Genomic DNA, 67085 nt, shown 5'->3' with positions numbered 1-67085 from the left:
TGACTGTTGAATTAAACCTTCAGTATTGTGTGTGGGGAGATTATCTTGTTTTGGATGCAGGTCAGGTGTTCCCTGTCTACAGGCTAATGCTGGATTTCAGCAGCTCCTCTCCGTCTGTATCTTCTTGGGTTCCACATTCTTGGATTGGACCAACCGTGGATCAAAAATATTTTTTAAAAGAATCATGCCAGTGTTGAACATGTACTTTTTTTTTCTTGTTATGATTCCCTAAATGATACGGTGTAGGAAACTATTTGCATAGCATTTGCATTGCGTTAGATATTATAAGTCATCTGGAGATGATTAAAATTATATGGAAGATGAGTGTAGATTTTATGGAAATCTTCCATCATGTTATATAAGGGATTTGTGAAGTCTCGGGTTTTGGTGTCCTTGGAGGTTCTGAAATTCTCGTGCAGCTACAGAGAATCGAAGGTTCATCAGTGCTAGGAAGATGCCCGGCCCCTCTGGACTAGAAGTTCTTTTGGATGTGTCTGTTCCAAGGGCTGCAAACTCAGATGCCCATGGGTCCAGGCAGAGTGTCCTGCCTATGTCAACCAACAGGGAACGATAGTGCTGTGGTACTCAAATTCAAAAGCTTCGAAACTCTGATGGCCAAAAAAGTCTTGTCACCCAAAGCAAATGTGGACCCTGTGCTGTCAGTTTGCATCTCAAATCCCTTTATTACACCACCAGAACTGAGGTCTTGAGTGGCCAAGTGACTTGCCCAAGGTCAAGTTGGACCATGAGTGAGTTCACCAGTCTCAGCATTGCTCGTTACTATGAAAGCAAACCCAAATGCCTGATGCTTGGAGATGAGGCTTTGTGGTTTTGGAGCATCGTCGCAAATTATTTTGGTGGGTCCTCATTACATCCCCACTTTGAGTGTGAGGAGATTCAGGTCCACAGAGGTTAGAACACCCTATTGAGTGACCTATGTCCTTCCTGCTCGCCTTCGATGGTTTAAATGGACAGGGACTGTCCCACCCTCATTATTAATAGTCTGTAAGTTTCTTTTGGACCTGGGACCTCCCAACCTAGCACAGCTAGTGAATGGCTGCCCCCTGCCCTCCCTCCTGTGAGAGCTGAAATGAAGCCTTGTAAGAAAAGCCCAGACCTGGCCACTCTCAGTGCTGGCCCTGTCCTTACCCCTTAGCTCCTTCGCCTCTCTGAGGCTGTTTCCATGTCTGTAAATGGAGGTGGCGATGGCTGCCTCACACACCGCCTTGGTTGTGGGTGGGCTGAGAACCTGTGGACACCTCTCAGCACACGGCTGGCACTGAGGGTGTGACTGCCCTAGTGGTGACGTGAGCGTTGGCATCGAAGAGCCTCAGGCCTCTGTGGGGAAATGTCACATTCTAGAATATTCCAGGTCCTTTGCAGCTAGTACTGTCTCAGACAGGTCACTGGCCTGAGTGACTTCCGGGGCAGAGCCGATTCTGCCAGCTTAGTCCGGACACTGGTGGCCCCTGCCCAGCTGTGGGGCTTGCCAGGCGGGGGTGGGGACTTCTGTGCCTGTGTCACTGAGGAGGTGGGTCTGGAGTTGAGTCACTAGAGCAGGGAGGGGTCCAGCAGGCTGGCTGGGGTGCACTTTGGGATCTGGCTCAGACGTGTTTTCCCAGGATCTGCCGTGGCTGTCGGGGTGCAGCCCGGGGCCAGGAAGTCGGAAGCAGGTGAGCCTGCCATGGTCACGGGGCTGATGGGCATTTCCCAGCGATGTCAGGGACAGGCGTCTACTCTGGCAAGCTGCAGCTGTGTGCAGAGGAGCCTGAGGTCCAGCCTGATGTCCTGTAGGGCCCAAGGTACCCAATCTTGCCTTTTCTTTAGGATGCTCTGGAAACTTGCAATAAAAAAATCTCCCTGCCTGGGTAGCGCCCCAGATCCATCAAGTCAGGATTCTGGATTGGGGAGCATAGGTGTGAGGAGGATTCAAGCTCCCGGGGCTCACCAGTACCCAGCACCAGGGTTCCAGGCAGAGCACCCCATGCTCAGCCCTACATCCGGGTCTGATGGTAATTCGCAGGCCTGTTAGTCACTGTGACTACTAATCATCCGGAGGGGGATGCTGCAGATGCTGCAGAAGCTCTCTGAGCCAGGAGGGGCTTTGAACAGGCAACTTCACGACCATCTGGATGTTTCTCTGTGTGCATTTCTATTTTCGGGCATTATTGGGGGATGGTGATTCTCCAACTTCTCAAGAATTACCTGTGGGCACTTTTTTAAAAATGCAGGTTCCCGTTTCCTGGTAGCAGTTCTGTTCAGTGTGTCTGGGGTAGTGCCCAGGAACCAGCACTTCACAGATTCCCTGGGGGAAGCGTAGGGTGAACCGTGCTCAGTGTGTGTATGGAGGAGAGGGACCCTTCACAGCCCCACCCCGCCATTTACCACTTCTCCTTTGGGTACCTGACCTTGGGCTTAGGCAGAAACAGGCTAGACCCCTGCTTGCTGCTAACAGCTGTGTGACCCAGGGCAAGGTGCTCCATCTCTCTGAACCCCAATTTCTTTGACTATAATGCAGGGAGACAACTCTGAACCCAGTCAGCCAGTGTTATGGGTCTTTGTGCCAGGTGGGGCTCCCCACTACTTCACCTATCTCTTCTTCCTCACCCCTGGACACCTCCTTCCTTACCTGGGGCCTGTGCACCCCACCTTCTTCTCCACATCATGGAGAGACCTGGGGAACAGGAAGCATCTCTGTGCTGGACAGAGCCAGCTCCCAGCCTGGATGGGAGTGGGTTCAGGACAAGAGACCGAGTCTAATCTGAAGCCCAAGGGAATGTGACAAACAGCATGAGCCACAGAAGGGACACTGGTGAGCAGGATGTGTCTCCAGCCCTGCTGTTGGTCTTGGGGACCTCTTCTAGCTGTGGGGATAGGGATAGTGAAGATGAAAGCCGCCTGTTTTGGAGCCCGTGGTTTCTTGGCTTGTGGCTATTTAACGTCCTAACTCACTAGTCCTCACGTCAGCCTGGGAGGCTGACACTGTGCTGTCCTCATTGTGGACATGCAGGAGCAGAGGCTCGGGCATTAGGTCACTTGCCCAGGGTCTTAGCTGGTGAGTGCTGCAGTTTGGGATTGATCTCGGTGGGTGGTGCAGCCATACCACCTTCTGCCATGGCCTCCCACCACCACGGTACTCTAAGCGCTTTCCTCTGCAGGATCCCAGCTAGTCTTTTGTGTGTGTGTGTGTGTGTGTGTGTGTGTGTGTGGTGCCGGAGACTGAACCCAGGGCCTTGTGCATGCCAGGCAAGCACTCTACTGACTGAGCTAGGTCCCAAGCTGGGATCCGAACTGATCTTTACAAGAACACTATTTGCCAGGTCTTTCAAAAAGCAGCTTGCTTTGTGGAATTATTTTTATACAATAAAATTCACTCATTTTAATTGTGCATTGAATGATGTTTAGTAAGTTGACAAAGCTGTACAATACTCACCACGATCCAAGCTTTTTTGTTCTCTCTCTCTCTTTCTTTTGTGGGGATTGAGCCCAGAGCCTCATGCGTGCCAGGCAGGTGCTTTACCACTAAGCCATATCCCTAGCCCCTATTCACAATCCAGTTTTACAACAGTTCCAACACTCCTTTAGGGGGTCACTCTCCATCCCTACTGTGGCCCTGGGCAGCCACCAATCTACTTTCTGCGTAGTTTGGTCTTCTCTGAACATTTCTGTAGGCTCACACAGGAGGTAGGCTTTTGTGCTGGGCTTTTCTCCCTTAGCCTAATGTTTGGGAGGCCCATCCAGGTTGTGGAAGGTACTGACACTGGGTACCTTTGCCTCTCCGGGAGTGTTCCACTGTGTGATAGACCCTTTTTTTGCTTATCCATTCCCCTGTGGATGGATGTTTGGGTTGTTTTTAGTTTTGCCACTGTTTTCTTGCATTATTGTGCCATTTTACAGCTCAAGAGGATTATTTCTGAGGATTATTACTATCCCCGTTCTACAGCTTAAATCCTTTGCTGGTGAACCTACCACAAATGTCAGCCCTGACCCAAGCCATGGTCCCCTTACGCTCTTGATTTCAGCTAGAAGCCCTGACAGCCATTTTCCCATTTGCCTTTGGAGTTTCTACTCCATTTCCAGCTTCCCCGTGGGGCGGCCTCCAGCCAGCCGTGGAAATCAATTTAAATTGAATAGCAGTTCACTCTCTCCCAAGGGGCAAGGGTAATTTCCTGCCGTGGGAAGGAGGACAGTGATGTGTGGTTTGGACTTGACCTGGCTCCCTCCGGTAGGAGAGTGAAGAGCGCTCTAAACTCCTGGCTCTTGGGTGTTAATTAAAAAAGGTGCTGGGGATTTAGACCCAGGAAGAAGCAGCCTGGGGTACTCACGCTGTGTTTTCTGCTTCCTGTGCCACAGTGTTGGGGAGGCTGTGCTGGAAGTTCTGGGGGCTCACTGTTCAAGCACTGCCCAGGACACCCACCTTCCCCAACCACTGCCCTAAGTCTCCAGCCCCCAGGCTGGGAGTCCCCTGAGGTACAAGGCTCCAGCCATGGCTGGGGAGTTGGGGGCAAGGCAAGACCCCTGTCTGTGGGTCCACCACCCAGGGCGGCTCCTTGTGATTAAGTGGGTGGGGAGCTGGTGGTGAAGCCAGGCTCTCTTCCTCTCTCCAGGGTTGGAAGCCCCTGCTCCAGGCAAAGTAGGATCCTTGGTTGAGGACCTGCCCAGAACTACCCAGGATGACCAATGTGACGCCCCGAGTGCTCAGCTCGGGGGGGATCCTTGGTCAGGCATGGGAGTGTCGGTGTGGTGGGGATACCTGTGCCCTTGACCTGCACATATTGGCTGCTTTGAGCCACGGTCTCAGGATGCCTCTCTCCTAAGCCACAGTCTGGGGTTTGGGGAGGGTATCAGACAGGGACCTAGCCCGGCCTGATTGGGTCCTGGCTCTGACAGGCATCACTGTGGGGTATACAAGACTCTTATTTTTGTGGATTCCTTCCCAGTCCACAGGAATCAGTAATTGCATGGTCTGGAAGAAGCCAGTTCTGTCCAAGCTTAGAGTGGAGACACTGGCTGTTTGATTCCTCCAGAGACAGCGTGTTCGTTTTAGCTGGTGATTGTAAATCAAAGGCTCAAATGCACAGGAAGCCGTTTTTAGAGTGACATCAAGGAAGCCCAAGGGAACCCGGTTGCAAAAGGCTTCTTTAGGGCCTGGAAAAGGGAACCTAATGAAGCTTCTCTTCTGACTGTGTCGGTATGACATTGAGATGAAACGCGGGCATGTTAAAAGACTCCACGGGTCGAGGATCGTGCTGCCACTACAACAACAGTCTGCAATGGCGATGTACACTGGCAGGGTGTGACAGGCCACCATCAAGCCACAATGTAGAATTGCAGGGTAATCACAGCTACCTCGCGTTCAGACTTATAATCTGTATTTTGCATTCTTAACATCAGATTCTAAATGCATAATGTATAAATACATTATAATTTTAATTTGTAAAATGTAGGTTACTAATGTTTACTGATTAAAATGAAAGTTTTGATTGAAATAGTTAACACTGAGTGGGTACTGACTACGCACCGGGTAACCCTTGCTGTGTCTGACTTTTATAGAATCTTCACCACGACCTTGTGAGGCACACCCTTTCGTGCCCATTGCACAGTTGAGGAAGGTTAAAGGTCACATGGCTAGGAAGAGAAGTAGCCCCCGGCTCTGAGCGACTCCTGCTCTCTCTCCTGTTCTTCCCGCGGTTCTGTGGTCATGTGCTTCACATGGGTCTATGAGGAAGGGGGGGGGGCGGGAGTTAGAGGAAACAGTGCCTCGGTGGGTTAGTTCTCCTCTAGGGAGATTATTCATGGGCAATTAGAAAAATTTTCAGATGTGTGCGTATTTTCTACAATATCAATATATGGCTGTGCACGGGAGGTATTAAAAATAATTCTTTTCCTTCACCCTCTACTGACTCTCAGGCTCAGCAGCTGGGACCTGACAGATAACCAAGAGAAAAGTATCATTTCCCACGCCCACGGGAACTTCAGAGAAAGAAGTGGACACCAGAGGAGGATTAGAACCCGGGCGCGTAGACCACTTTAGCGAAGGGTGACAAGTGCAGAACTAGGAAAGGGAAGGGGCAGGGGACGGGGCTTCAGGCCAGCAGATTGTGAAAGGTAAGCAAATGGGATGGGGACTAGGGACGATGACCTTATATAGTAAGTGCCGCTGTGCAGACTCAGGTCCCCGCCTCCCCGTTGACAAGAGTTGTCTAGTTCCAGTGATGAAGGGTGACCCTCTTATGGAGGAATTCATGCTGCTTTTCCAAAGGAAATACAGGCCCCACTGTAGATAGAAAGGGGGAGGGCAGAGGGCCAAGTACATCCCGCTCAAAACAATCCTGACGCCAAGTGTCCTATTTAGGGGTGCATCCTCCAAACCCCTTTCCCCGCAGACTACAATTAAACCAGCAAAAACTGCGATGGCACTTCTTATTCTAAATGTGCTGGCTTTAAGGGCTCAGTTTAAAGGAGGAAGATCTATGCATTTAAAATGTCCACTGCAGACATTGGGTAGGACACTGGTGTGCCACTTAGGAAATGAGGGCAGGGCTGAAAAGCACCAGGATGGAATGGTCACCTAAAACCCAGGCTGCAGGCTGGGTGCATGGCACACGCCTGTCATCCCGAGGCTCGGGAGGCTGAGGCAGGAGGATGGCAAGTTCAAAGCCAGCCTCAGCAACTTAGTGAGACCCTGTCTCAAAACAAAAAAAATAAAAAGGGCTGGGGATGTGGCTCAGTGGTTAAGCACCCCTGGGTTCAATCCCTGGTACAAAAACAAAACAAAACAAAACAAAAAACATAAAAACAAAACCCAACAGGCTGGGATGGGATGGAGCAGCCCGGGAAAACCTGATGACCTGGCAGGAAGCAGAACCCAGTGAGGCCACTTGAGGAGAAGGAGCTTCAGAGTAAGACCAGAAAGGGACCAGGGTCAGGCGCAGTGGTTTGCAGGGGACACAGATCGGGGCTGCAGGTGGCTTCTCTCCTCTTTGGTCTCTGAGGGTGACGATGTTTTATTTATGCCTTTTTAGAACTTAGAAGAGCCAAGCGAGGGAAAAACCAGACACTTCATTTAAGACGAAAACAAAATCAGACCAAAGGCCTTAGAGGAAAGAGGAGCATCCTCTGCCCAGGGCGGTGGGTCTGGGTGGTTCACAGAGAGCCCCTGGAGCAGGACGAGCTGCGACTGTGTGGGAAATAGGCGGGAAGGGCTTTGAAAACGGAGAGACAGCCACGCTGGGTCCGCTGGGCGCTCCTGTGCTGGCACTGCGCCTGAGACACGGCGACGCGCTAATTGGATAATGGGATCAGTGGCAGCGCCTGGCACTTGTCCTGTGAGGCTGTTCTCCGTGCTCTCATGCCTCAGCCCCTGGGGTGGGGGGTGGGATGAGGAAACTCCCAGAAGGAGTGAGCCAGCCTTGGGGGGGCACCCGGGGGGCGGCGGAGTGTGCAACTCAAGGTCACGGGCACTGGTGCAGTTGGTGCACAAGGTATTGAGGAGCCTGTTTAGATCTGTTGCTTTGCGGTGCTGGGCTGGGGAGATTGGGGTTTACCCATGGCTCTTTGTCGTGGCCAGCTCTGAATGACAGATTTGGCTGAACTTAGTCAAAAAGGAGAGTTTGCATACAGCTTTCAAGTGACCTCACCGGAACCAGACTAGTGCTTTAAGAACCAGAAGCCCTGGGGCTTCCACCAGGGGCAGCAGCCACGGGGTGGGGTGGGTGGGGGGCACTGGAGATTGAGCCCAGGGGTACACTACCATTGAGCCACCCCCAACCCCAGACCCTTATTTTTAATGTTGAGGCAGGATCTTGCTAAGTTGCCCAGGCTGGTCTTGAACTTGCAGTCCTCCTGCCTCGTACTCCCAAACTGCTGGGATTATAGGTGTGCACCATCGCACCCAGCAGATTTAGGTAATTTTAAAGTTCAACTAAAGGATAAAGTCACAAAAGTTACCAAGAAATTTTCCTAAAAATATTTGAGTGGTGAAATGGAACTTGCCCTTCCAGACATTAAGCTTTAAACGTTTTAGGCTGAGGACAGGAGGCTCTGGTTCCGTCCAACGCTGCAAAAAAAAAAAAAATTGTTTTATAAAGACAAAACTAGAAGATAATATAGGCGATGTGTATTTCATTTCATTTTCAATAAAGTAACGAAGGAAGCATCAAAACGAAAATAGAAATAGATCTTTAAGTTTCTGTAAATCACAAAGCCCCATGAGAAAATGTAAGCTGCATGATAACACGTATTTGCAACATATGGGAAGAAAGATGGATATCTCATGGGTATTCATCTGTTTAACATTTATTGAGAGCTTGCAACGCTTGAGGCATTGTTATAAATGCTGGGGATTCAAAAATACATTAAATGATTAACATTTTCATAAGAGAAGGAGAAGAGCTTAATGGGAAGACGTGTGTTTCTAAAGGAAAAGACAAAAACATAGAAAAAGAATACCCAGCCTCCCTAATGATCGTGAGCATGCACATTAACTCAGCAACAAGAAAGAGCTTTTTCTTTTTGGTATCAAAGATTGAACTCAGGGGCACTTTACCAATGAGCAACATCCCCAGCCCAACCCTTTTTATCTTCTTATTTTGAGACAGGGTCTCATTATATTGCTGAGGCTGACTTTGAAATTACCGTCCTTCTGCCTCCACCTCCCGAGCCACTGGAATTATAGACGTGTGCCACTGTTACCAGCTAGAAAAGAATTTTCCTCCATAAAATAGTTTAAAAACTGTGGAATGGTGCAACTGAATTTTGATCCTTCAAGGGATAAATAGGTCATAATATTTTGGAGATGATTTGTTAATAGTTTTTTTTAAAAAAAAAAAACTTGAAATAATACATGTTTGATCCAGAAATTCTAGCTCTAGGACTTTAACCTGAGCAGGGAATCAAAGAGGCGGCCAAGTTTTATTGATGAGGATACTAATTACAGCATCGTCATCATCACCACACACACACACACACACACACAAATGGACTCAATCCAATGCCTTAGCATTTTAGAAATAGTTTAATAAATGAAGGTGCTCATACATAGTGGAATATTATGTATACATTAAAGACCTTTTTTTTTTCCCTAAGAATATTGAAAGAGGTGGTACTAAATGAAAAAAAATAGGATGCAGAACTATATAAATTTTAAAATCATGTGTTTAAAAGTCCACATTGTTGAAATACATGTATATATGAGGACCGAGCAGACCTGAGAAATATTTGGAGGTTCACAGCAGAGGGGTTAGTGTAGGGGAGGGGCCTCTTATATTTTAAAAAGTCTTAATTATTAGCATTTTGTTTTAAATGACTGTGAGAATAATGTGCTGCTTTGTAGATAAGAATTTCAGGTTTTTAATTACATCAGGTAGAAAGTACTATGAATACCAAATCCACACAAACACAAAATGGCATTATGATAATCAGGATTTTGAACTGTATTTTTGTTCCTTTTGTGTATATATATATATATATATACATATATATATAATACAACAAGTAATTGTAGCTTTTGTCGTGACAAGTAAGCAACCATTATTATAAAATGCGTGAAACATCAAGGTGACCCTACGAGTCACTTTTCTACCATCAGAGAGCCCTATAATTCAGGAAACAGGATAAACTCATTTTGAAGCGTTAGGTGAGGCCTGGGGTGTAGCTCAGCGGTAGAGCCCTTGACTAGCTCGCATCGTGAGCTCTGGGTTCAATCCGCAGAGCCATGAAAAACAAAACCAAATGAAACAAACAACACGATGTGAGTCGCATTCCAGCCCCTGTGCTCAGTATATTTTTTTGTCAACCTCCAGGCACCTTCTCAGGTGGAAGCACCTGTAAATTAGAAGCGGAAAGCAGTACAATAAATGATGCCTATTTAACTCTTGTTACCAGACTTTGGGGACATTAGTCTAGAATGTCTATTTTTGCATTAGAAGTTGGAGAAAAATATATTGTGCCTCGTATTTAAAAATGCAACCAGCTATGTATGTAAACATGGTCCGACCACTTGGGAAAACCGTTTGACAGTGTCTTATTCAACTGAACACACTCCTACCATGCGACACGGCCATTCTGCTCAGGGGTAAGAGAAAGGCAAGCATGTTCATCTGTGCGTATGTGGGAGTTCAGAGCAGCACGGCTCATCACAGCTCGGAACTGGAAACTTCTAAAATGTCCATTGATGGGAGAAGAGACAAATGGCAGTGTAGATCTGTCTCCGTGCTCCACTCCAAAGACAGAGAACAAACTGCTGAGACAGGACAATGTGGAGACTCCAGAAAATGGCCCAGAGGGAGGAAGGCAGAAACAAGTGTGTGTATGAGCTTCCAATTTCAGCACATTCTGGAAACGGTGAAACTAACCTTAGAGACAGAGCCCATTGGTGGTCACCTGGGCTGGGTGGGGTTGGGTGGGGCCTTGACTGCAGGGAGCATGAGGATCCTTATGGGTGATGGGGACCCTCTCTGTCTTGACTGTGGTGGTGACATGGACACACACACACACACACACACACACACACACTTGTCAAAATTCTTCCAACTGTCCACTTAAGATGGGTGGGTTTTATTGCATGTAAATTATACCTCAGCAAAATTGATTTTTAAAAAGGGAATTTATTCCGTAGAGGGCCAATTACTTAATTAAGAATTGAGATGGGCTGGGGCTGGGGCTCAGCGGTAGAGCGCTCGCCTAGCACGTGTGAGGCCCTGGGTTTGATCATCAGCACCACCTAAAAATAAATAAATAAAATAAAGATATTGTGTCCAACTACAACTAAAAAATGAATATTTCTTTTAAAAAAAGATTTGAGATGGTGACACGAGAGCTTGCAGCTTGAGGCCCCCCGAGTGTGGGCCCTGAGGCAGGTCCTACACCCAGGACGCTGGCCCTGACACTTTGCTGACTACAGATGCCTGATGTGTGAGGAGGTCGGGGAGGGAGGCAGAGAGAGGGAGAGAGAGGGAGGGGACCGTTACCTAGACGAGGTCTTGCCATGTGCTGTTTTAAACTATGTCCTTACTGGGTCCCGTGCTGGGCTCCCTCCCAGGGACAGCTGGTCTAGCTCCATATGGGTCTCTGCAGAGCGTATCACGGCTGTGCCACCAGCGATCAGCCAGTCCTGATTGCATTTTAGGAGGTTTTTCCACTTTTTTACAATTACTGACACTCAGCCCCACATGAGGAGGGGCTCCGTAGAGCAGAACTGTCTAAGCCCCTCCCAGCAGCCTGCGGGTCTCCTGGAGTGGCTGGTCCTGGCCCTGCCCCTGTGGCCGTGCCCCTGTGGCCGCCTTTCCCCTTGGGCTTTGGATGGAGTGCTTAGGTCTCTGAAAAGATCCATTATTTAGCTCAGAGGCAGCTGCCACCAGTCCCCTTCAGGGGACCATGGGACCTCACTCCTATGTCTGCATCGAGCCTGGTCATTCCAGGGGCCTTGAAGTCAGGGCTCCTTGGGGGGCCAGAGTCCAAGCCCCTGCCCCAGGTACCCTCTTCGTTAAATGTTCCTGCTTATCCCCCCACGCCCCAGGAAGGCCTTCCAGAACCCACCACGAGGCAGCTAGGCAGCTCCCTGGGGGAGGGACATTGCTCCATTTCAGAAGGGACAGTCTCAACCTGGATTTTTACCACATCCACATCCACGTTGGCTTCCCACGCCCAGAACAGTCTCCTGGACCTCCTGCGGTGGCATCTGGGACCTGCCAAGGTGAACAGGTCTGAGCCGTGTGAGGGACTTGGGGTCATGCTGTCAATCGGCAGACATTTACCTGACCCACGTCAGCCGTGTGTCAGGCCAGGCAGGGTGGCTTGAGAAGGAGGAGAATGAGGTTCTCGACTAGCTTTGCAGCCTCAGGAAAGCCACCTAGTGCCCTCCTGTCCCTCCCCACCCACTCCACTGTGCAGTCGGCCCTGTACATTTGGTGATCTTCATGGATCATCAAGGTTCCTTTCAGGCCCCAATCACCAGGGCCCTGCTTCTCCTCTCCCAGAACAGGAGGCCCTTCCCAAACTCAGAGGTCCTCATTCTGTCCTGCCTGGACGTCTGAGCTGGGCTCCCCACAACACCGGAAGATAAATCTTCTGTGAGGGGACGGGCAGGGGCTCCGCAGGAGTGATGGTGGCTGGGCCACTCAGCTCAGGGTCCTCTTGGTGGCTCCTGTGACCACTGTTGGCAATTGCCTCCAGCACTCTGGAGAAGGGGTCTGCTGAATTCTGGTCCCTTGGGGAGGGACACTGATGTGTCACTGGTTCTGCCAGGGGAAGGGGCCTCTGCACTGTCGGAGACAGACAAAATCATGCCCCAGTTAAGGGAATCAAGAAAGATGTCATTCTGTGGTGGCCACTGTAGTAGGGAAAAAGTCCAGTGTACCGAGGTGACCTGCCGTCTTAGGGCAGAACGAGGGGGCAGGGAGGGGGCTCAGGCAGAGTCAAGTGAAAAGTGACAGAGATCGAGGAAGGGTCGGAGTGTGATCAGTGTCCCTGTGATTGGGCCTCCCGGTCAGCGAACAGACGGGAATCAAAGTGAGGCTCCTACCTTCCCCTAGAGACTGGGAGCGGAGGCCTTCTGTGTCCCGGGGACCGCATGTCAAAGGAATGGCTCTCAGGCCCCCGAGGAAGATGCTCCTGGGTCACAGGAGATACCGAGGTACGTCTCTCAGGGACAAAGAGAGGATCTATGATTGGAAGTTTGTAAAATGAGTGCTCTAAGAAAAGGGAGGTCAGGGCCCATCCTCAGGTATGGGCTGGAACAACCGCTAAACTCTTTGGGGAGCCCTGAGCTTTCCCAGGGACTCAAAGGGAGCGGGGTCATCCTGTGGACACCGCCCGAGGCTCCTGAAAGCTGTGCCAGAGCCTGGTGTTTGGGGGGGGGGGGGACGGGTGTCGCATGGAACTGTTCTTACAAGATGATTCAGATCACTTCCAGTTCTCAGGCAGGATACGAGCTTATCTTCCTCTGTGCCGAGCTGGGGGTCTTCAGATGGGAAGGTCTTAGAGGGAATCTGCTTCTGGGTCCTTGACTTCCTTCTGGGCCTCCTTCCTCCCAGGTCACCTCTCACACTCCTTGACCTTCACGTGTCCTTCACAATGCTCTTCTCCCACTTCACTAAAGAGATGCCGTCCGGGCCCATTCAGGATTCTACTGGGTGGAAAAACTTGGGTGGCACAATCAAGGGATGTTTGAGGTATCGGCATGAGTGCTGAGGAATTAGATGACTCTGACACGGGGAACAAATCATTTTGCAAGTCAGATGGTTTCCAGTTTTTATTTTCAACATTTTAAAAATTAAAAAGTAGGTCTGAGGACGTAGCTCAGCGGTAGAGCATCTGCCTAGCATTCGCAAGGCCTGGAGTTCAATCCCCATAAACACAAAATAGAATAAGATAAAATAAAAAATGGTTTGAATTGAGATTATTTTGTGATTTTTTTTTTTTTGCATCCAACAGGATTGAAGAACTTGGAATCACTGTAAAAAAACCTGAGTTCCATGCATTCAGTACCCATATCTATAGAAATTAAAAATAGGATGCTAATTCCTATCTTGTTCTAGCAGTTAATAATATAATTAAATGTTAAATGAGAGGGAAAATGCTCTAAATACATTAAGATACACTTCCAATTAAATTTAGCTTTTTGTGGCTAATATAAGTATAATATAATATAAGTATATTGATAAAATAAATAATATCAAAATCTGTAATACCCGGGCTATATTGCTTTGGGTGCTTACAGTGATTGTAGTTGGCAAATAATCTAAGAGGAAAGTTTGTCAGAGCCTATGGCCACAGTGAATTAAGATAAAATCTTAGCATTTTAATTTATATATACTTTGGTTTCAAAGAACCATGGAAGAATCATTCAAGGTCACTGTAAGACTTAGCAACATGAAAATATACGAGGACAAGATGACATGGAAAGATATCAGGATAAGATCATATGGAGAATGTAGACGTGGTGGTGCACCCTGTAATCCCAGAGGTCAGGGAGGCTGAGGCAGGAGGATCTCGAGTTCAAAGCCAGCCTCAGCAACAGTGAGGTGCTAAGTCACTCAGTGAGACCCTCTCTCTAAATAAAATACAAAATAGGGTTGAGGATGTGGCTCAGTGGTCGAGTGCCCCTGAGTTCAATCCCCGGTACCAAAAAAAAAAAAATTGTATGGAGAATAAAAGTTGCAAGGGGAAAAGGAATAACAAAAATATCTAATAAACAGTGATGGACACCAAGGTTCGATTCTACTGGTTTTATTTAAAAGGATGGTGTAAATTTTCTTTTCAAATATCAGTATTGAAAATATGACATTGGCGATGAGATATGAATCACATCCTGCTTCTTTGCACTTTTGATGAAACATTTTAGAAAACAGCTTTGAAATGCGCAAGGCCTACAAGGTGGCTTTCTGGAAACCATCCCACTAGATGGGGAGGGAGGGGGTAAGCAAACTGTGGCCCTCTGGAGTTCCTGAGAGCTGAGAGGAGTTTTTACATTTTTTAAATGACTGGGGGGGAAAAAAGGAAAAAAGACTATTTCATGACATGTACAAATTATATGCAATTCAATTTTTGGCGCCCAGAGTTAAAATGGAATCGGAACACAGCCACACTTGTTATTTTATGTACTGTCAGCACGTGCCTTATGGTTCTATGGCAGAGTTGAGAAGTTTCACGGGAGCAGGCATGGGCAGCAAATTCTGAGATAGTTGCTATCTGGATGTTTTCAGGAAGCCTCTGCTCCTGACTGTGGCTAAATCTGGGGGAAAAAAAAAAAGCGCTGTTTGGACAAAGTGATCTCTGAGTTCTGTTCCACCTCTAAAGATTTGAGAAGTCTGAGAAAGCAATTCACACCCAGGTGTTAATGATCGATACCTGCCAGGAGTACCTGTCTTTTAAAATGACCCTGGAGGAAGCAACACCCGTAGGGCACAGGGGTGAGGTGGCTTGGCGGGGGACATTTTGGTGAGGGGCTCTTCCCAGCGTTGGTCCCTTTCAGTGTTTGTGCAAGTCAGTCTGTCCAGTTAGAATACCTGCCAGTGCCCCAGAAGTTCATCCTGGCCCATTCCACAAACTTCCCAGAAGCCTTGGGAGGGACCAGGCCCAGGGCTTAGGCCAGCCCACCCAGGGTGCCAGGCTCCACGGCAGGACGGGGCCACACATCTGCTCTCCACCCACCCTGTCTTTGTAAACCTCATCTCTTGTGGGTCTCACGGGAGGTGCCAAGTGAGTTCCAGGCAGACAGGGACAGGCCACAGCGTCCAGGCCCTCCAGGTCCCCCAGAAAGAAACGGTCTGGCCCCATCCACTCCAGTGGGCTGTGCTGTGTGGTTTGGGCCAGAAGGAGGCACATCAAGAGCGTGGAGGGGAGGGCTGGGTGATCAGGGTCCCTCTGTCCTCTCCAGCTTGCCCTGGCCAGGCTCTGTGCTGTGCCTTCCCATGGGTCAAGCATGACCAGCTGTCCTTGGTGAGGGGAGCTTTGAGCAGCGAGGCAGCAATGGCAAAGCCAGAGCCTCCCGGAGCCCCTGGTGGGTTCTAAACGGAGGCCACCCACTTTCAGGAATCTGGAATTCTCTCTCAAGTCTCCTGATTTTCAAATGTTGGTCATTCATTCCAGAAATAAAAATAAACACTGAGTTGGCCTCAAAAAACACACCCACGGGTCCAATTTGGCCCCAGGTTGCCGGTTTGAGACTTTTGGGACGCTGGCTGGGGGGGCTTGTCACCCAGCCTCTAAGCATCAAGCTTCATCTCCAAAGCCCGGAACAGGCCTGGACTTTGCAGGTGTCGGGAGACTCAGCCCCTCTTCCAGTGAGAGGGTCAGATGCGCTGGGACCATAAGTGTCCCTCCTCCTGGCTTGGCAGCTCTGCAGTGTCTCCTGATGACCGAGGGGACCGAGGCTGGTGGGCTGCCGGGTCTGCTCGCGATGCATCCTCTGCTGCTTCGGGGAGCGGCTGGACTCGCCGGGTCCTGGGCGGTGGCACCCGCGCTCTGCCAGTGTAGGTGGCCCCTCCACCCACCTAAGGAAGCCTCTCAGACCGGAGGTGCTCAGCGCCCCACAGACCCAGACCCCGGGGAGGGGGCGGCTGCGGAGATGGTGACGATAAACTCATCGCACTCACAGCGCCCAGGTCGACTTTCCGGGCTTCGCGTGGGCGTTCCTCTCTTAGAGGAAAATCGGAGCCCTGGAGGGGATCCGGAGAAGGGTCCATCCTCTCCCCCTCCCCTGGTGCCAGGCTGGTGCTGGAGGCCCGAGGGCGGTGGCAGAGCGAGGGTCCCGGTTTCCCGGGTCTGGGTTTGAGTTTTGGATCTCTTGTCACTTGTCCCCCCTAGATGACAGAGATAATGACAGTAGCTGCCACAGAGGCCTGGTGGAAGGGGAGGAGAGGGGCTGGAGCAGGAGCAGGATTTATGTTTCACAAATTACATGAAAACTGAAGGCAATGCAGGAGTAACTGTTGGTTCTAAGCAGGCGGCACAGACACTCTGCCTGGGGACACCGCCCCAGGCTGGCTTTCTGATCACGCCTGGTCTTTTCATTTTGCTTGATCAAAAAGTGATACGCTAGGGCTGGGGATGTGGCTCAAGCAGTAGCGTGCTCGCCTGGCATGCGTGTGGCCTGGGGTTCGATCCTCAGCACCACATACAAACAGAGATGTTGTGTCCGCCGAAAACTAGAAAATAAATATTAAAAAAAAAATTAAAAAAAAAAGTGATACGCTAAAGGGTGCCAATATTCAGAGGTGTCACTCGGTCTCCCAGACCCAAGGGGCTCTTTTGTCCCCCAGGAGGACTTGGGCCCCTTTGGCTCAGGACACAGGGAGAAGGACACCAGGGGTGGTGTCTGGGACCCTCAGAAAACTGACCTGTCCTGGACCAGGGTGGGGAGGGGCTGCCTGGGGAGAGCGGAGGAGGGGCAAGGCGGAGCCCCTTCCTTGTGTGAAATTGGGGCAGGAATGGGGGAGATGGTGACATCATTTACAACTTTTTAAAACCTTTGTGGGACACAGATGTTCAGGCTGTAGCGGGCCTATTTATAGAAACATGTCAAAGGAAGAGCAAACCTACCTCTCCACAGAGACAGTTAACCCAGACCTTCAGAGGCTGCGCGTACACTGCAGAACCTTTTCCTTAGCGGGCATGTGTGCCCGCCTGGTGGCTCCTCATCCCAACCCGCCCTGTAATGGCCAGGCCAGGCCACGTGACAAGGTGGACCTCAGGACCAGTTTCGGGGGTCTCCGCTGGGACTTAGCGGGGTTGGGTCAGCGAGACCCCCTCTTCTCGTTGGAATCAAGCCCTTGGTGTTTCCATTTTCCACTCACCTTCATAGAGTCAGACCATGTGATTAGATAACCGCACCCAGCAGCACGGTTAGGAAGGTGGGTGGCAGACGGGCAGCAGCTCCCACCCGCGCAGACCACGTGGGTGATCCAGATTCAGCGCAGGAGGGGACCTTGAGGTGTGTCTTGTGCGGAACAAAAGCGCCAGGCCTTTGAAAGGTGCTCCCGGGGAAGTGGAGGACTGCTCCTCCCGACCCATTTTCAAGCATTTATTGAACTTCTGCGGGGAGCCAGATTCTCCTTGGGGTGCTGGGGTGCTGGGGTGCGGTGGGGAGGCAACAGCCCCCGCCTGCTGGAGGTGCGTTCCTGTCTGTTTCCTGTATCTGTACAGTCCCCTTCCTTGGGATGCGAAAATCAGTCACTCCGGCACCAAGACCCTCGTTTACTGTTCAGCCAATATCTACTGGTGGTGCCAGCCACTGGGGGGTCAGCACCACGTCTTACCGCCCTCCCCCCGGGCATCCCTGGAGATGAGCAGAGAACGTGACATGTAGTAGGTGCTCAAGAAACACTGGTTAGGTTGTTTTGAAAAGACATGGGGTGGGGGGGTTACAGTTCAAGAAAAGAGAGGGCAGGAGGATTCCCTGGGGGTTAGGGTTGGGACATCAATATGAACTGGGCTCGGCTACTGGGCTCGGCTGATATATATATAAATAATTGAACAGATAGAGGAACAGAGGCAAATCTCCCCTGAGGAAATACATCAAATATTTATGGAGAAGCTTTGCCCTTCAAGGGGTAGAGTGCAGTTCCCCACTCCTTAGGGGTGGGCTGTGCAGCCTGGGTTCCTTCCAGAGAGTTCAGTATGGTACAGCGGGTGGGGGCGGGGCAAGAGTGACCACAGTGGACAAGCGTGGCCCTGGCAGGAGGTGACCGGTCTCATTCACCTGCACACCTCATGGGTTAGAAGTCGGGACAATGGCTCTTCAGCTCCAGGGACCCTCCTCCTGTCCCAGGACCTCCGTCAGAGTGTGAGTGACAAAAATATCAGACAAGTCAGGCTGTCCTTATTTTTGATCGTGATGGTGGCTTTGAGAAATGAGCAGTCTGGTGCTGGGGAGGAAGGGCCTGCAGGCAGCAGGGACAGCAGGAATCACAGCAGGCACTTCAGGGACCCACGACCCTGGGGCTGGTTTCCCTGGGGTGAAGAGGCGGGGCCTGTCCTGCCACTCATCCCCCCACACTGACATTGCTCTCTTTTCCCCCCCAGCTCTGAGCTGCCCCCACTGCCTCAGTTCCTGGGGTCCCTGCCAGCTCTGCGGCCGCCACCCCGGACACCTGGGCCCCGGGAACACTGGGATTCAGAGGAGCCTGCCCTGTCCTCGATACCTTCCACCCAGGACCGCCGGGCTGTGAGCTTCCTGAGGACGAGGGCCTGTCCTCTGGCACCAGGGCGTCCCAGTGGAACCGGGCCTAAGGGTGCCATTAGACTTTCATGGAATCAGTGTTCTGGAACTCAAGGACACAGGACTCTACACAGTGGGAAGTAATGTCCTTTTTAACTCGGTGCCTGTCTTCTCATGACAGCTAGGAGCTCCTCCAGGTGGGGGTGAGGACATCTTCCCTCCTCTGCCTCTCGGCTGTTTTGGCGTATGGCCAGGAAGGGGCAAATCCTCGGCTCAGACCTGAGCAGACAAATGTATCCATCAAGAGTAGCAGTGTTGCTTTATTTTAGAATCATTTTCAATTTATAGCAAAAGAAGATAACAGTTTTCCACTTGCAATAGCAATACAGGTGTCCTTTAAATTGATTTTATTTATCTATCTATCTATCTATCTAGCACTGGGTATTGAACTCAGGGGCACTCGACCACTGAGCCACATCCCCAGCCCTATTTTGCATTTTATTTAGAGTCAGGTTCTCACTGAGATGCTTAGCACCTTGCTTTTGCTGAGGCTGGCTTTGAACTTGTGAACCTCCTGCCTTAGCCTCCCGAGCTGCCGGGATTACAGGTGTGCCCTACTGCATCCGGCAGGTTTTCAATTTTAATACAATTTCAGATATAAAAAAAGGTTTTAAGCATAATACAAAGAATTCCTAGATGTTCTCTCTCTTTCTGTGGTACTAGGGATTAAACCCAAGGATGCTTTGCCACACAGCTGTATCTCTAGACCTTTTTATATTTCATTTTGAAATAGGGTCTCCCTCAATTGCCCGGGCTGGCCTCGAACTTTCGATCCTCCTGCCTCAGTCTCTCGAGTCTCTGGGATTAGAGGAGAGTGCCACCCTGCCTGGCTGTCATGTCTCCTTGGCTCCTTTAGTCCAAAACAGTTCTTGAATCTTTGTATTCTGTGACGTCATCATGTTTGAACAGTACATGCCGATGTTTTGTAAAATGTCTGAAGATTCCTTTAAAAATAAATTTATGTTTAAAAAAAAATTAAAAAAAAAAATCTGTTTTAAAAGCAGCAGAAGGGGCCATGAGTTTGGGAGCAGAGGGTGACTGTCATGATCTTGTGACAAAGAATGTCACTTTAATTGGATGTTCAGGCAAGTTGGGGCGTTGCTGACCCCGAGTTATTTCAGTATCTCTATTGAAAGAAAAACCACGTAACGAAAAGAAGACACGGTCCAGGGCTAAGGCAATGAGTTGAGGACTGTCCCAGGCCTGGGTGGGGGCTCATCTCACCCAGCAGAGGAGGGTGCTGGGCTCTCCCCTGGGTGCTGTTGGGGCCTGGGAGGAGATGTGCTTGTGCAAGGAGGTGCCTGTAAGTCCCAGCTGCAGGTGCCGGATAACCTTGACAGAGAGGAAAGCCTGTCCAGGGGGCGGGGACAAGTGGGGACACCAGTGAGCTGGAACGAAGGGTGGGCTCTCGGGGTCATTATGGGGCAGGGCTCCAGAGTCATCACCCCCACCCTTGAGAGTTCCCGCAGCCAAGGAGCCTCAACATGAGCACAGGGGCCTGGCTACTGTGGCCTGGACTACCTCTCCCCAGGGCAGGTGGCCTGGGGACAGAGGCCATGGTGGGTAGCCTTGCCTGGCTCTAGATCCCAGAAGGGCCCTCTTCCCCGACCCTCTGGAACTGGGATGGACCCTGGGGCACTTGATCACTGAGTTACAGCCCAAGCTGTTTCAGTCGTATTTTTGAGAAAAGATCTCTAAGTGTCCAAGGCTGGCCTTCAGGTTACCATCCTCCTGCCTCAGCCTCCCGAGTCGCTGGGATTACAGGCGTGTGCCACTGCACCAGGCTCAGCGGGCCCTCTGAAGGGCTTGAGAATCCTGCCAGAGGGTGAGCTTGAGCCTGAGTTCTCGTGGGGCCCCTGCCAGAGACAGATCCCGTGCTGGGGCTGCAGTTACTGGGGGCAGGTGCTCTCTGTCCTATGCTGCAGCACTTGCCCCACCTTTTTGGGTTGTCCAGCAGGTGGGAGGAACGGGGGCCAAAACAGGAAGGGCAGAGCTAGCTGCAGGACCTTCGGGCACTGGGGAGTGGAGGGTGACTGTCATGGTCACATGGCAAAGGAAGTCTCTGTGTCCTCGACATTCAGGAGAGTTGGGGGGCTGCTGACTCGTTATTTGAGGGTCTCCTATTGGATGAGAGCCACCTGGACCCGCCTGGACGCCAGGAGCGGAGGCTTGGAGCGGGGTCAGGGCGATGGATTCTGGAAGAGGGAACTGGGTGGCCCTGGGCGAGTGTGGACGTGGGTCATTTTCCTTCTCCAGCTGTGTGAGGGGGTCAAGGTGTGGGCAGTGAGGCCAGCCAGGGCTCCAGGGCAGGGCACTCGGAGGCAGGGGAATGCTCCTGAGCTGGTCCTTCGGGACCAAATACTTCTCAGCAGGGTCCCTGCCCCAGGGCACAGGTGCCCTACTCCTTTGACTTAGGGGGTGGCCATTTGGAGGTGTGGTGGCCTGGAAAGAGAGAGCAGGACTGGCTGCCATCCTGGGGGGCTGGATTCCCTCCCCAGGAAAGCATCCCCACCCCCTCCTGCCCATCCCGCCCCCACCCTGCGGCCACTTCTCGGGCTCAGAAGGGGGTGGACACAGGTGGGGGTGGACACAGGGGGTGGACACAGGTGGAGATGGACACAGGTGGGGTGGACACAGGGCTTCCTCAGGCCCTGCTGCCCATTCTTTCCCTTGTCTGCTCGGATCCCCTTCCCTCCTCTCCCTCCCCCGCCCGTCTCTGCTGTCTTCCTTGGTTGCTATTTTGGTCCTTCCTCCATGATGATGGCGAGGGTGAGCCTCTTTTCATGTCAGGATGCAGAGCCCCGTCGAGCTGGTAAACAGCTGAAGGATGTGGTGGGAGATGAACTTTCCACTGAGGCGACTCTGAACTCAGCTCTCCCTTCATGGGGCTCCCCTGCGCCGCCCTGCTCTGGAGACCCCGTCCCATCCTCAGCAGGCCAGGCGGCCCAGAGGGGCCCCCTGAGCGGACACGCAGGTGCCCATCTCCTCTGCCCACCTCCAGAGCTGTCCAGGGAGTCTCTGAGAGGAAGAGGAAACCACAGATGGGAGATGGGGAGGGGGTGGAGCACGGCAGGTGTACCTCGCAGGTGAGGTCTCCAGGGACAGGGATGGGTACCAGCAGGACGGGGAAGGGGAGCCCGGGCCTGGGCTCTCCCCCCATCCCCCAGAGCTCCTGGGGCTCTCCAGGCATCTGAGGGTGCAGGGGAACCACGGGGCCTGCGGCAGGGCACATGGCTGCCCAGCAGGGCATGCAGTCAGCGGGCAGGGCAAGAGCTCCCTGGGCCCGTCCCACCCTCGGGGGGAGCTGTGGTCCTTCCTCCACGATGAAGGGGGAGACTCCGAGCCTCGGTTTCCTCAGCTGTAAGATGGGATCACACAAGGCTGGTGTCCATGCCGTGCCCCCATCTGAAGTGGAGCGAGGACTGGGACGGCAGCTGCTGCTATTAACGTCACCGCCGTCCCCTCCCCCAGGGCTGGAGGCTGCATGCTGGGAAGTCATCTGTCTGCACTCTGCATCCTGGGAGCCTTCACTAACCCGTCCCTCATCTCATCCCCAGTCCTGGCCACCTGTGCCCCATGGCCACCTGTGCTCCGTGGCCACCTGTGCTCCGTGGCCACCTGTGCTCCGTGGCCACCTCCAATCTGGCCTCTGTTCCTCAGGCTCCTGCCCCTCACACTGCTTCATGAAAAGAGCTTTGTCCTAGCAGGTCACTCCCCTGCCCCAGAAACTGCTCGTCACTCCCAAGTGCCCGGGTCCTTCCCTCCCGTACCCTTTCTCCCGGGCTCCGGCAATGAGCACCATCCTGTGTCACAGAGGGAGTTCCTGAGATGGGGACCTCAACTCGGGATGAGTGGGTTCCATGACAAACGTCACAGAGACGAGTTTGAGGACGTGCCAGTCGGGAGCCAGAGGTTCACCCAGAGAAGCGGAGATGCTGGACGAGAGTGCGGCCACCTGAGCGCCAAAGCCCCGGGCCCACTCCCGGCTCCTCTGTGAAAGGAGACTCGGGAAGGGGAGGGTCCCGGAAGGCACGAGGGGTCGGCGTGGGTCTGGTGGTCACAAGATGGTTTATGGAGTCCTCACAGTTCTCAGGATCCTTGATAGATGTCCCCCCAGAAATTGGGGAGTGACGGGGCTGGAGGAGAGATGTGTGTGGGAAGAAAGGTGTCAGGACTGTCTCACAGTGCTGCTAGGTTGACGTGAGAGTCCCTGAGAACGTCCTTCACGCTCCATCCAGCAAACTCTGCGCACCCTTCAATGGCTTGCCAGTGTCCCCCCTTTCATCACACCTTCCCCTCTGACTGCACAACCTCCGGCGCCACGTGGTGGAGCCCCGTCTGCTGTGGAGGTCCTACGGGCTTGAGCGGCACGGCACGTGGGGTGGACCTTGAACACATTGACGTTACTTTTCAGGATCCGGAGGAAGTTCTCTGAGCCTGAGTGTGTGGACACAACCCTGTGTTTTTAATAGGAAAGAGGGACAGCAGAGGTGTGCAAGCCTGTTTGTAAATCAGCCAATGCATTTACTGGAGTGCGGTGGGGCAGGGGAAGGGAAGGGTAGGGAGGCGGTGAGGACGAGAGCATCCTGCCGTGGGTCCTTGGTGTTGCAGGTTTGAGCCCCTGTGGAGTATTTCCCACTTAAAAAGAGGGAGGGAGGGACGGCAGGCGAGGAGAGGAGAGACAGGGCAGGAGGCTCCATGGGGAGGAGTGGTGTCCTCAGTGGCTCTTTTCTTTTTGCTGCTGAGCAGACACCAAAGTTCGTGTGGGTTAAACGTGCCCATGATGCACCCTCACTATGCCATGCAGGGTTTCACATTTGGGTTTCTGAACTAGGTAGAAAAGTGATGCTTCCCACCAAGCTGTGTGGCTTCTGGCTAGTTGCTTAACTTCTCTGGGACTCAGTTGACTTATTTATAAAGAGAGGAGATGATACCTTCTCAGAGTGCCCTTATGACATAATGCCTGCCGGTCACATGGTAAAGGCAACCTACCTGATCACTGTCACCCCCACCACCAATCTGTGGTGACATACTGCAGTCATCCATCTCTGTCAGTCCCCTCCAGATTGTAAACTCCCCAAAGGTAAGAGCCAGGCTTCATTCCTCTCTGTGCCCTCAGGGCTCAGCACAGAGTCTGGCTCTGTGTGGGTACCCAGGTCGTGACCCCAAGCCCCACATCCCGGAGTGCACCGTGGGGCTGTGCTATTGGTAGACAGATAGGCCGCTGTCTCCAAATAGATAGGCTGAGGCTCTGGCTGGGCCCCTCAGCATGGCTCTAATGCCACAGGGACAGGAACAAGTTTCCATCAGAAGAGGCAAAGTCAGTGCTCAGATTCTGAAGTTAGATGTCCTGTATTTAAATCTTGAGCTGTGTGACCTTGGGTGTTTTACTTACCCCCTCTGAGCCTTAGTTCTATGGCTTTCAAAACAGGGTTGGTATAAGAATTGACTGTCCCCAGCCTCAGTTCTTGCTGTCTTGAGCTCATCACTCCCGCTGGCTTGGAACGCCTCCCTCTCAGCTTGGGTCACTACTGCCTGTTCAGCCTGCAGGACCAGCTCAGGCATGGCCTCCCAGGGTGACCCTTTCTGGATTGGCCACCCCCAGCTCCAGTCGGGCCAGTGCTTCCCTGGAACCTCCTTCTCTCCCTGGACTAGCAGGGCTGGGTGAGCTCACAGCTGGGATATTGCCCATTCCCACAGCAGGGATTCACCTGCCAGGTTCACCTAACCTGAACCTGTGCGTTTCCTCCCCCGGGTTCTTGAGGCATCCTGATCCTTGGGGGCTCCTGAGGGAGCAGAAGAGCCACCTGCTCGCTTCTCAGCTCCCCTGCCAGCCGGCAGCTCCCAGTGTCAGTCAGAGCCTACGGGACACCACGTATCTGGGTTTCCCAGTCCCGGCTCTGCCTGGCACATGCTGGTTCACTCAGGAGCAGGTCGTGGAGATGGGGAAGGGTCTTTCTGGGTGCAGCGCCCATCGCTGTCCCAGGAGAGGAGATGTCTCCAAAGAGGGGCTGGAGGAGTTCCCAGAGAGACGGGGACTGGAACAGCTGGTTCTTGGCGTATGTGAGGGGAGACTTCAGCCCCAGGCAGCCGAGGGCATCGAGGTTCACTTAGGAAAGTAGGTGGTCCCCAGGGAGAGTGGGCCAGGTCCAGAGGGAGGCGCGCAGGGGCTGTTGACCGTTCACAGAGGGAAGTTGCTAGGGTGGACTGGAAGTGGAGCCCGGACAGAGCTGCATAGTTTCTGGCCAGTTTTCCCGGCACTTGCCTGGTGCCCTCATGTTCTAAGGGCATGGGTCAAGGTCAGGGCCAAGGGCTTGCCGCTCAGGAGTGGCCATGGTTTGTGGGCGTGTTCTGCATTTCAGAGGTTCGCTGGTGTTTCCTGATTTTAACACTTTGGGGGCACTTCCTTTGAGACTCAGTCTGTCCCTCTAGTCCCAAATTCCTATCTCATCATCTTCCATAGGCCTTGTGGTCACCCTCTGGACCTCAGTTCCCTTACCCCGCCTCACCCTGTGTCCCCAGACTGTCGAGGGAGTGGAGGGGCAGGGGACATGTGTCAGGGTTTGTCCTTCTCTGGCACTGTGTGCCTGGGGGTGTCTCTGCTGAGGCGGGCAGCTCTGGGGAGGTGGGAGAAGTGGACCCAAAGGTTTTTGAGGTCCTTCTGAGGGTGGGGACAGGGCAGAACTGGGACTCTGCTATTAACTCAGTGACCTGGACAAGTCACTCTGCCTCCAAACCTCAGCGTGTCTCTCTTTCCCTCCCCTTCCTCCTTTTAAGGAGATCTCTCGCTCATCGCCATTGGTCTACCAATGAGAGGGGACACTCATTCTCAAACTTCTGACCCTCTCCACCACCTGGAGTTGCGCTCTCCTGCTGTGCACCCCTACAGACAAATGTGCAGCAAGGAGAGACTCAGAGATGTTGTGTGGCTTGTCCGAGGACACACAGCCAGGACAGGCTGGAGCAGGGCATTCAACCCGGTTGTGTAACACAACAGGTTTTCACCCGGACTCCTCCGCGGGAGACCGGCCCCGCCCACCGCAGCCGTGGCTCCTCCCCTAGGAATCCCCCGCTGGCCCAGGGGGGCCCATCAGAGGAAACCGCATCCTGTGACGGTTGCCCTGGGGAGCGCCTGCCTTCTCTCCACCCCTGGGACCCAAACGGAAGGCAGGCCCCGCCCCGCTGCCCAGCGCAGGCATCCTTGGCCCTGTCCCCTCCATCCCCACTGCTGGCCGGGATCACACCCTCTGAGTGGACAGAGGGCTGCAGTCCTGTCCCCACCAGCCCAGCTCCACCCCTCCTGGGCGGTGTGCAGTCCCTCGGCCAGACATCAACCCCGCAGCTTGCCAGGGACGCAGGGGGACTCTTTCAGCACAGCACCTGTGTCCCTCCCAAACATCCTCCACGGTGCCGGGCCACCGAGGGTTTCCAGCTCACTCACACGTCGTCGTCGTTGCTTAAATGGTCAACAGCTGCCTCTTGCTTGGCCCGCACCCAACACCCACTGCGAGCTGCGCCCACGCGCAGAGCACCCTCCCCCCACACCAGCACCGTCGCCCTAGAAGGTGTGCCTTCTGCCGGTGGCAGTGCCTCTGGACCCTGGAGCAGGCTCAGCTCACCTCATACACGGCAGCTGGGGGGTACTGGGGGTGGGCGTGAGGGGGTTGGTGGCCCCTAAGCCACCGGCAGGCAGAGGTGGGGGACCAGAGCTGGGACAGCTCCCTTGCCCTTGGGGGGACAGTCCTAAGACCCGGTACTCAGCCGGGTACTTGCCCACAACATCAGCGTGTTCAAGAACACTTTCTCGGTCCTTCCCTCTGTCTTCCTCCGCCTCTCGCTGGTGTCCCCTGGACACTCTCTAGATAAAGGCCCCAGCTCGACTCTCCTGATCTGCGGTGACCCCACGCACACACGCATGCTCCCACGCACATAGTTGGGCCTGGCCAAGGTCAAGGACTGTTAGAGTCTGTAAACAAGTCAAAATAACACCTGGCATTTTGCCAGGGGAATGTAGAGTTGTAAACAAGTCTGGATGGTGCCTGGCAAAATGCCAGAGGGAGTGGTTTGAGAAGTAACAAAAGCGAGCCATTAAGTGTGGAGATTCCTTATTGGTTGACTGATGTATCTAGTTTATGCTAATTAGATAAGCTGTGTGGAATGTATAAATACTGCTCCTGTCCTGCAATAAACGGCTCCCACTCCTGCTGTGTCAACGTACACAAGTTATTTGTCACCCCCCCCCTGATTATTCTGCTGCAGCCGTACTCCGGCAAAGGACTCCTCACTCCACGTCCTGGTTTCATTCAGCATTTCAGTTTAATCTCAGGATCATCAGCACAGGACGCCAAAGGCCTGGCTGAGCCTCTCCAGGCTGCCTGGACACGTGTGGCTCTCAGCGGGGCGCTGCATATTCTCTGGTTCACCCGGGGCTTGGTGCAGTCTCTGGGCCCTTCCTGAAAATCATCTCTGTTCCCCTCCCCCATGGGGACTGGGCCCCCAAGTTCTCATAAACCATAAGAAGCTCAGAATAAGGATCAGCTGTCCAGGGATGGGCACAGCAGAACCGTCTGGGTCCGTGGTAGTCTCAGAGGCAGGACTGGCCCCGGGGCCCTGGCTCGTAGGTGGGACGCATGGTCATCCTGCTTGCTGACAGCTGGCGGAACAGTGCAGTGACCACAGCGAGTGAGGGCCTGGCTCAGCCAGTGTGTGTGGCTGGCACCCACCTCTCAGGTGCTGTGCTCAGCCATCCCAGTCAGGGCCTCTCTGGGTGGCATCAGGATGAGCCCTTTCTGCCAGTCTTAGTACCTCTGAGCTACCTGAGGCTCAGGAAATCAATGCCCCGACACCCAAGGGTGGCAGGGGCTTTAGGATCACCCAGCACCACCCTCCAGCAGCTGCAGAGAGATGGCCCAAGCCCTGCTTGTTCACCCTGAGGGGGAGCCCACCCTCCGGGGCCGCCCCCATCAGGAGCTACTGTTTGGGGCCGTGTGGGCAGTCTGCTGGATGGACGGAGACTGCGGGGTTCCGGGGTGTTCCCTTCCACCTCCCCAGGGAAGGCCTTGACCCCTGGGATTGATGGAAGGCAGGGAGAGGGGAGCAGGAGGGCCGAGAGGGGCCCTCCCTGGAGCCGGGCTGGACCCAGTCTAGGCAGCTCCGATGTCATCATAGTCTTCCTGGTCGGTGGAGTCCCGTTGGGGGTTGTGGGTCCCTGTGGGGCCAGGAGGCTCAAGTCAGCAGGAGGCCCAGTCACTGCCCTGCTGCCCCACAGGACGGAGTGAGCAGGTCTGGACCGCGCCCTCACTGCCGAGGTGTGGCCGAGGGCAGAGCCTTGCCTGTCTATTGAGGCTGGGGTCCAGGCAGGCTCCCCCCAGGGGCCGACCTGCTGCTTCTGCCTGAATCCCGGCCCCAAAAGGAGCTCACTCAACAAGCCTCTCATTCACTGCGGATCTGCCCTTTCTCACCCCTCTCTTTCCCCCGCCTTCCTCCCTTTCCCCCTTGGGCTGATGGATCCGGTGAATCCAGAGCCCGCCCTGCCCAGCTCATTCACTCCCCAGTCACTCTCCGTCCCCTCTCCCAGGATCTCTCCCCCTGCCCAGCACCTGGGCACTCGAGCTGTTCCACCGAGGGGAGCTGAGGTGGCGGCTGGAAGTTCTGGTACCACTCTCCGCCAGATGAGGTGCTGGAGCTGTCGTCAGCCGAGGGCCCTGCTGGGATCCACAGGACCAGTGACGACCCTCTGCCAGGACACAGCCAGCTCTTGAACTTCTGGAGCTGGGAGGCCCTCCGGAGTGCCAAGACCCCACTGTGACAAGTGAGGAAATGAAGGCCCAGAGTGGGAAGGACAGTTGTCCAAGGTAACACAGCAAATCGCTGCTGATCTGGAACTGGAATCCTGAACTTGGCCTGGTTCAGGGTTCCCAACTCTATGCCTCCTCTAGCCAGGCTGGCTACAGGATGCAAGACAGGGGGACACACAGCTACCTGCAAAAGTTGCCTGGGACCCAGCAAGCTCCAAGTTGGGGGGCTGCTCCTGGAAGGGGCTCCTCTCTGAAGAAAACCCCTGGGGGTTCCACGGAGGTGGCTTGGTGCTGGGGCTGTTGCAGTAATCCTCCCCAGAAGATGTGCTGGACCCACTGTTGATCCTTGGGTGAAACTGGGGGACCAGAGACGGACGGTCTGCAATGTGGTGTCCGGGGATGGCTGCTGGGACGTGGGAAACATGCAGCTCCTCAGCCCCTGCGTCGGTAGAGAGAGAATGATGAGGAAAGAGGAAGCAACATACTAAGAGGGCCTTAAGTGAGACTCCAGAAAGAACTTACTGCCTATAGGAATGGTTAAAGTCAGGGCCCCTCCATGGAGGGAGGTTGCTGCCGGTGTGTCTCAAGCTGAGCTGAGCTGCTGAGGCTGAGGCCAGGTTGGCGTCCCACCCACCACCTCACCACGACTCCCACCCAGACTCACCTTCCTCTAAAGGGGGCATCTGGAACTTGCTCTGCTGGGCCTCCTCCTCCGTGACCCGGTGCCTCTGGGAATCTGTAAAAAGCAGAGGTGGCAGTGGGGAGGGGTAAGGCTCACCTCCCTGTCTCGGGGCCTGGGAGGAGGCTGGGGTTCTCTGGAGGGACAGCACAGGGAGAGAGGGGTCGGCCTTTCCTGCAGGGCTCCAGCCCCTGCCCTGGTCCAGGCCGACATCTGACCTCAGTCCAGGGCCGGAGCCAGCCCCGAGACAGGCGGCTTCTGGCCAGAGGCCCGAGTGCCCTGCGCCTCCCACCACTTAGGGAAAAGTCGAGCCTGGGTTTCCCCCTGGGACCTGGTGGCTCCAGAAACGGACTGATGGGGCCCTGGGAGGAACCTGTCCCCAGCAGAAGCCTATGAGCTAGAATCCTGTCACAGACCCTGGGGCACCTTCAGGTTTCAGAGTGAGACAGACAGACGGACGGAGATTCGGTCTTGAGCACCCAGGACCAGGAGCCAGTCCTGGAATCCAGCACCACTGACTTTAGTCCCAGTGTCACAGGGTTGGGGACTCTGCGTGTGTCCTACGAGCCTGAGCTCAGAGTCCCGGGTCCTGAGGACTCGTTCCTGGGGCTCCCAGATGTGGCACCTCCCACCCCTTCCCTGGAGGCCAAGCCAGCAGGCGGGCGGGGCTGGCTGCCTTCTCCCTCTGGCCTGTGTCTGGACACATGCTGGCCGGGTGGTGGCCAGTGCCTGCCTGTCTTGCAGCCCGCAGTCTCAGCCTGGGCACAGAGGGTGCGACTCCTGGAAGTCTACCTTGCTTTTCATGTAGGCTGCCATGTGAATGTGGCCAAGGGGACAGTGGGGACAGGAGTGACATCTTAGGGACTGCAGAGCAGCTAGAAAGCCGCCCACTTCTCAGGGCCCTGTCCTATGGGGGTCTCTGTCGTACACAGACAAACTCTCATTGCAACTCAACAGCAGAAGCGAGTCTGGCTGGGAATGTCTAACAAGCTTCCACGTGACTCTTCAAGACCTGTGGGGTCCTCTGGTCCACCCATCCCCAGCACCACCTTGGCCCTGCTGTGGGTGCTGAGAGGGTGAGGGGGTCAGGCAGGCCAGAGGGGCATCCCAGCGTCCCCCGCCTGCACCTCCCACTCTTCATACAGACGCAGCCCTCAGGGGAATGTCCAGGGCCTGGTTGTGGCGTTGAGACCCTTCGGGCCAGAGACAGGGGTGGGATTCAAGTCCCTCCGGGGTCACAGGCATTGAAAACCTGAGCGTAGGGCCACTGACAGTCACAGCGGGGGCGGGGTGGTGGTGGTGGTGGTGGTGGTGGTGGTAATGAGGGCGGTTCTGCCCCAGCCACGCCTGTTGAAGGTCCCAGATCAGCTGGGGCTCCTCCCTGAGGCGGCCAGGTGGCCCTGCACTCACTGTAGAAGGTGGTCAGGGCCACGGGAGGCTGGGAGCTGAAGTCATAGTGCTCATAGTCCGAGTCCGAGCTGGAGTTCGAGTCCTCGGGGGGCGGGACCCGGACTTGGATGGGCAGCTTGGGAACTGGGGAGAGAACAGAGCAGGGCCCGGGGTGGAGGACAGGCAATGCCATGGGCAGGAGGACATGGAGGTGCCCAGAGCATGGGTGGCAGGAAGAGCACCAGGTGGTCCATTTTGTACAGGACCCTCCACCCTGATAGCCAAGGTCCTCCTCCATGTCAAATATGGAGAACTAAACGGCTTTTATTAATTTAGCTAATACCATGTGCCAGGCACTATTTTAACATATTTAACATGTACAAACATGAGCTCATTTAACCTTCATAGTAACTCAGCAAAATAGGGATATTACCATCCCCATTTTATAGCTGAAGAAACTGAGGCACAGAGAGGTTCTCCCCCTGCCCAGGGAAGCAGGCGACCTGGTTCTAAATTATAGGTGGTGCTATTCCGTGAGGCTCCCTGGCTCAGCGTGTGCCATGCTCTATTATAGCCTCCTCTCAAATACATGGATACTGCGTGCAAATCATCTTCCTAATATTTGGCTGAGTTTTCTATTGCTTTCCATGGCATTGAACGCTTCCCAAATTAAGGTGATCGGATCTGCTCAGAATGCAAATGATTCAACTCAAACTCCTGTGCAAACCTTTCAAGAGGTAATTGATCCAATTAATCGAGACAACTGATCCGATCGTCTTTAGTCAGAAAATATGAAATAAAATCATGTCCCCGGAGAATCTAGATGGGGCTCTTCAGGGCAGCTGCTGGGGCAGGATAGTGCAGGAGGTGCCAGTATCACAAAGGGACGAGCTAATTAGTAAAGCAGAGGTTCCCTCTGAGAACCACGATCCCAAGTGTCCATGGCCCACGTTTATCCAGAACTGGAAAGCCCAGAGTCCCAGGAGGACTGGACTGGCATGTCATCTGTCCTCCAAGCAGAGAGGGACTTGACCTGCCCAGGTCTCCTCCCCAGCCAGGCCCTGCTTAGACCTGGGTGGTACCGACCTACCAGAAAGTCGACCCTTTCTGTCCCCCCGCCCCACCAGGTGGGTGACAGCCTACCTTCTTCTTTGGGGATGGTGATGGGGACCGCTTGATAGCTATTGCTCCCTGCTGGGATGGTGGTGGGAAGGTGCTGCTGGTTCGCTGGAACAGGGAGGGCTGAGGGAGGGCGGGCAGAGAGTCTACACGTCATTTTTTGCCCTCTCTCAGACTTCCAGGTTCTGGTCTCAATGAGACACCTCCTCCTCGTGCTCCCTGCACACACCAGTACAGAGGCACACACATACCTGTTCACAGGCACGCACACACCCGCACACACGTGCACACACACACACACACACACACACCCATCTGGTCTGCCGCTTCCTCTAGGCATGCTGGGAAAATCCTTCCCATCACCAGGAGGAGCTCCCCAGGGGCGGGTCTGGGTGGCCATTGCTGGATCATGCCACTCCTGCTGGGGTCCCTCGGAGGCTCCTGTGCCCCTGGGAGGGCCACACTTGAGGCCTGCTGTGCCCTGCTGCGAGCCACCTACCGTATTTTCCTTTAACTCTCAAGAGGACGACAGCCATGCAGATAAGGGAGACAAGGAGGAGAACTGCCAGGAGGATGCAGGGGATGAGGAGCGTCAGCTCCCGGGAACCCCAGTCCTCCACCTTCACTGTCGCAGACGACCCTAGAAATAAGGGCTCCATTCAGAGCGAGAAAGGAGCGGCCCAGGCGACTCTCCACCCTTCTGCCTGCCTCTCCGTTTTCCCCACAGCAGAGCCACCTCCCTTTCCACCTAACTTTCTCCTCCCTTTAAGTGCCTGGTATACAGTAGTTGCTCAATACATGCATATTAATGAATAATTGACTAAATGAATTTATTGCCCAAAACTTTCCTCTGGTGACACTCTCTGCGAGACTTTGGTCCTTAGTCTTTGCTCAATAGACAATTAATTATTGAGCACCCACTGCATACCAGGCATTGAATCCAGGGGATGGCAGTTAAGACACCAGTGTTAAAAGCCTCGGGAGGCTGTCTAGATCTCCTTAGGGCTCTCTAGAGGGAGATCAACAGGAGATCCAGTCCCACATAGTGAGACGTGTGCTGTGATGGAGGTAAGGACAGAGAACTTGGGGACATGAGACCCTACAAGGACCACCTTATTCTTTGTGGGGGCAACCAAGGCTGACTTCCCGGAGAGGTGACTGAGCCGCCCCTGGCCGTGACCAAACCACCAGGAAAGCTGGATCTCCCTTCTGTGCCTGGGATTCACCTGCCCTCACTTCTCCTTCCCTGTCGGTCTGCTGTGTGGCAGTGGGGGCTTCAGGGAAATGAGCTGATGGATCAGGGTCAGGGCTGTCCTGGGGGCATGGACCTGGGGGGCTGCTCTCTCTGCTCTTTAGAGGAGGCGTGCCCCCCGCCCCCCGACCTCAGGAGTGCTGGGGATCCGCAGGTGCCCCCTGCAGCCTGTGCAGTTCCCAGCATCTCACTCCCTCCTGTGCCCCTCGCCCACCACCAGGGCCTCCAGCAGGACTCTGCCCCTCTGCTCTCTCCATGAGCCCTGTCTGGGGTGTCTGAGATGGCGAGGGGGACCCAGGCGGGAGGGGAAGGTACTCTGGGGTAGCCCAGGGCTGCCAGGGGCTGTCTGCCTGCACTAGATGATCATAAGAACGGCTGGCAGTGCTCCCCCCGTGCAGGCCCTGTGCTAGCGCTCGGTAAGAATCAATTCAGCGTTAGGGGAGGGGAACTGTGATTATCACCCCCTGTACTCAGGGATCTGAGGCAGAGAGGTTAAGAATTGCTCCATGTCACACAGCTAGCAAGAGGCACAGCTGGGATTTGAACCCCAGGAGTCTGCTCTGATACCCCCCAAGCTACACCCAGCTGGCACACAGACCAAGCCTGGGTCTGGCATTAGAACTGCGGGTGCCAGTCCCGGGCAACACCGCTGGCTGTCACTCAGCCTCTGAGCCTCGCTTCTTCCTTCCTTCGTGCAAGGGTTATGAGACCGCTCCCATTGAGCTGCCAGGAGGAGTACAGGCCTGGAAATAAGGGTGACGGGCCACTGGGTGCAGTGCCTGGAACCTGACCCACTCCCTGGCTGGTACCTTCAGCAGCCTACCACCTGGCTGCTCCAGGAGTGCCCCCACTAGAGGGCATCAGGACTACAGGACCCCGGGGTCTCCAGCCCAGCAGGAGGTCACAGCGGTCGGGGGAGGAGACTCCTGTGAACTGTGGTCTAGTTGGCAGGGAGGGGAGCACAGTGCCCAGAAAGGCAAGTGCATTGTGTGGGGGTGGGGGTGGGGGGACAAACCACCAGTCCACCACCAGGCTCATGCACGCACACGCACGCCGCACACATCATAGAGGCAACTGAGCTTCCAAGAGAAGCAGCACTCACCCATGGTGGCTGGCTGAACACTAGCAGGGATTTCAGGAGTAGAGATATTCTGCAATCTTCGAGAACCTGCCAGAAAGCACCACTCATTCATTCACTCAACACATTTACTGAGCACCTACTGTGTGCCAGGTCCTGTGTTAGAATCTGAACTAGATAGACAAGTGACCTGGAACAGGATGTGTTCCCATCGGGGACACATGGCTAAGGAAACTTGCCTCCCCCCCACCCCCAGCAATAGGAGGATCATGAATTACACCCTGGGAAGGTGCTTTGGTCAGAATAGGGGCTGACGGAAGAATCATCCCTTCTTTCTGTACAATCTGCTGCAGACCACAAATCCCTCTTCCATTCAGTCTTTAGTCAGTTGTGGGCTTCAGGGGATGGGACGCTTGTGTGTTCGCCTCATTACCATAATCTGCACTGCCATGGAGCAGCTCTGCCCACATAGGAGCGGAGATTACAAGGCCCCTTGACGGACATGATCTGATTTCCCAGCTACCACATGGAAGGCCTAGCAGCGCCCACGTATTCAGGAAACTGAAGCCACAGAGATTAAGGGACTGTTCAAAGCTTCCTGGCCGATACACGGCAGAGCCAGAATCACACCGTGATCAAGTGTCTGAGCTCCACAGGGTACCAACACCCTGTTTCTTCAGGTGTCAATCTCACTTTTCATACTTACACCTTTGAAATTGGAAGATGGCCTTATTACCTTTTGACAGCATGTCAACAGTTGATTTCATATAAATAAAAAAACAAATGTTTTACTTTATGGTACGTAAGATGATGATACTGTGACTCATGATCAATATCACCTCATAGATTGGGTATGAGGCTAGACCAAAATGAGCTCCTGAGTGCTGGGCAATGCCCAGATGCTCTTGCAGCTATTATTACTGGTGTCTCCTAAGGTGACTTTTCCCATGATCACCAGCTCTGGGATGGCAAATTGGCTTCATTTCCCGAGCCAACTTGATTCAGTGGAGACCACTGCTTAGCATGCAATAATGCCTTCATACACATTTGATTCATGATTCTGAGACTGAGCTGGGCACCTGCAGTAAAGAAAGTCCTGATTAACTATCAATGTCTGCTTGAGCATAGTAAGGGAATGGTCCCTGATGATCCAGTCTAAGCTGTGGCCCTTGGGCTGCAAGCCCTTAGGGACAGAGATTCAGGTGGCACTCCTAGCCCATCTGGTGGTGGAATGGGGTGCGCAGGGGGAGGATACCTGAGCAGAGGACCCTGGCTGCCATTGACTGACTGCAGAGGTTGGAGTTGTTGAACCGCCAGGAGCAGTCAGAGAGGGTGGCCTCCTTTCCTTCACATGAGTAGTACATCCTGCCTGACAGGGAGTGGGGCAGTCCCTTGGGTTGCTCCACTGTGGTTCCACAGCCCAGGGCCCGGCACAGCACCTCAGCCTCTGAGGAGTACCACTCACTGTCACACACGGTGCTCCAGACCCCTCGGAAGTACACCTCCACCTGCCCTTCACAGGGGTCGATGCCCCCCGTCAGGCGCCAGGACTGGTGCTCTGTGGGAGGAGGGGGAGGGGGCAGAGTCAGGTCCAGATCCTCGAGGTTGAAACTCCAGGTCCCAGATGCAGAGAAGAACGCAGCCCACCAGCCTCCAGATCTGGGTCTTCTCCCTCCTGTGTCGACGGTCCCCCTCACCTGCCCCGCATCTGGCTGACCCCTGATGCTGCACTTTAGATCCTGGCTGCCAAAAGTGTGTCCCCCATTCTCGTGCATGTGAATAAGCAGCACTGGCCGGACCAGAACCTGGAGTCTCACCTGGACGGCCCAATAGCTCTTCAGAGGACTCCCTGCCTGCAGTCCCCCTTCCTGCTCCAAACCAGATGACCGACTCTCACCCGGGGTGAGTCCCACCCTAATGTCACCTCCTCCTTGCATTGTTTGGGTCCCATCTCCCCTCCTGGACTGTGAGCAGGGCCCAGCTCTCCCGCACTAACCTGGGCACTAGGCCGAGGTGTTATGGGTAACTCCCTTCTGTGATGTGCCCACTGAGGACCCACTGACCTGAGCACACGGCGCCGGCGTCTTCCTTGTGGCCACAGTACTGGTCTCCTGGCAGCCCGGGGCAGTCCCACAGGTAGGCCTCAGTTCCTGAGCAGTTCACCTGGTCTCGGTGGATGGGCCCTTTGCCAGGGGTGAAGTGCAATCCTGGCAGGGCCTGGACTGCCCAGCCACATTTAAGTTGCTGGCACACCACTTGGGCATCCTTCAGGTCCCATGTGTCGTCGCACACTGTCCCCCATTTGCCGTGCTCCAGCATCTCCACGCGGCCAGCGCAGGTGCTACCTCCATCCACCAACCGCAAATCGCGGGTCTCTGAGGGTGGGAGGTTTGGGGCGGAGGGGGCGGGGTCAGGAAGGGAGGGGCCGGAGGGTGTGGGCGGGGCGTGGGCCTGGGGAGAGGGGCTGCAACCCGGAGGGCAGGACTGGGAATCCACTCTGGGCTGCCCACCCGTGGGCAGAGCTGCAGGCCAGGGGTCTGGGCCAGGGATCTGGGGCAGGGGAGCCGCAGCGCTAAGGGATCCTGTCTTTAGAAAGAAGGGGTGTGAGGTGGCCCAGTAAAGAGAGCAACACCCCTAGGGGGACCAAGTGGTGACTTCCAGGACTAGCAAGGGAGGGGTTTGCTCGGATTTGGCTCTCTGCGGTTCTCCCCACAGGGTTCCAGAGCAAGGCCTGGGTCCAGTGTTTGGAGCGATGGGTGGTGACTGAGAGCGCGAGGAGTGGGGCCCGAGGGTGTGAGTGGGCACACGCACCTGCACAGGTGAGCTGGGCCCTGCTCACAGTCCAGGAGGGGAGATGGGACCCAAACAATGCAAGGAGGAGGTGACATTAGGGTGGGACTCACCCCGGGTGAGAGTCGGTCATCTGGTTTGGAGCAGGAAGGGGGACTGCAGGCAGGGAGTCCTCTGAAGAGCTATTGGGCCGTCCAGGTGAGACTCCAGNCCGCCACTCAGCGCCGCTGCACAGGACTGCTGGCGCTAGGGCCTGCGTGACGTTCGGGGCCCGGCTGGTGTTCCCCGTGGGTGACCCAGGAGACACCTCCATAGTCGGAAGGACCCGCGGGGCAGCTGTCCCCGCCGCGCCGCAGCCCAGGGCCCGACACACAGCTTCGGAGGCGCTGCTGTCCCACAGCGCCCCGCACACGGGCTGCCAGGACTTCCCGAGCAGGACCTCCACTGTCCCGTTGCAGCGGCTGCTCCCGTTCACCAGGCGGACCCCCAGCGGCTCCCCTGGAAGTGTCAGATGCAAGACGGGACCTCTTTCAATTCAGCTGCAGTGACACTAACCCAGAGTGACCTTGGCCAACACCCCTCCTCCAGGGCTCTTGGCTTCAGCCTCCCAGTCTGCAAAATGGGGCCGGGCTAGGTCACTCCCAAGTCCCTTCCAAGCCTGACCTTCTCTCTGGTTTTCTTTAGAGTCTGGAGGATGGCTCTAGTGCGATTCTGGAGGTTAGGAGGGTTAGGCCTGAGGTGACAGAGAACCAGACACCCAGTCCTACAAACATTTCTCCTTTGCCACTGTCTCTAGGGACACCCTTTGTCAAAGAAGGGCAAACTTCAGGTTCAGGGGCCCTGGCCCAGTGGGGGCCTTGTGTCCCCTCCCAGGGGACCCCTCAGCTACTCTGAAGGTACTGTCTTGAAGTTGGCCCCAGGACTGACACGGAGTTGGTCACACATGGAAGATAGACTGCTGCAGTGAAAGTTGGTCCTCCCACTCCAAAGCCCTTCCTTTGGGAACCACCTGCCCATTTTTGCCCAGGATTGTACCCCAGTGTGCTCCACACACAGTGTGCCCTTAATAAACACGTGCTAAGTAAATGCAAGGCTAATCTGGGGGCACCCCAGCACCCCAACCACGAGTGATTTTAGCTTATTTTCGAAACAAAAAATCCCCTAAAGGTGCTAAAAGCATGCCTTGCCCGTGCCTGCCACTTAGTGGTGACTGTCCTTAGATCTCACAGTGGGTCTAATGGTGGACTCCAGCCCTTGGGCCAGGAAGGAGTGGTGTTGTTGGAAGTCAGGGATCTTCACCTAAAAGTCTGCTTGCCTTTTTCATTACCCCAAGAATCCACCTGCTTGGTCTCAACAAGCTGATCACGGACTCCTCCCCAGACCCCCAAGATTGTTTGCTCACCTGCCTCCAAAGTCTTGCTTTGTGCACTGCTGGTATTGAGCTGGCCTGCAGGGCCTGGAGACGGCAGACCTGCAATGAACCAGCAGCCGTGGTGGGTGTGTGAGCTCAAGCAGGGGGCAGAGATACCCGATGGCGGGTAGGGGTGGGGGTGGCACTTTCTGGAGTCTGTCTATATGAGGTCTCTGGACAGAATGTGGTCCTTGGCACCAACTAAAAAATGTGGGGGGCAGGAGGCGGGGGGGCAGGGAGTAGAGCAGGGAGGAACGGTGTGGCCTTTGAGGCCAGACCCATCTGCTGGCTGTGTGACTGTGGATGGGTGGTTTCACCTATCTTGCCAGTCCTGGTTTGTTGACAGTGACACTTAGGAAAGTATCATGAGGCTACTGTGAGACCATCTGGAAAATACTGGCCGACGGCAGAAGCTGGGAAATGGGAGTGATTTAGGAAAAACATTCTTGTTTGGAGAATTTGAGAATTGCATACCAGACTTTAGGCACATGCTGGCCTGGGAACCACAGACCCCAGGGTGCTTTTAGATGCTGAGAAACTGACCTTGACAAAGAAGCAAGGGAGGTAATAGCAGTCCCATTTTACAGATTCAGAAAGGGAGGCCCAAATGATAGAGGCCACATAGAGTCCTCTCCTACCTCCAGAGCCAGGATCCATTCTGCCCCAGGAGGCTGACCTCAGCATCTTCCTGGGCCTTTGGGCTCCTGTTGGGCTCAACCAATGGAGAGCCCCAACAGAGTAGGGAGGAAGGGAGGCGAGTGAAGTTGTGGCTTCTATTCCCCTTACTCTGGTCCCTTGAGCAGGCTGTCCCTTATCTGAAGGTCACAACTCCTCCCAAGGTGGTTACCTTTCCTCTGCCATCTCCTGGGTCTCCTAACCATTCTGGTCTTATCTTCTTGGGCCCTGGGAAATAAGAGCTCAGCTGATCCTGGCTGCTGGCTACCACAGGACCTTTCGTAAGTGCTCCTTTTATAAAATAAGCTCCCTCCAAACTCCTGTATTTTGAGTGCGCTACCTGCTTCTTGCTGGGACCCTGACTGATACGTGCATGACCTGAGGCCACCAAAGTAGCAAGCAACAGAACCAGAATTTGAACTGTCCCCAAGGAGCTCATCCCACTCTGGCCCAGAATGTTCTAGTTTGCAAGCCTGAGGGGAGGGCTGTGGCAGGGGCCCACTTGCTCACAGGTGAGCCCCTGTGCATTCCCTGTTTGTCACACACTTAAGTTTGGGCCATTATGATCTGGGCAGAATGACATGTGTCCACTTCCAGGCCAATGCAGGGCAGAGGAGGTGAGCCTCCTTCATCTTGTGGGATATTAGGTGCCCTGGGTTCCAGATGCACTAGGAGGTGGAGGGGGATGTTGACCCAGGCCAGGTTTCGTATGAGAAGGAATAAAGCTCTATTGTGCTATGAACATCTGGGGCTGTAGTGGTTACCACAGTCTTGGGCATCTGGGCCTGGCCAGAAGCAGAAGCAGAAGGTTTGGGCATGCTACTGCACATTCTCAGGGCCTCACCTAGAACATCCCGTGGACCCACGCCCCATGGGCATGAGCATGCACACGCGCGTGTGCACACACACCCAGCAGATACAGCCCTCCTGTGAGTGCTGTCGGGGCCACTCCATCACCCCGACAGGAAGTAATCAGGCTTTAATTGCCCTTCCTCGCTAGCTCCCTGGTTGGCTGCCCAGCCTGAACCCTGAAGGGGAAATGGCTCAGAATTCAGAGCACAACTCTGCAGCGAATGTAATATTCAGAGCAATAATTTAGATGCCCACAAGTTGGGATTTCAGAATTCTGGTTCCCACAGCAACAGTCCCAGTGCTCCCGAGTAGCTTTCAATTATTCGTATATGTGCAGGAAGAGGGGGACAGGAGATCGTGGCGCTGGCTACAGTGTGTGTATGTGTGTGCACACCCACATGTGTGAGCAGGAGGGACTGTGTGTTAGTAGAGGATATGGCTGTGTGTGACCTTGTGTGTACTGGAACTCTAACTCAGTTCTGCTTTTCTCTCTGGGTGTGGAGGATCATTCTCTCATAAGTTAAGTCACATAAGGGTTCTTCCAGACCAGAAAATCCAGGTGGGCAGGGCCCCAGGCTGGGTCAGCCCTGTGCCCTAGCGTGTGCTGTTTGTCGACTGACTGACTGAAGGGAAGAGAGAGCAGGCAGCTGCCAGTTTCAAGGACAGCTGTCTCCAAGGCAGTTTAGTGAAATGGTTTTTACTCAGGCATTTTGGTTTTTGTGTCACAGGTATTTTACGGTCCCTGTTCCCAAGGTATGAGCCTGGCTTGGGTGTTCTCCGGTGCTATTGAAACAGCAAGCAAAAGCAACCTTGAGCTGCCCTTCCTTCCTGGCCTCTGCACACAGGAGCACGGAGAGGTGGGCGCTTCTGGTCCCCGTTACCCGTCTTGCCTGGCCCTGTGTTTCACACCTCAAGTTAGTTCTATTTTTTTTTTATGCATTAAATTTATTTGAAAAGAAACCTGTGGATTTGCTTTACTGCCTTAAGATACCTGGACATAAAAATGTTCATTATTAGGTTTTTGAACAACAAAAAATTGGAAATGGAGTGAAGATCTGTCTGTGGGGGAACCTGCGGTCCATTTCCAGCGTGGTGCCTGGTCAGCTCTTATAAAGGAAGACACAGACCCAGATCCCTTGGAGGGATTTTCACGTTGGGTCCAGTGGGGAAAGCAAGACGCAGAGAGGAGAGTGATGAAGAGAAGCAGTTTTTTAAAGGCTGTGCTTTGAAGAATCGCGGGTGCTATGGCTTCGTGTATGTAGAATTAGTTACACAGGCTGACATGCAAAAATACTACTCAGACATAAAGATGTGTTTTAGAGTGCTTGCTTAAAATAGGTGGCGTTAAAATAAACATAGCACAACTGAAACCATGTTAGAAGTGGCATGGAACACCGTCATCCTCAAATAGACCAGTTCTTTGATAGAATCAGAAGGAACCATGAAACGAGGGTAATCACTGAACTTTCTTTACCACACGACGCACTGTTACTTAATGCTAAGTTCATTCACTGCCTAAGAGTTTCTGGTGTGTCCCTAAAAATCATGCTGAGTTGTGCCCTGTGTTTTAGAAAGTGACAGACCAAGAAGAGGAAGGGGTGGGAGAGGAGAAAGGAGCTGGGGCCCCCCTCAGCCCAGGAAGGAGCAGCCCTTCAAGCCAGTCCCCAGCGGAAGCCCCTGAGCTGGACGGGACCCTGGGCGAGGGCAGTCTGAGGAAGACCCCAAGGGAAGGGGCAGCTCAAGGGCCTGGGCACAGCAGGAGTGAGAGCACCGAAGAGCCTCCTGGTCCAGAGACGGAGGAAATGGGGCTCTGAGGTCTCCTGTTTCCCCCGGGGCCCCTGGGATTTCCCGCAAGGGACTTGGGGAGAGAGGAGGTATATAGACACCGAAGAAAGCCGAGGCCCCTGGCCTTCCCGGTGCCAGTTCCTCAGGTGTCTTGGGGGCACACAGGAATACTGCCCGGGGAACACCAGCCACGGGGGTTCGGGGAAGGTGAGTGCCAGAAAGGAGGGTGGCGCCATTAGATGTCCTGGGAAACAAGTAGGTGCACAATAAATGGTAGCCGAGTGGATGCAGGGGGAGGAGGCCGGGAGAGTGGAGGTTATAGAAAGACGGAGGTGGGAGCTACAAAAAGAACGAGTGTGGGAAGTGTGGCATGTGTCACCTGCCAGAAGAGGAGATCCACAGAGAGCGTTTGTAAGTCCATGCGTCAACAGCCTTTAACGACAGGAGCTGCAGCAAAGCAAACCAGGCCCTTTGGGTCCAGTATTTCCATTTCTGAAACGTATCCCAAAGAAATGGCCCAAATACCCCTCCATGGAGATCACACTTTGGAATTGGATGGTTTGAGATGCCTTTTTCCGTCTAACTGGCATGACTCAGGCAAACCATTGAAACCCTCTGAGTCTCAGGTCGTCCCTCTGTGAGCTGCCAATAAGAGGTACCCAGGAGGCTGGGCATGGTGGCGCACACCAGTGATCCTAGCCACTTGGGAGGTTGAAGCAGGAGGATCGCAAGTTTGAGGCCAGCCTCAGCAACTTAGTGAGACCCTTGTCTCAAAATCAAAAATAAAAAGGGCTGGGAATGGAGCTCAGTGGACCCTGGGTTTAATCTCGAGTACCCGCCCCCACAGAGGTGTACCCAGGTTGCAGGCTTGTGGTGAGGGTGAGACGAGATGACATTTAATCACTGCACGAGGGAGCACAGAGCTCTGAAGCACTTTGCTTTGGAGACAAAAGCTTCCGGCCGTGTTGTTTCTCATAGTAAAACAACAAAATCCAAAACAAGCAACCAAACAGTAGCCCACACCTGGAGACAACAGAATTGTCTAAAAGTGACTGGGGGATTGGTTAGGAAACAGCACATTAAAAATATTTGCTGAAAACTATAAAGAGTTCCTTTATTTTAGTACCCGTGATTGAGCCCAGAAGTGCTTAACCACTGAGCCACAACCCAGTCCATGTTATTTATTTACTTTTTTAATTTTGAGACAGGTTGTTTAGGACCTTGCCAAGTTTCTGAGGCTGGTCTTGAACTTGTTATCCTTCTGAGCTGCTGGGATTACAGGTGTGTGCCTCCGTGCCTGGGTATAAACAGTTCTTAATGACATAGGAGAAAAGTTAACATCTAAATACAGATGGAGTATCACTAATGAAAATTCTGGTGTCCAAATTGAGGTGTACTTCACTGGTAAAATCCACCCTGTGTTGTAAAGATTGAATGAGGGAAAAAAAATGTAACAATGGTTCACTAGTAATTGTTTTCTAGGTAGCATGTTGAAATGACAATATTTTTGATATATTGGGGTAAGTAAAATATCTATTACTTTAACATATTTAATTAACAGCCTCTGGCTGACCTGGAGACCACCATCATCTCAGGCAGACCAGTCTTTTGTGGCTTCAGCAAGGAGACAAAGGCTGTGAGCACCCTGGCTGAACTGCCTCCCAAGGCCCTGGCTCAGGCTCAGGGTATTCAAAGGAGCAGCTGGTTCAGGAAGCAGTCCCCAAACACCTGCCTGCCCTTGGCCCCGAGTTGCAATGGGTGGCCAGCTACACCAACGTTCCCAGCTACAGGTGGACATTCGAGAGGCAACCAGAGGTGCCTAATATTCTAGTTCCCACCCACCCTGATGGGAACAGTTACCTACTGGGTATCCCAAGTCTAAGATGCAGACAAGAGAAGGACGATGTGATGCTCCCCATGTTCTGATAGGGAAAAGGGAGACCCCAAGACACAGACCCGCTCAGCAATGACAGCTGGCATTTAGATAGTCATTTTACCCACCAAACCCTTTAAAGACTACTTTAGAGGAATGAACCAATGTAATTCTCCTAGTCAGTCTACCTGGTGGGGAAACTGAGGCACAGAGCGCTTGTTTTTGCTTTGTTGGACCCAGGCTGTCCGGTTCCAGGGTTGCGTTCTTAACCATTCCCTCTCACTTGGTTAGAGACTCACATTGTTTTCTGCTTGGGTGACCATGCCAAGGGAGGAAGGCAGGGAGTGGTGACAGCCCCGGGTGATCTTCCAAACTCCTCCTGACTCTGTGGTGCTCAACCAGCCCTGAGCTTAGAAACCATCACCCACCTCTCCCCAGCACCAGTAACACGGCCCAGCAAGCACCAGGGAGGTCCCTAACTCCAAAGATGAGCAGCCACTAGGAGACCTTCCTCCCCGCAGGGCAGGGGGCCCAGGGAGGCATTTGTCCCACAGCCCCTCGCAGCAGGGACAAGAGGTCTGGCCTCCAGCCACGAGCTGCGCCCACACCTTCCCACGCCTAGGCTCCGTCACTAACATCCCTCTTTTCAATTCTGAGGCTGGAGAGACAGACCATTTGGAAGGATCTAGAACTAGCAGAACCATTGAATTAGCAGGGGAGGAGCCCTGGGCGGGAGGGTGCTCATGCTGTCGTGAGGGGTTTGGAGATTCGCTTAGTGTCGTTGGTGGTGAGCAATCACTCAGGCAACTACAAAGAAGAAAAACCATGCTGTTCTGTTAAAACTGGGGAGAAGTGTCGGGCTGGCTTACACCAGGAACATGATTGGATCGGAAGGGATGACCGTGTTCTGCCTTTGAACATCCAGTTGGGCTGACTGTGCTTTGTCTTAACAAACTGCAGCTATGCTGGGGGCTTCTTTGGATCTGTCACTCTTGCTCACACGTGTGACCTACTGCATTAACTGGACCAGTTTATACCCACTGGGGTCTCCAAACCCAGAAAGGCTGGAGTTACTTCTCTCCCTTTAGGGCCAAAGGGAAAGCCAGTCGTTACAGGTTGTGGTATTATTTTACAGGATCTTTGTCTGTTTTTATACTTTTCTGTTATAATTAGGAAAGGCTTGGGGACCCAAAGAAAACTATGCACCTGATTGACCCAGAGAAGTAGAGGGCAAAGGCTCACTGAGTCCCAGGGCTGAAGGATTTCAGTCACTCGGGCCAAAGAAAGGCAGACTTTTAAAACCTTTGCCACCATGTCACACAGCAGGGGACGGACGTGCACCTGCATGTTACCTTCCACGCATGCCTGGGTTTTAATTCGCCCCTCCTCTACCACCAAATCCAAGGAGAAGTAAAGGACAACTCATATCTCTGCCGTGAAGAAGCGGACGGTAAGACCACTGCAACACGATAGGCTCTGGGGGATGTTAAATTTCTGGAACTCCCCCGCCTGCCCGAGAAAGTGAGAGCGTGTGCGCCACGTTCCCCTGGAAGGCTGAGAAATGAGTCTGTGGCTGGCCTGCGTTCAATTCCATTAACATTTGCTGAACTTGCTCCCTGGGCTGGGAGCTGGCACTGGTATTTGAGAGATAAGTGTAAGTGGAATGATCTAGAAAGGAGAAGAGGTGCCACCTTCCCCAGGCACCCATCCATTTGTGTCACAGCCTCCAAACTCAGTACACTCTTTTTGTCATAGAAGACGGACTTTGGAAACAGAAAAAAAACAGCAATCGGAACCAACTCTGTGGATCACTACCTGTGAGACCTTGGGAAAGTCTCTAAGCCCAGCTGGGTTTGGGCTCTGATCGGGCTCGGGGCACCATAGGCAGGCCACACAGGACTGCTTTGAGGGGTTTGTGGATGATGTATGGAAAGTGCTTGGGACGTGGGATTTGGCAGTTGCTCTTGTTATGATCCCCTATAACACTTCCTTCCTCTAGTACACGAGTGGATAGGAGAGGGCAGTTGGCCATTCATTCCACATTCATTCCATCCTGGGCATCCAGATGACTCTGAGGGGTCCTTAGCCTTCTTCTCCAAAGGACCAAGTCCAGTTTCCCCAGGGCTGCGCCTTCCCTCCTCCCTCCCCATTTTTCTTCTGAGCCTTGTTAGAACCCCTCTCACTCACAACCTGCCTGCTGGCTTCCCTGGCTCTGCAAAGATGGCGACAGGTGTTCCTGGAGAGGAGAGGTGGGCTGCAGTTGCCATGGCAACGGGAGTTCTCTAAAAGAAGAGGTTCTGGTCTCGGCCTCATAGCTTGCCTGGGCTGTGCTTTATTTTTATTTTTTTTTTTTGCAGCTACCAGGTGTTAAGATGAGACACCTCCATATGGAGGGTCATGAGTCCCTCAGTCAAAATCCCAAGGGATAACTGTGAGGATTTGGCTCCAAGAAAACCCACAGGGGCAGAAACACTGGACTTTCACGGAACCCATCTTCTTGATCTGCCATAGAATTCAGACCACTGAGTGGGGGAGGGGGAGGTCCAGGTCCCTCCTGTAGAGTCCTATTCACAGAGAGGTCTTGCATGGAGCCCTTAGATCCGGTTGGAGAAAACTACCTACCAGGTCTTGGGCAGCAGAAGGTGCATGGGATCAGAATCAAATGTCTGGGTTCCAATCCCAGCTTCCTCCTTACTCTGGTGTGACCTTGGGGAAATCTCTTCATGTGCCCAGCTTACCTCCGTCACCTCATGGTTAGGAAAGCCTCATAGGACTGATGCAAACTCACAAGACAAATCCAGCTCCTGGGCCTCCGTAAGTGCCCAAGAAGATAGGTGCATGTGCTCGCCCATGCACGGAGGGTGGAAGAGCAGATCACAAGCTCCATATACAGGATGACCATGTCTTTAGAATATGATGCATTTAAAAGTGCTGACAATAGGGGCCGGGGCTGGGGCTCAGTGGTAGAGCACTTGCCTGGCATATGTGAGGCACTGGGTTCGATTCTCAGCACCTCATATAAATAAATAAATAAATAAAATAAAGGTCTATCAACAACTAAAAAATTTCTTTAAGTTTTTTAAAAAAAAGTGCTGATAATAAATAAAGTTCAAGATCCTTAATCCCCAGACTATACCTTTATGTGATACATGTATCCCAGAAAATAGGATAGTCTCAGGGATGTCCACTGTTTGTAACAGAAGAAGATTAGAAGTACGGTAACAATAGTCCACCGGTTGGAAATAAATATACTGTGTTGTATCATAGACTGGATTCTCCTGTTAAATGAATGAACTAGATCTCCCCTCGCCCCTACTTAGATGGATGTTGGAGACAATGATAAGTGTAAGTTGTAGAAGATTCTGCAGGAGAAAACCATCCACCCAAAATTGGAAGCATCATTGGAAAGTTTTTTCCTTTTTGTCTTTCTGTATTTTCTTAATTCTGTGACAATTTAGAATATATGATTTTTAGTGATCAAAATAACAAAAAATAATTTTTTAAAACACCCATATGTGGAAAACGTTTGTAAATTGAGCCATGCCGATGTGCTGTGCCAGCGATCTTTGTGCCCTGCTGGGAAAACCATGGCAAAGCGCTCAGAGGTGAACATGATTGTTATCACCACTATAGACGGGAGAATCTAGGATTCAGGAGGTGAAGGAACTCTAGAGCTCATAAGAGGCAGAGTGGGGATTTGAACCCAGACAGAGGGTCTCCTGGGCTCCCCTAATCACACCCTCTCATCACCTCAGGGTGCACGGTAAGTGCTCAACAAATCCTAGCTGCCCCTATTACGGATGGAAACCTCTAGAACTCACCACACCTTCCCCAGCATTTCCAAGGCTTATTCTTCTCTGAGGAAGGTGGAGGCGAGGGACAGCGTCCACCTAGGAGGTCTGAGTGTCAAGAGCCAACTAGAATTGTTTCTGTGGACAGAGTCACAGCTACTGTACTGGAGGAACCCAGAGGAGCGAGAGGTCTGCTCTGACCAGGCGGAGCTGACCAGAGTCCAGGATGTATCACAGGAAAGGTGACCTTTGGGCTAGGGCTTAAAGGTCAAGGAGCTGTCGCTGGGCAGGGGAGCAGGCCCACATTTACCAAGGACTTCCTCTGTGCTTGATACGTATTACAACCCATGAGGAAGTGCTGTTTCAAAACCCATTTACCCACAAAGAAGCTCGGAGAAACTCAGCTGCCCACTCCAGGTCACACAGCTTGGAGTCCACAGAGCCCGGATTCAGACCCAAGTTTATTGACCAGATTCACCCTTCCCATGACAGTAGGTGGCCTGGACAAGAGAGAGGAGGGAGAAGGGCATGCTGAGCAGAGGACAGAGCAGGAGCAAAGGCTGGAAGGAGCACGGGCCTGGTGCTTTGGGCTAGAGACTCAAGAGACTGAATTCGAGAATGAAATCCCCCAGAGCCCTCTGGGGAGGCGCGCTGGGCCCTGCAGGCTGGAGGAATGGAGGTGAAACCGCCGGCCTGCAGGGTTTCCCAGGGGGCCTGCCCCCACCCACTGGCTTTCGGAGGGGCCCTGCTTCAGTCGCCCAGAGTTGCCGGAACAGCAGTTTCTGGGTGGATGAAACCCGGGTGTGAAAATTGTCCCCACTCCAGAAGGAGAGGCTGAGACCGTTCAAGGTGGCCTAAAACCTCTAAGAGAAGGCACCTCGAGGTGGGGCGCCCAGAGCCCCTGGAAGTCATCGGCATCCCTTCTTGGCAGGAAACATGGCCCTTCTAAGAGAGGCGGCACTTTAGCCTGGGCTGGAAACTGGGATCAGCCCCGGCTACCTGCTTGTCCCCTGTGCCCACGGGTCCCCTCTCCCACCCACCACCCACCTCCTCTCTTTCACTAAATCCAAGTTCACAGAGAAGCTGCGGATGTTCAGCCTGATGCTCTGTGACCACCACATGTCCTTAATTGCTGGGGACTGGCAGTGGCCAGTGGCCATGTGGATCCATGTGGCTCAGGGTCCAAGTGGACCCAGGGATTCAAGTTCAGGAAATGAACATGGGTTCTGGGAAGGGAGGTAGCCTCTGAACAGCCGCCGCCTACCCCGGATCACATACGAGCACACTCCTCAGTCCTCCGTAGGGGCCTGACAAGTCTCAGCTTTTCAGGTCAGAACACTGAGGCTCAGCAGCATGGGACGGTCTCCCCAAGGTCACAGCTGCTAAGAAGTGGACCCAGGATTTGACTTCAGAACTTTCTACATCCCAACCACACTCTCCCCTGTCCCATGCACCATCACCCCACGCTCCCCTCTGCAAGTCACTTCTAGGTGCCTTTGAGGAGCCCCCAGCCCTTCCAGTGCTCACTTCTCTGAACGCTTAGCCTGGCAGAAGCCATTCATTCATCCACCATTGATTCCTCACTTTCAATCAGCTCTGTGCCTGGCCCATGCCCCTGCGGAGGGCACAGATGTGCTTACAGTTGATGATGATCAGATATAAGTGCTATCCCAGGGCTGAGAACAAAGTGTTCTGGGAAAAAAACAGAGGCAGGAGAGAATAATTTTAACTTCAAAGAACAAGGGACAGATTTGGAGGGGTTTTAGAGGGTGAGTAGGAGTCTTCAGGGATGAAAAATCAATGGAGAGAAGTAGACATCCAGGCCTTGGCCCAACCTGAGCTGTCTAACATGCACCTTCCACAGTGAGGAAGGTAGGGTGGTAACAGGCTTCTCTCTCTGTACGCCTCTCACACACACACTTTGATCCACCATTGGCCTGGCATCAAGGGGGTTCCTGTGCTCCCCGGAAAAGGCATGCAAGCCCTGACTTTAAGGCCGGGAATGCGCTGTGGCTCTCTCAGCCCCTGAGTGTCTTTGGTCAATGCCTCTCTCTGTGGTGCAAAGTCTGTAGCCCTTCCGCCCGGGGCCAGCGACACTTGGAGAGATGTTTGGTCACTGCCCTAGTGGGATGAGTGCTTGAGAACCTTTGAAGAAGCTGGAGGCAGGCACCTCAGGCTCCAGCACCTAGCACCCACTGTTTTGGGGTGAAGGTCTGGCTCAGCCTCCCCCCCCACACTCACTCCAGCCTGCCCCTGTGATTGGCCACTTTGCTTCCAAACTTTGGAGTCCTGGGGAGCAGAGAAGCCAGTTTCATGGAGTTAGCAGTGTGTGGACTTTGGAAACCCAGGTGTGTGTTCAAATACCCTGCTTCCTCTTAATGCCTGTACTGGTGTCGAAGAGGGAACAGGCACCCAGGGGCCTGGCCAGTGGCATTCTGGGAACCCTCTTGCACCACCCCTTACTGCAAGGGAAGCCCCGGAGCCTCCCCACTTGAAGGCGTTTCCATAATTTTCGGTGGCAGGACCTGACCTGGACCCCTATGAGGACTTTCATGGCCTTGACTTACTCCCTGTGGTGTGAATAACTGCACATGTTGCTACAGAAGTGTGAAGGTATTTGATTGCAGTGGCTGACCTGGCCCCTGCTGAGACATTCCATAATGGATAATGACCATACGCTATCATCTTTTTGAAATCCAGAGCACTCTAAACTCTACATTGCTCCTGGCCTGCGGGTTCCCAAAAGAGACTGTGACCCAAAAAGGTTTCCTGCCTCTCCCCTGAAAGGGTATCCGGGATGAGCAGCTCTCAGTTACAGCGTGAGGCCAGAGCCCCGTGCAGTGGTACACACCTATAATCCCGATACTCAGGAGGCTGAGGTAGGAGGATTGCAAGTTGGAGACCAGCCTGGATAATGTATGGAGACCCTATCTCAAAAAATAAAATAAAAATAAAAAGGACTGTGGGTGCAGTTCCGTGGTAGAGCAATCCTTAGTACCACACACACACACACACACACACACACACACACAAATGAGGCCAGAAAGGTCACCCTCACTTCCCCCTCCTCTGTCTCTCCTCGCCTGCACTAATGGAGAGCTTCCTCTGGAAAGGAAAAGGAAAAGGTGAGAGAGGGAAACCAGGCACCAGGAAGGAACAGGCACGTGGCAGACGAGGAGCCACAGGACCACAAACACAGGAAAGTCTCTGGCCTTAGTGGTCCGAGGGAGGCCCGGCTACAGAGGACACTCTGCACCCTGGATGGGCAAGGAGACTGGGTAAAAGGGCAGGCCATGGATCCACTGCTGGGGCACAGACTTGGTACAGTCACTCTGGAAAACATGTCCATCATCATGATCCAGAGATGCCACTCCTGAGTAGTGTAGGATTGGGATTTTTCACTTCTGCCTGAACATACAGTAACGAATGACCCACATACACACCCGCTACCGTAGACTGAATTGTGTCCCCCCACCCCCAAAAGATATGCTGGAATCTTATACTTCAAATGGGACCTTACTTGAAGGTCTTTAAAGAGGTGATCAAGTTAAAAGGGTGGACCCTAATCCAATAGGTGTCCTAAAATTAGGACACAAATACACTCGTAGCAGAAAGCCGTACTAAAATGAAGGCAGAGATTGCAATGGCGTTTCTGCAAACCAAAGGCGGGCCAGGGGCTGCCAGGAAACCTCTAGAAGCTACGGCGGGCTTGGAGCAGGTTCTCCCTCACAGCTGACACCTGGATCTTGGACTTCTAGCCTCCAGAACTGTGTGAACATAAATTTCTGTTTTTTGTGCCACTCAGTCTGTGATACTTGACTATGGCAGTGAAGTCACCTACTTTTACACCCAGGCCTGCCACAAAAAAAAAAATGGCTTCCAGGGCTGGGGACATGGCTCAGTTGGTAGAGTGCTTGCCTCACATGCACAAGGCCCTGGGTTCGATTCCCAGCACCATAAAAAAAGAAAAAGGCCTCCAGGGGAGGGAGCTCAGAGGAGCTTCTAGAGAGTTCTAGAAGGGAGGGGAGAAGCTGGCAAGATGGAGGGAGATGCCATCCTTTACTTCCAATACCCATGGAGTCTGTCAGCACACAAAAGCTTTGCAGGGCTGAGTTTCAGGGTTATGATGAGGTGGCTGAGAATTGAGCCCCATAGTTGCAGGGGACCAAAAATTATCCATCAGGGTCTACAAGGAGCTCCATCTATAGCACAGAAACTGGGGATCTGACCTCTGGGTTGTACCCATCTTAGCTCAGAGGTCCTGAAACTTGCCCAAGTTCTCAGTGGAGGCTGAAATCAACACAAATCCCAGAATCCAAGCTTCCACGGCCACCTCACCCATGTGGACGAAAACCAGCCCAAAGCCATGAGCACCGGAGATGACCGGGACACTCCCGGGACTTCAAAAATTCCCTCCTCCAAGAACGAATGACTGTGCTGTGCGAAGGTGCTGGGTGAGATTGCCTCTCTCTCTTCATGCCTTTTAATGTGGTCGCTGCAAGGTTTTTACAATAAGGATGACTAATGTTTACATCATGTCTAAACTTTCAGCCAGAATTGGGTGGGAGTGCAGAGAGCCGGGAGAATTGAGGCCAGCCTTGAGTAGGACCCCGGGTAAGTCCCCTGTTCAGGGCCTCAGTTTCTCCGTGGTCAGAGACTGGGTTGGACCCCTTGGGGTCTGGCTGCAGGAGTTGGGGTACCCTCCCGGCCCTCCACCTCAGATTGTGCGTTGCTTTTCTCCTGCGCCAGGCAGCCCTCGAGGCCTCTGCCACCTGCTGCTTCTACCAATTAGTGAACCATTTCCCATGCCAGCCTGGGTTCAGAAGGCAATTGAAGATGCAAGATGAAATAGTGTTGAATCACACAATAAGCAAATTATGCCTTTTCCAATTCCTTACTCCTGCAAAAAAAAATCTCAGCGGGGGGCTGCTCAGCCCCTGACACCCCACACTTTGTAACAAAGGAAGAGCTAACTGGGGCTTGGACAGGCAGGCTGAGCACCGACGCCTTCTTTCTCCACGTTTTATGTGTGTATTTGGGTCTATCCTGTTTCCTGAAGTAGTATTGGTTCCAGACATATGGTAGCGAAGGAAGATTTCTAGATTTAAATAAACTTAGATTTGAAAAAGGTGTTGATGTAAAAAATACTCGTTGAGTAATTTTGTACACACGAAAGGAAGATCACATCACAAACTCCTACGCTCAAAACTCTCTGATGATTTCTCCTTTACCTTGAAATAATCCTAAACCCCAGTACCTATGCCCCCAACCCTGCCAACCCCGCCAACCTCATCTCCCCCATTCTCCCATTCCTCTGAAATCCCCTCTAGCAGGTCGACCCCCTTCCTTTCTGACATTATGCTACTCTAAAAATGTGTTTACTTGCTTGTTCACGTCTCTCCTTCAACTACAAGCTCCTTGAAGACTAGGGCTTTGTTCCATGACCTCTGTGACTGAAAATGGCACCCACACATGATAGCAGAGAGGTGACAAATGAGAACTGGCCATAGTGGCGGAGAGGAATGGAGCCAACCTCCAAAATCTGAGGCAGGGCAAGATGGTGGCCTGTGGGAGCGCTCCTACTTGCCTCATTCCTACAAGCCTTCCGCTGGCTCCCACCCAGGATTCAGCCAAGGATACCCAGTCGATAAAGATAAATATAGAGGGGATGATGGAGCCGAATGACATCACTGCCAGGTAACCATAGTTAGAAGAACCGACTCAGGTTAGGATCATTCATAATGTCACAACTGAGGGGAGGGCACCAAGATCTTTACCTATTCTCCAATAATTTACCAACAAGATACGTGTTGATTACAAAGGGGGCCAAGAGAAACTTTACAGTGGAGACCCTCAGCAGATGACACCTTAGCCGGGATATCAGTTAGGCCAAGCAAAAAAGGACAAGTGATACCACACACTTGCTGACGGTGCCCAGAGAAGGACACACATCACATCTGTGGTATTCCTTCCCAAAGAGGCATGATCTAAAACTAGTTAGGAGGAATTATCAGACACACTCAGAATACCTGGCCCGTATGCTTTAAGATCAACGTCATCCAAGAGAAAGAAAATCTGAGGAAGTGCTCAAGATCAAAAGAGAAGAATGAGAAGTGAGAATTAAATGCAGCACATTGAACAGAATTTTCTTTTGTCGTAAAAGTTACTATCTGCTGGGTGTGGTAGGGTGCGTGCAAGTGATCTCAGCTACCTGGGAGGCTGAGACGGGAGTTCTCAATTGAGACCAGAATGGATTAAATAGCAACTCGGTCTTGAAAAACAAAAAAAGCAGCCAAAGGACAAAATCAAAATGTATTGGAATATTTATTTCCCCAACCTACTCTCAAATGGTCCAGGAAAAAAGTAATAGGTAAGAGAAAAAAAATATAGACATGATAAAGCAAATGGTGTTCGCTAAGCAGTCAGAGCCTGCCTCTGGAACTTGCTGTGTTAGTCTTGCAGCGTCTCAGTAAGTCTGAGAGCATGCTGAAATAAACCGTTTAAGAAGCCCTGGGAGAAGATGCCGGAGCCCAGGGACTGAGGCAGCTGGGCGGGCTCGGCAGAGCTGCAGAACAGGCCACCCCTCGCCTCCCCCAGCAGGGACATCAGAGCCCAGGGTCACCCGTGCTCACGCTGAACCCAGTCTGCCCTGCCACCTTGCAGGGAAGTGGGGAGCTGAGCATGTGTGGGGTACCGCGTGGGATACCGCGTGGGAAGAGGCCCTGGTGGGACCTGCAGAATTGGCTTCTCACCCGAGCTCTGGACCTCAGGAGCCTCCCTTCCCACGTGCAGCTGGGTCCTGACAAATGAGAGGACCCAACTGCTGGCTCTCTGGGTTCCTTCCAGCTTGGACGCTGCTGTGTTCCTAGAAGCCCATCTGGGCAGGGCCACGCGTTTCTCCAGTGGTTTAATTCCTTGGGAGAGCATGATCCCTGGATGGGAGAAGGGATGCGAGGTGCCTGGCACAGGGGGGGGTGGGCAGCTGGCAGTCGATGTGCCACCCTTCCCCCGCCTCTGCCTGCCCCCAGGATCCCCTTCTGGTACTGATGAACACGCAGCAAAAAACATACTGACAGGCACATAGAATCTATCCCCAACTCCATTCAGAAAGAGGCAGCTGGTGGGGGTGGGCCAGTGGCCAGTAGGCGACTCGGGTCCCAGGGCGGTAGCCGCCGATCGTACCGCTTAAGGTCTCTGGGCAGCAGTCTGCTCTTACATAAAATGGACAGAGCTCAGCTTTGCTTCTGAAGACAGTGACCGTACCTCCATGTCCAGCCTGAGGCAGAGCAGGAGGTGACCTCCGCAGTGGAAGTGGGGTGCTCGGGTGGGCTCCCCTGAGCCACCCCCAGATCTGAGGCTTCTCTTCACAGCCTGTGCCCCACTCCTAACCCCTGTGGTGATGTGGCCCAGGGGGGACTCCAGAGGGGATCTGGGCATCTGCTGGTGCCACCTGGAGTCCCCCCCAGAGGTTAGGAGTGGCCGGAAGTGTAGAGGCTGGATCTTCTACTGTGTGCCCAAACACAGGGGAGACCCAGGGCACCCTCCCTTGCAGAGGAAAGCAGGAATCACTTTCCTGATTTGGGGACCTATCCAGGATCACCCAAGGGACAGAGGCCCAGCCACTCAGCCTCCTCCACCCAACACCCTGCCGGGCGCCTCATGGTCTCTCTCAGGTGCGGTTTTCAGGCAGAAGGCAGTGGGGCCGCAGGAGCCCATGAAATTGTGGGTGGAAGCCTGGGCCCCTCTCGGTTCTCCCTCTGCGGCCCCATCTCGTGAGCTCTTGCCCTGGCTGTTGTGGCCCAGGGGGTCTCCTAGCAGGCCAGCCTTCCCAGGAAGCCCCGTCTTTCTCCAAGTGCCCCACCGCCCACCTCTCATGGAGCTGCACCCACCCCTGGGCTCTGAGGACTGCCCTTGACACTGCTGCCCAGCTGGGGAAGCCGAGGCTCAGTGCAGCTACCCAGGCTGGCCGCGACAGAGCTGGCTCTACACGGGTCCTTGACAGCCCACCCAAGGGTGGGTGGGGTGTGGAAAGTATCCAGAGACCAGGGCGAGGAGTTTCCTGCAGAAATCTTGAGGTGGGTGGGGTCCCCTGCCCGATTTCTAGGGCTGAGAAAGAGCATTGGCTTTGGAGATGGAGGTCGAGTGAGAGACCTGGTACCTGCTACAATCCAGGAAGAGTCCCTTCACCTCCCCAGGCCTCAATCACTCAATCAGTAAAATGGGGATAGTTGATCATAAATCCATAAGAAGGCCGTTTTATGTTGTGCCCTGAGGCCACTGTCCCTGCCACTGCCCGGGTAGGTGTGCATCTTGGGTGTGCACATCGCTCAGTCGGTCACGGTGTGTGGTGTTCTCACGGCTGTCAGCCCATGACATCCTCACGACACACCAGCCGGGAGGAGCCTCGACTGCAAATCCCTGGAAATTGTGGCCTCCCGCACCCAACAGGACCCCTGAGATCAATGGGGCTGGCCGATGGTCAGTCCCCACAGCCAGCCCCTCATGGGCTATCCCACCTTCAGGTTTCTGCTTACATGGGTCTTTCTGCCTGAAATCCTTTTCCTTCCCTTAACTTTTAATTTTGAAATTATAGAAGAATTATACAAGAAATTGCAAAAATAGCACAGAGACATGCCGTGTATCCATTGCCCAGCTTCCTGGTTACATGGCTAGAGCAGGTGGCCAAGACCAGGAAGTCGATACTGGCGCGTGATCAGCTCCCACACCAGTTCTCACTCGCACTCCTTTTAAAATGCCTTTGTGCCCAGAATGTTCTCGGCACCCTTCTCTGCCCTTCTCTGTGTACTAACACCTTCTGTTCCTCAATGCCATACTCTATGAGACAGCAATGTCCCCCTTTCTGAAAAACAGCCTTGTCCCGTCCTCCCTGCCCTGACTCTCAGCTCCCTGAGACACCCTGAATCTGAAGGATTTAGAGTGAGGATTCAGGAGATGTACAGACATGGACTTTTAAATTCAGCATCAGGTACCACCGGGGATGAGCTACATAACTCTCCGAGCCTCAGCTTCCCCACCCTCTAAATGGGGGCGATAGTTCCAGCTCGGTGGGGTACAGGGTCGACGAGTCAACCCAAGGTGGTGCCGTTCTTCCCTCCACAGACTCTGGCTTGGAGGAGTCCCGGTGTGGGGTGAGCCTTCCAAGGAGAGACTTGGAGAATGGTGAGTCCCTGCAGTGAGGGAGGTAAGCTGCCATGCCTATACTGACCCTGGTCACACTAGAAGGTATTCCATGGAAACCTTTCATATCTCAGCGCCAGCCCGGGGCCTGGCACGCAGCAGGTGCTGAATAAATGCACAGAGACGAAGCCTCCCCTCAGGTAAGCTTTCCCTTGGCTCACGGCGCCTCTTTGACTTTGCCTTCCTTCTTGGCCCTGATCCACTTGGCAACTGGCAGGAAAGCGGGGCCATAGTGCGCAGGGGAGCCGGGCTCCCTCTCATCTGTGGCCAAGAGGCCTTTCAGGGAGGGTGTCCCAGGACCTCAGCTGGGAGTCAGACCCCTCACAGCTGCTGCTGAACTCAGAGGGGAGGTCACCAGCCAGGGGGGGTGGGGATGGTATTTGGAGGAGCACTGAGGACCTCCTGGACCCAAGCCAGGCCACTCCCTTGTGACTGAGGAGCCCTGCACTGCCTGCGGGAGACTAAGCCCAAGTTCTGGCACTTACCAGCTACATATTTTGGACACATTTCTTAAGCCTCGCTAAACCTCAGTTTCCTCATCTATAAAATGGGTTTGCCACGTGGGTCAACGAGCTCATCGTGCAAATAGTGTTAACTACCAGACCCTGTGTTCCTCTGCACAGGGATTCTTTGACCTGGTCTTGCGACATTTATAAGCTAACATTTTTTTTTTTTTTTTGGAGCACTGCATTTTGCTTGGGTATTTTTCAGAAGCATTATCTAATCTTATTTTTTTTTTTGGTGCGGTTCTTTTTTTTGTCTTTTTTGGAACTGGGGGTCGAACCCAGGGCTTTGCGAATGCAAGGCAGACGCTTTGCCACTGAGCTACATCCCAGCCCTGGAAGCATTATCTAAATTGACTTTTACACCCTGGTGAGCTGGGAGTTTTATCTCTCACGTGCAGCACAGAATCAACCTCAGGGTCATGTAGACTAGAACGGGAAACCTAAGCCCGCCTGACCCCAGGGTTCCAGCTAGGGTTGTGATACTGGGCCCAACCTAGGGCTAAATTCTGCTGCTCACAGCCAGCCGCCCTGCTCCACGCCTCTGAGGTGCCCTGGACCATACTTAGAGGGAAAGGATTTTTAGGCAACATCCTTAGTGTTCAATTTGCCCACTTTTTTTCCAGGGAGGCACTGGGGTCAGAGAAAAGAAGACACGTGTCTCAGATGACCCTGCAAGTGAAGGTCAGAGATAGTTTCAAAACTCCATTCCTATCTCCCCCCCCCCCCTCCCAGGGCTCCTTCTCTTCCTCGGTTGCAGGGGCTCCGTTTCCCAGAGCTGAAGTAGGGAGCATGGTTTGCATACCATCCCCAACTTCACGGCTCACCAGGGAAATGCAGGAGCTTGCTAGGTGTCTGGGGCCTGCTTGGTCTGGGGCCCTTCCATCCAGAATGTCCTCAGGCCGCTGGGCAGGTGGCCTCCCCCTGAATCCTGTACGCGGGCATGGTGCCCAGCCCCTCTGGATCAGTGTTTTCAAAGCAAGAAGCGCATACTCCAAGGTACGAACAATGGTCAGGTGTCACCAACCAGACACATGTGCCATTAAGTTACGTGAGGAAGTAAATGTCCCTTTATCTTTATTTCAGCCATTATGATGCCTTTCCATACCCACACCACTCCATTCCAGCAAAAAAAAAAAAAAAAAAAAAAAAATAGCAAAGCATCCGGCTAGGATTGAATGACATGGTTTTGGGTCCATTAAGTTTGTCTTCACCATTACCCTCATTATGCTGCTTTACATTTGCTTTCCTTTCGAGTGAGCCATATACAGTTTCTTCTAAAATTAAATGTATTTACACATTTAAGCCAGGCATGGAGGCCCATTCCTATAATCCCTGTGATCCAGGAGGCTGAGGCAGGAGGATCACAAGTTTGAGAGCAGCCTGGGCAACTTAGTGAGACCCTGCCTCAAAATTTAAAAAGCAACTAAATAAAATAGGCTGGGGACAGAGCTCAGTGGAAAAGCACTCCTGGGTTCAATCCCCAGCACCACAAAAATAAATACAGCAGTTCATCAGTTGGTTAGTTCGTTAAACAAAAATAAAACAAAGCATCAATTAAAAGGAGTGTTAAGTGGATTGTGAGGTAAAGGAGGTTTAGAATGAGAGGCCCCGGGAAGAGTGCTCTGGGCCACTCCCCATGCTCTGACCCTGCACACCCCAGGCCAGGTAGACCACTGCAGAGGATGAGGGGAGAGTCAGAGGACACTGTGGCTGGCAAAGCAGACAGGAGCTGGGGACACCAGCCCCACAGGGTGCAGGCCTAGCACCCGGCGTGGGCGTCGAAGTCAGTGGTTTCACGTCTGTGGTCCAGGCCGGGGGAAGGTGGCCTCGTACCTGGGTGCTCTTCCTATTAGGCAGCTCTCGGAGGCCCTCCAGCCCCCATCCTGAAGACTCAGTAGGGGCCACCTGCCTGTTTCTACCTGTCCCAGGGAGAAGGCTGGTTCCTTAGCCTCAGACTCCAACAGCTAGAGCCCAGTACAATTCCTATTGGGAAATGGCTGAACACGGAGGCAGTGTATCTGGCTCATTCCAGATCCCTCTGTGATCATCTGGGTCAGTGTACCAGTCCCACCACCCTGGATGGCCCTTGCAGTAATGGCCATGCTAACTGTCCTCACCAGTCACCAACCTGCACCTAGACGGCCACACTAAGCTGGTCCCACGTTATGGATACACCTGCGACACCTAGTCTTTTATTTATTTGTTTATTTTTGGTGCTGGGGATTGAAACCAGGGCCTTGCACATGCTAGTCAAGTGCTCTGCCGCTGAGCCACATCACCAGCCCAAAGACAGAGTCTTGCAAACAGGAAGAATGCGCAAAAAAAGGCGAACAGAAAATGAATGTGAGCATTTGATTTAATCCAAATCAAATGGGGAGCCCCTTAGCATGAGGAGACAGATGAAGAGGATTAGGTTTGTGTCATTTGGATGCAGAGATTGGGGGTCGAGGGACCAGCCCGCTGGGAGGGCACGAGCTGTCCTGAAGGATGCAGCATGTCCGTCAGCAGAAGCATGGGGGGACTGTCTCTTAATTTTGGCAAAACAACAAAAAAACTGACCTGAACTCAAGTCCACTGAGATGGAAAATTCCAACCTGCTTGGGATAACCCAAGTCACCTGATTTCACAATTGATTTCTCCTTAGTAGGGGGCTTTTAATCCCAGGAAGATTAGACTTTAGAAAGTGGAGACAAGAAAGTAAACAAAAATCCCTAGGAGCTGTACTTTTTTACTGAGTGGGTCAAGTTCTGTGTGTTGGGGCCTGAAGTCCTGTGTTTGGGAGGATTTAGAACCTGTAGAGTTTTTCACAGATGTGATGGAGTCACTGACTTCAATTCAAATTTCAAGTTTAACATTTAGGGGAACTCCGCAACGCCTGTGAGTGCCATTAGAATATTTACCAGATCTGAGTAGTCGGGACCCATCTCAGTTTTTTAAGAACTAAAAGCCTCCTCTGAAATTCTTTTTTTTTTTTTTTTTTTAATTTTAATATTTATTTTTTAGTTTTTGGTGGACACAACATCTTTGTTTGTATGTGGTGCTGAGGATCGAACCCGGGCCGCACGCATGCCAGGCGAGCGCGCTACCGCTTGAGCCACCTCCCCAGCCCCTGAAATTCTTGGGAAGGTCTTTTCGTTTTGCTTTTGCGGTGCTGAGGATGGGAGCCAGGGTCTCCCGCGTGCTCAGCCAGCTCCCCACCACTGAGCTACACCCCCGCCCTTGTTTTCTATTCAGTAAGAAAATGGGATCCATGGAGCCGGGTGTCCCCAGGTGGTAGAGAGCTTGTCTACCACTCCACTCAGACGGCAGTTTTGGGTTCCATCCCCAGAACCACAAAATGAAGAATTAAAAGGAAGAAAATGGGATTCATTAAATTCATAAATGCAATTTAGAATATCAAAGGCAGTGTTATTTAGTATAAATATAATGCAAGCGACCTGTGTATTTTAAAGCTTGCTAGTAACCACGTTTAAAGCAAGAAGGGAGGCAAACTTGATCATAGCAACCCTCCATATCTAAAATATTGTCAGCTATATCCTCAGCCCTTTTGAAAAAAATTTACTTTGATACAGAGTCTTATTACGCTACCAAGGCTGACCTCAAACTTGAACTCCTCCTGCCTCAGCCTCCCAAATAACTATGATTACAGATTAAATCCTTTCTTAGAACTCACCTTCAGAATCTGCTATATATTCTACACTTTACATGTCTCAATTTGAACTACCACATTTTAAGTGTGTTTCTAGTGGCTACCATGTCGGACAGCACAGATCTAAGGGAATTCATTAGCTGCAGATGTCAAGGGTATGTATTATTTAAGGACGCTTACTCTGTTCTGTTAGAGTCTGTAAACAAGTCAAAATAACACCTGGCCTGCGGCACTGTTCAGCTTTGTTGGTTCAAATATTAAAGACTTTATGAAAGTCATTGTTAAAAATCAATGGGCTTATTGATAAAATGATGTTTGTGTACTGAATTTGCAAGTTAAGGGGGAAAAAACAGATTCTTAAATTTTTATTTTTTATCCATCTGTTTTTTTGTTTTTGTGGTACAGGGATCAAACTCAGGGCTTCACACATGATAAGTAAGTGCTCTACCTATAAGCTACATCCCCAGCCCTATCTTAAATTTTTTAATAAGAGGCAAATATTTTTTTCTTGCTTTTCCTTTTGCGCGAGGCTGGTCATAGAACCCAGGGCCTTGTGCATGCTAGGCAAGTGCTCCACCACTGAACCGTAGGCCCAGCCCAAAATATTGTTATTTTAAAGTAACCACAAACTGCCTTTTCAGCACACAAATGCAGCCCTTAAGGACCTTACCACCTACGGCACTGATGGGATTAGAGTCATGGGCCTGGTTCTGTGTGACCACCTCAGAGAGTTGGGTCTGCACGGGCCCTTATGAGTTCTGCCCCCAAACACTCCCATTCCACGGACAGGGAAACAGGCCCAGAGGAGACCAGCAGCTGGCTGCATGGTGAATTAGCGGCAGGACTGGGCCAAAGCTTCAGGTCTCCTGACCCCACCCATCCTCCCCAGTGAAAGTTCCTTTTCTCTGCCCCCTTCATCCCCAGTTGACACATCAGGAAACGGAGGCACAGAATCGGAGGGTTCCGGACTGAGGGCTACAGGGAGCAACAGCAGCAAAATCAGAAGGCCTAGATCCCTAAAGTCCCCGTCACCCAAACAACATAAAGTCCCTGCCAGAGGCCACTCCAGAACCCAGGCCACCTGGGCAGAGCGAGAGCCGTGGGAGACCCGGGCTGGAGAGCTGGAGCAGGGCAGGAGGTCTGCCAGTGGTCAGAGGGCCAGACTCTACCAACCTGAAGGCCCCGCAGGGCCAGGCAGCCCACTCAGGCTTTGGACCTCGTAGCTCCTGGGCTCCAGGTCCTGGGCGTCCCCTAGGCCTCGTTCTCGGTTTCTTTTCCTCCCTATTCTTCATCATTTCCCTTTTCTCTTTAGAGGCTCTAATTCCTTTCCCCAAACATGGCTGGCCCCAAACAGACCCCCCACATGCAGCTCTAGGACACAGAGGAGCAGGACAGACAGCAGGAAGCTCAGACAAGCCACCGGCTGGCGGCTCAGCCTCCCTCCCGTCGGCCCTGGAGCTGGGATGCAAGCCTGCTTTGGGGTGCAGTTTTCTTCTGCCCAGAAAGCCCTTCCCACCAGGCTGTGTTTCTCAGCAGGAAAAATCAGACCATGTGTGGCCCTGGACAGTCTCAGGGAGAGGCTCTGAATGCCATTACATCACAGTGAGGGAACTGCACCCTGCTCAGAGCCTCGGTCCCTCCGAAAAACCTAGTAGAAAAAAGCGATTGGAGCCAAGGTCTTCATCACCTCCTTCACATCACCCCTTTAACAAGGAGGTGCCCTTGAGCTTCAGACTCAAGGTCCTTGGCATGCTTTCAACTTTCAGCTAGAATATTAACAGATTTTTCCCCCTGTTCCAGGGGGTTGAAGGCAGGGGTGCTTTACGACTGAGCTATGTCCCCAACCACTTTTCTATTTTCTTTTGAGAGAGGGTCTTGCTAAATTGCTGAGGCTGGCCTCAAACTTGCGATCCTCCTGCCTCAATCTCCCGAGTCGCTGGGATTACAGGCGTGTGCCACAACCCCGCGGTTCCAAAATGTTTTTTTGCCGCCATTCATTTTAATGCTTCTCTTTACCTTTTATTTATGGCAAATGATATTGGTTTTCCATTTACAACCGTGATGTAAACTTTCCTTTCAAAACTAAACTTGTATTTGTAACAAAAAGTGAGTCAACTGAACATCAACAGAGTTTCAAAAACACCAAGGAGAGCACGATTGCTGGGAATGTGGTGGGCCGGGCAGCTCTTAGGGCGAGAGAGACTGACGGGTAGGGAGCTGGGCTCGAAGGACCAGCTCTGACCCCCTAAGCTCTGCCCCGGCCCCTGAGGTCCCAGCTCCCCTTCAGGCAGTATTCAAGGCCTGTTCTCTTGGCCCACTGGATCAGCTGGCCCATGGGCTCTAGCACGAGGGCCCCTGGTTCTCATTCTGCTAGGAAGAGCTGATCTGAAGCCCTGGGTGGAGTCGGCCATAGACCTTTCTGACCCTGACCTAATCCTGAGTCTACTGCTAGGCCTCCTGGCGAGGGCAGAGGAGGTGGCTCTGATGGAGAGGTGGATGGAGGGCCTCTCACATCGTCTGCTCTCAGCTCAGGGCTGAAGAAAGCTGAGTGCCAGGAGCCGCCTGGGGAAATGCTGGTCAAGCCAGGGAGGCAAAGCCAAGGCCTGACCCTTGCAGGCCGAAAACGCACAGATTTGCGGCTCCCAGAGCAAAGTGGCTTTCCTTAAACCAGTGTGCCATCAGGGGGTTTGCAGCACACACCTGCAGATGGAGACTGAGAGAAGAGACCACCCCCACCCCTCAGCGCTCCCCACATGCTCCCAGCCCCCGAGCCAGCTCAACGCCCGTGCCGTGCCTGACATGGCCTTCCTGAGTCTCCCTCACACCAAATTGAAAGCACCCGATTCCCCTTTTGCAGGGTAGACCTCTCCCCCGAGGCTGAGTGCTGTGTTCCAAATGGGAGTACCCAACAGGACAGGAGCTCCTGCGTCTCTGGCCCCTGCCCAGCTCTGGCTGGCTTGGACTGTCTCCCACACAGGTCCTTGGGCCCAAGAATTTAGTAAGCGCAGCTCTGTGGCCACCTGGTCCAGGGCCCAAGTGGGGAGGGTACCTTGGCACTCAGAGGCCGTCAGAATGGCGAGGCGTGGTTCTCCAGAGCATTGCTGCTTGTCTGTGCCCTCAACTACCCCAAGAGGTTGTTCCAAAGCCACCAGCGACTGATTGTTGGGAGTTCTGAGTTTGGGTTTTAGGATCTGGTGAGCCCCGAGCTTTAGCATCGGTGTTGAAAGTAGGTCTATCACATTCCTTTCTCTCTGGAAGGTGAGGCTCCTTCCGTGAGCTGGTAAGAAATGGGGCAGGGGGAGTTCCCAGCCTACCGGTGGGAGGTGTGTCTCCCTCCTCAGACCCGGGGGCCCCGCGGTGCCTCAACACTTCACTCCCAGGAGGACTCTTTGGACAGCAGCACTGCCCAGCCACATTTCAGCCCCTTGAGGGGGTTCCTGGGCCCTCTCCAAGCCCCAGGGCTGTCACCCCAGCCAGGGCCTCCTGGTCATGTCTTTGCCAACAGGCTCCAGAAAGGTGGCCACGAGGAGACTACCAGAAAGGGGCCAAGAGGGTAGGACTCAGCCGGAGTGGCAAGAGGTGACAGAAGGGTGGCTACCTGAGAGGGCTGCCGTCAGCCATCCAGCGATTCCTAAGAAGAGCCACATGTCTTGAGCCATCTCTGACTGCTACGCGTGCCTGTCCATGGGAAGCACCATCCTGGGCCTGGAGGAGGACGCTGTGTGCCCGTCTCTCCTGGGCTGCCCTTTCTGTTCCTGTTGGTGTCTTTCTCTCTGCTGCTCTCTCCTACACACAAGCGACCAAACTCAGCCTGTGAGATCTCACGCCTCTACGCTCTGCTTGTGGTTTTGGTCTCCAGGAAGCCGGGCTCGTGTTGCAAGGGCTGATGGGGGAGCCCTAGCCGCCTGTGCCATGATCCCACCAAGCCCACACGACCCGGAGAGTCCTAGAGGAACACACTTCCCCAAAGGTCTTCTCAGAAAGGAAAAAAGGAACAAAAGGGCCATGCCTCATTCCTGGTGACAGAGGGGACACTGGCATTTAGCGCATGCCGAGTCAACCCAAGCTGGAAAAGTGACCCATTGTTGTCCCATTCCACAGAGCCCAGCTCTCATGGGATCAAATCCCAAGGGTGGCCTGGTTCTTGGGTGTCATGGTGGCTGGAAAGCAGGAGGGTGTGGTCATGAGCCTCAGCCAACCCCAGAAAAAATGTCGATGGCCAAAGATTTGAGAGATCGTCTCCCACCTCCTTCTGCAGAGAAGGGACCCCAGCCCACATGGGAGCTGCCTGCCGAGAGGGCACAGAAGGGCCTGACTCCCCCCAACACTCCCTGCCCCCCAGCCACTGACTGAGCGTGTCTCTGGGGGAGTCAGGCGTGGGAGCTGGGGCTGGAGGGAGAGCAGGATGTCAACAGGCCCCAGTGGGGGAGGTCTCTGGGCCAGAAGGAGCAGCAGGGGCACAGGGCTGGAAGAGGAAGGCCCAGGGCTGCCCAGGAAGTGCCAAGTGGTGGCCAACTGGACGTTTGCCAACAGACAGACACCACAGGAAGGAGGCAGGGACCAAGTGTGTTTAATTGACCACTGTACTCCAAAGGAAGCATACAGTAGGTGCTGAATAAATGTTGAATGAATGAAGGAATAGATCATTTGGTTGTTCAAGAACAACCTGGGGTCCAGAAAGGGGCTGGTTCCCATTTCTGGCCCTGTCCTGTAGGGTCCCATGTCAGGTCACCCCTCCTGCCCCTGGCCCCCTTTCTTCATTTCTCCACCTGTGGAATGGTGACCATTCTGACTCCATTGGGTTGCAACCCAGGGCACATTTGAGTGGCAGGTTTTGGAGCCACAGGGAATCAGGCCCCTCCCACTTTAAGACCCTGCCCCGCCCACAGTGGGGGTAGATTCCCCTCTGGCCCCGGCTGAGGCTGCCCTCTAGTGGAGAGTCACTGGCAGCACAGGCTGGGGCACAGGCAGGTCCAGCTCCTGGGTTCAGTTCCACTCATCTCCAGAGACTTGGGTAGAGAGGAACCATCTCCCTGACGTCAAGGAGCACAGGGTTTACAAACACAAAGTGACCAAACCACCAGCCAGGTGGAGACGAACCCAGGGCGAGGTCTTCTGGACCTGAGAGAAGGCACATTTGAAATGGGCTGGGAAGGATGATTCGGCTTCCATTTCTGACCAAAACATCAGAAAAAAAAAAAGTCTTCTAAGCCATTTTCTAAAATGCATAGCCAAGATGGCAAGCAAAGAAGGGGAGTCACCAGAGGTCAAAGATGACAAGAAGGCACAGGTCCAAAGAAGCAGGAAAAGAGGCATCTGCTGATCCCAGGTGGCCAAGCACATTAGTGGTGTAAGGGCCTGGACGGAGCAAGTGGAGAACAAGATCTGAGCCCCCTGCCTAAAGCAAAGAGCACCAAACCCAATACCCACAGTGGGTGAACTTGAAAAGAAAGCTCCTCCTGATGAGATGAGAAAAGCTAGTCTAGCTCAACATTGACCGAGTGAAAGACAAGGGACCATCAACCCAGAATGCTCCTGACCACCCACTGACCCACAAATGGGTCTGGAGGAGGGATCTCAGTGCCTGTTGTGGGAGCTCCCCCAACCCAAACACGATGAATAACAAGAAATCTACACCAAGCACTTGGAGTAGCCAAACTGGGGCTCACAAGGGCGAATGTGGATGCACTGTGAAGTACAACTGTAGTTAGCTCCTCAGAATGAACAACCAAGGCCAGAAGACAGTCACTAAATATCTCAAAGTACTAAGAGAAAATAGCTGTCAACCTGGAGTATCTTCCAAGAACGAGACCGAAAAGATGTTGCTATGGTGTAGATGCATCTGCCAAAGTTCATGTTCATATGTCAATGGTATTGGGGGGGGTGGACTTTGGGACATAATTAGTGTTAGAGGAGGCCTGGAGGGTGGGTCCCCCATGGTGGGATTGGTGGCTTTATAAGAAGAGGAAGAGAGACCCCAGGTTGCACACTCCTGTGCTCTTGCATCTCATCACATGGTGCCCTCTGCCATGTGGTCAGGCAGCAGATTCCAGCGTGGCGACAGTGACTTCCCAGCCTCCACCACTGTAAGAAGTAGACTTCTTTTTACCCAGTGTGTGGCGTTTATCTTGTAACAACATAAAACAGACAAGACAGATTCCTTTTCAGATAAAAACTGAGAGCATTTACAACTCCACAGACCTTGGCTTCGGGGAACTCTGGAAGGTGTTCTTCAAGAACCAGAAAAATAATCCCAGAAAGAAAATCTAAGTTTCACGTAGGAGTGGTGGCAAAGAAATATATAATTAGAGAGATAGATTAAATAAGCATTAAGTGTACTAAACAATTATAATAATGTCTAATTTATAGAGTTAGTGGGGAAAACACAGATAAAACTAAAGAACCAGAAAACCAGAGCCAGTGAACCGGGAAGGCGTAATCAGAGATAGGAAGCTGTATTATTCGGTGGGAGGGAAAACGTTGACCTACCTTTTGACTTTTGTTTTAGTCAGTTTTTTCA

The 67085-nt window shown here is 53.0% G+C and overlaps 1 protein-coding gene across 1 annotated transcript; it reads right to left on the bottom strand.

The window, feature by feature from the left end:
* Positions 1-27015: 27015 nt before the first annotated feature.
* On the bottom strand, positions 27016-64419 carry Cd6 (CD6 molecule). The gene is made up of 14 exons (XM_015478029.2): positions 64164-64419; positions 38228-38296; positions 37017-37323; positions 36847-36869; positions 36099-36410; positions 35291-35593; positions 34060-34125; positions 32205-32345; positions 31730-31828; positions 30608-30730; positions 29183-29254; positions 28703-28957; positions 28321-28428; positions 27016-27929 (listed from the first exon to the last, which is right to left on the bottom strand). The coding sequence occupies exons 1-14, from the start codon at positions 64222-64224 to the stop codon at positions 27865-27867; spliced, it is 2004 nt and encodes a 667-aa protein (XP_015333515.1). The 5' UTR covers positions 64225-64419; the 3' UTR covers positions 27016-27864.
* Positions 64420-67085: the final 2666 nt, after the last annotated feature.

This window comes from Marmota marmota, unplaced genomic scaffold (assembly GCF_001458135.2).
Source record: "Marmota marmota marmota unplaced genomic scaffold, marMar, whole genome shotgun sequence".
NCBI lineage: Eukaryota > Metazoa > Chordata > Mammalia > Rodentia > Sciuridae > Marmota > Marmota marmota.
The sequence above is the reverse complement of the archived record's forward strand: the minus strand, read 5'-3'. Positions and strand labels throughout refer to the sequence as shown.